This window comes from Pseudorasbora parva, chromosome 16 (assembly GCF_024679245.1).
Source record: "Pseudorasbora parva isolate DD20220531a chromosome 16, ASM2467924v1, whole genome shotgun sequence".
NCBI lineage: Eukaryota > Metazoa > Chordata > Actinopteri > Cypriniformes > Gobionidae > Pseudorasbora > Pseudorasbora parva.
The window spans coordinates 31,769,420-31,841,508 of NC_090187.1; the positions used below are offsets into that span (position 1 = coordinate 31,769,420).

Consider the following 72,089-nt stretch of genomic DNA (forward strand, 5'->3'; position numbering starts at 1 on the left):
TCGATTCATGATTCGGGTTGCCAAGTTCAGCAGTTTGGCGGTTTGACACGCAATCCGAATCATGAATCAATACACGGATCTTCATTTGTGTTCTTGAAGGTGAAGAACAAAGGTCTTACAGTTGTCAAACGACATGAGGGTAGGTAATTAATGACAGAAGTTTCATTTTTGGGTTAACTACCCATGAATGAGCTAACAAAGTAGCATACTGTGGTAGTACTATGTTAAAAGTACTTTGATATATATCACAATGCAATATGATTTGCTTATTCATATTCATTGGTGTTTCAAGGAATCACCATGGAAATGCACACAAATGATAAATATGTCATTTATACAATATGGTACTGGTATTATTGTATAATTATTATTCAGTTGTATTTACATGGTATTCCACTGGGCTTCGAAACATGTGATAATAGTACCCAAAAACTGCATCCAAAACATGGTAATATGGTATATACCATTACTGTATGACTGCCTATTCATATAAAACGATATTAACATGGCACTCCAGTCATGGTAATGTCCGACAAACATGATATTATCATGGTTGCTAAATAAGTCCTGAGCACATCTGCTACAAAAATTAAGGAACTCACACCACCTGCTGGACAATTCCTATAAAAAATGGATGGCACATTTCTAAAATTCTTCACAAGTATTCAAGTTTTTTTGTTCAACAACAACAACGATGATAAAAAAAATCTTTATTCCGGTTTAGTACAACTGATGTGCTTTATTTGGCAGTTTACAGCATGTGCGGCAATTCGATTGTGTGGTCCATCTGAGACTGAGCTGCGGTATAAGCCATTTTGTGCAGCTTTTCAGTTGAGAACAAGACTTTGGCTCTTTACAATAGTTACTTGTGGGAAGAGATTTTTTTTTGTTGAAACATAGCATTTACATAGAAATAACATGAAGAACATAGTCATTACAAATTGTGACTCCAAAAAGGAACAACCGACATAACTAGTATGTTAATACACATTTTACACATTACATTCTCATCCTTCGGGCCATAATATGTTCATCATAATAATATTCCTGTCAAAGAGATATAAGTCCAAATCTGGTGAATATAACTACAACAATAATAGTCCAGATGAGTATTGTGTCCAAACACACTCAACATGTAACATTGATACTGGCTTATTAGTTGTTAGGTGCCAGACTTTAACACTGAAAAATCACCATCTTCTCATATCTCACATAATATATTGTTGCTCTTCATTTGGAGAGTCTATAGCCATAGACTTGGCAGGATACGCAGGTCCTGAACTATCGCATGATCCTTGGTGCCGATCTGTCATTGCAGGCCGCTTTTCTGAGGCGCACCCCTCTACGGATGGTCTTCAACATATCTTCTCCATCTTTGTCATGCCCTTGATCCTGCTGGTGGCCCTGGATGGCCTGAGGGGTCGTGGGGAACGGGAACTGGCCCTCACCGAGAGCTTGAGCATTAGCGACCAGCTCTCCAATCTTCTCCACCAGACTGTGGCGATTGGCGGCAAGCATCTGGTCTTCTTCTGAACTGAAGCCCGCAACTCCGGGTTGTTGGGCATAGACACTTCCGCCGCCAGCTCCTCCCCACGATGGCAGACTCATTCGCTTGGGAGAGGCTTTGTAGTCTAAAATTTCCAATGTTTCATCATTGTACAGACTTTCCTCACTTCCATTGTACTCAGGAGGAGGGCTGGGGAATCCAGGAGAGTCTGGGACAGTGGGGGTCTTTACGGGGACGATAGGTGGCCGAATAGGGATCGGACCCACACTGGACGGTGTGCGTCTCACGTTTGTTTTAGATGAAGGGGTTCTCCGAATGGTGGCCGTTCCTGAGGCTATGACACCACTTCCCTTCCCATTGGTTGATGGGGCTCCATGGGCACCTAGTGCTCCATGCAGTCCTGCGGTGCTGGCCGGCCTCTTGGTCTGGATCATACGGCGGTAGTTCTGAGCCAGGTTGCTATGGCGAGGGACGGTGGAGGACTTGTCGAAGTCTGTCTGTGTGTTGTTATCACCATCACCATTCATGGAATAACAATCATATTCAGATCCTGCAAAGGGAAAACAGAAGAAAACTCTTAGCCTAAACAAATAACAAACGCTCACTGACTTTAAATGGTTAGTTCACCCAAAAATAAAAATTATGTCATTAATTACTTACCCTAACAACGTTCGACACCCGTAAGACCTCCATTCATCTTCGCAACACAAATTCATCTTCATTGACACCAATGTAATTTCCTCTCTCAAGCAACAAGACTAGTTTTTGTGCGCAAAAAAAGGAAATAATGACATAAAGTCATGGGCCGATTTCAAAACAAAGTTTCAAACCATTATGATTCAGCGTGTCGATTCATGATTCGGAGTCAAATTTGCGTGTCAAACTGCCAAACTGCTAGCCTAGAAATCTAGACGCACCCTAGCGGCAGCAAATCTAATCTGCCCGCGAGTGTCGTCTAGCAACTCTCAGTACCCTTCTGAGCTGTAAATGCCAAACTCTTGTCGGGCCAATCACATCGTGTATAGAGTCGGTGGGTGGGGCCATAATGACGATGGCCGAGTTGCGTTTGCGTGCTTCTAGTAAACACAGAAACTGTCGAACGGCGGTCTTTCGAATCAGCTTTGACTGCGACTCTGGAAGACTTGGAGTTAAGCTTTTCTCTGAGAAAAGAACAAAGAACGGCACTGAAGTCATTCTTAAAAAGGGAAGATGTGTTCGGAGTTTTGCCGACCAGATACGGCGAATGTTTAATCTATCAACGAGCGCCGTTTGACCTTCGTTGCTCTGGTTGGTTGTAGCGCTATCCTATCGCGTGCAGAGGGAGTTTGAAAGACAACCGTTTATCCCGCCCCTCGGATTGAGCCCTGTCTATGGTGAGTTTCCAGACCAAACATCTTGATGTGGGTCTGGCTTGTCAGGCTAGGTGGTACGCTTTCCAAGTGCTAGATTCTGGCTTGTCAGGCTACCAAACTGCTAAAATCACGTGACATTGGTGATCTGAATCATGAATCGATACGCTGATTGATAACCGTTTGAAACTTTGTTTTGAAATCGGCCCATCACTATACAAGTCGTTATTTAACTGTTGTTGTTTTTTGCGCACAAAAACTATTCTTGATGCTTCATAAAATTATTGTAGAACCAATAAAGTGAGATGGGCTTTGTAACGACGTCTTTAGTGCCTTTTATGGGTCTTGAGAGAGGAAATGACATTGGTGTCAATGAAGGCCTTTCTGAGCCAACGGATTTCAATAAAAATATCTTCATTTGTGTTCCGAAGATGAACGGAGGTCTTACGGGTGTCAAACAACATTAGGGTAAGTTATTATTGACAGAATTTTCCTTTTTGGGTGAACTAACCCTTTAAGGATCATAATTGTGTTTTTGGCCTGTTAGCAGAAAGGCTTATAATCAAATACAGTTTCTTAAAAATGTATAAAACTGTGGCTATGTTCAGTTGCTTAGGTAGTATTTAGGTAGTAAAATCTTTTAGAAAATATTTAGGTAGTACTACTTAGGTAGTATTTTAGGCATCATAAGTACACTCCCGATTCAAAGATTTTTCCAGAAGATAAGCTAAGATACATTTTAAGGCAGCACTTAACGAAACCATCCCATAATGCATAAAGATAACTAATGCAACAGAAATGTTGATTGTACGGCACTACCATACAACAAGTTTGGGGTTAATATGTTTTTTTAATGTCTTTGAAATAAATCTGTTATGCTGCATTTATTAGATAAAAATACAGTAGTAAAACAGTATTATGAAATATTATTACAAACTAAAATACTGCTATATTTGAACATATTTTAAAACTCCCGTTATTGAAAAGCTGAATTTTCAGCATCATTAACCCGGTCTACAGTGTCTCATGATCCTTCCGAAATCATTCTAATTTGTGATTTGCTGCTCAAGAAATATTATTATTACCAATGTTGAGAAAAGTTGTGCCTGGTAATTTTTTGTCTGAAATGGTGATACAATTTTTACTGTATTCTTTGATAAGTAGGAAGTTTTAAAGAACAGCATTTATTTCAAATGGAAATCTTTTGTAACATTATGCAGTCCCTTTTGATCAATTTAATGTATACTTGCTGAATACATGTATTCATTTTTTTTTAGTACTGTACTTATATAAAACAAATTGTTTATTCAATACTGAAAACTATCAATCTATTTAAAATAGTTTATTTTATTCTTATATTATCTACCTATGCAAAACAGCCAGGCAGCAGACTAGTATTAAAAAAAAGAGCATGTTGTCAATATTTGCGTGTGTTAATACATACTGTTGTCGGAATGAAATGGTCATGTGTTTAAAAGGCAGTAACAACTATACTGTCTGTGACGTGTATATTACCCTGTGACGGGATAGTGTCCTCTGAACATGATGGTGTGGTGTTCTGTGTGCTGTATCCACTGGAGTACTGCAGGGAGTCACAGCTGCTCTTCTGCTGCTGTTCTATACTAAGCCCACGAGTCAGAACCATAGCCAGCTCACTAGCGGCAGATGACACCGGCTTAACATGCTATGGAAAAAAGGAAAAGGAGAGAAAAATATCATTTTTATATACAGTACAAAAGTTTGGAAATATCAAGAAAAATTTCATATTTTTGAAAGTAGTCTCTTAATTGAACCAAGGCTGCATTTATTTGATCAAAAATACAGTAAAAACAGTAATACTGGGAAATATTATTACAATTTAAATTAACAGTTTTTTGTTGTAATACATATTTTTAAATGTAATTTATTCCTGTGATGGCAAAGCTGAAATTTTAGCAGCCATTACTTATTAATCTTTCAGAAATAATTATAATATGCTGATATGGTGCTCAAATGTTTTTCTTATTATTATTTTTTGTGGAAATGATGTATAAACTGATATTTGGTAATATTTTTCTGGATTTTTTGATGAATAAAAAGTTCGAAAGAACAGCATTTATTATAAATAGAACTTTTTGTAACATTTACTAATTTCATAGATGTCTTTACTGTCTTTTTTGATCAATTTAAATAAAATTGTCAGACTTAAAAAAAAAAAAAAATTGCTTTTCTTTAAAAAAAAATCATATCCCAAACTTTTGAATGGCAGTGTATCATGATTTCCACAAAAAAGCAGCTAAAACTGAAATTATCTTAAATTATCTCAGCTTTGACAAAACAGGAATGCATTACATTTTAAAATATATTAAAATAGAAACTAGATCATTTAAATTGTAATAATATTTCACAGTATTACTGTTTTACTGTATTTTTCACCAAATAGAGCCTTGGTGAAATTAAGAGACTACTTTCAAAAACATAATATAAAAACAAAGTTTTCAGTTTATATATATATATATATATATATATATATATATATATATATATATATATATATATATATATATATATATATATATATATATATATAAAATAAATGATCAAAACCTTGACATCTTTAGAATTCATCCTAGCTAGCCTATATGGATCCTCAGGGTGAATTATTCCATTTCCTCCCAGGCCACTAGAGGGCTCTGCAGCCTCAGTCCTGCGCTGTTGGTTTACAGTTGTCTGCTCATAGTGACCTGCCTTTGACCAGTCCTGCTGCAAGATGAAATTGTTTTCAGGGTCATGGGAATATAGCCAGAATAGGACAGGGCCTGTGCATGGGTCAGCAATTTCAATTGACTTATTTAGTAGACGCTCATTTTAATCAACAAAAATAACCAGGAAGCTTGAGCCGGATGTTGGTTAATAAAGAAAAGCTGATGATAAAGAAATTAAATGGTATGAGTTACAAAATAAACAAATTAAAATGAATAATGTTTAGCAAAGAATAACAGAACATAAAGCAAACTATAGCTGACCGAATGGTCAAAATGAAAACAAACCTTCCAGTAAGGAACCTTTGATGTGGGTGAAGGGGAGTTTGATCCTGGGGATTGATTATAGGAAGGGGACGCAGGAAGTATGTAAGAGTGAGGCCTGATGGAGTCATTAAAACAGTGAGCAGGGCGAAAGGTAGCAAAGGATGAGCCGAACTGTGGAAACGGAATGACAGGATGGCCCAATTAAATACTGAGAACAACACCACAGTGAATACCCCACACCAAATAAGATAAATTGCTAGCTTAACCCTTTAAAGGTGCAGTGTGCACATTTTTTTCTAGTGGTGAAGTTGCGAATTGCAACTGCCCACTGCTCACCCCTCCCTTTCGAAGGACATAGAGGAGCTACGGTGGCCAACACAGTACAAAGATGTTGTCGTCTGAGACAGCAGAGAGTAGCTATACTCAACTACAAAAAAGGAAATTCGGTTGTTTGAACCCAGTGAATGGACCCATTCAAACAACCCAATTTCTGGGTTTATTCATTTTCAACCCAACTTGGGTTGTTTTTAACCCAGCATTTTTTAGAATGTAGCGCTCTGTAAAGCATTTTGTCCGTTTAGGGCTACTGTAGAAACATGGCGGTGCAAAGTGGTGACTTTACTTTAAGGGGACCCGTGGTGTATGTAGATAGAAATGGCTCATTCTAAGGTAATACAAATATAACAGTTTATTATGTAAAGTCTTTATACACCATATAAAATATAGTTATGTATATTATATTGCATTTGTCAATAGATCCTCCTAAATATTACACACTGCACCTTTAATGCATAAAATACATACAAACAGTTGCTTTGAATGCTGTTTAACAAGAGGGGGATAATGTTCTATTATGGATTTTATAGTCCTCATAATGTATGTGGGTATTGTTCTTGAAAGTATTAAAATAAAATAGAAACATGATAACTTAATAAAATAAACAATGAGAACATAACTTTAACAGAAGTGAAATGAGCTGGTCAAATTATTCAAACCAGTTGAATTAATTAAACCATTTATTACAATTCCAGATATATAAAAGAACACTTACTATTGTGGGAGAGCCGCACTCACTGACTGACTGACAGGTTTCTGAAGCCTCTGAGGATGCAGAACTGGATGACTTCTGTTTTCAAGAGATAGTTAAAGATAGGTCAGTGAAATGGATATGCAAATTAAACAGAGCAGATGAAAATAAAACATCAGATGAGCTGGTAATGACCTGACTAGTGATATCAGACGGCATGGGGGAGGGAGGTTTGGAGTGAACATTGGCGTCTTGAGAGACAAATCCAGAATCATGTGAGGAGACGCTGCTCAGGCGATGGGCGCCACCTGGTGGCAGATGCACCAAACTGAGAGGAACACAGAGAAACCTTTTATTCCCAAAACTAACACACAACCAAAGAAGAATATCTAAATGCAACTGAGAATTGTTGAGACTACATACACACTTTTAAAAATAAAAGTTCTGGTTACACTTTATTTTAAGGTGACATAATTAGATTGTACTTACCGGTACTCAAAAAAGTACTGAGTAATATTAATAAACTACATGTACTGACTACAGAGTTATGGTTAATGTGTGGTTTAGGGTTAGTTGCTTGTCCATCCATAATTTACAGTTATTACTATAGATAGTACTTCGTCACCATAATAAAATAAAGTGTTACTAAAGTTCTCTATTAGCATATTCCAAAGAAAAATCTTTAACATCCATGGAACTTTTTCATTAAATATATTTTAAGAGCTGTTCACAGAAAGGTTCTTTTGGGAACCAGACATGGTTCTGTGGCACCACTATGAAAGCTCCCTTTATTTTATAAGAAATTGTAGCTTAATGATGTCATTATAAAACAGTAGCTTACAAATGAATTACACAATTAAACTTTGCAATTATGGGAAATATTAAATGTAATGAAAAACAATGAGACAAGCACCTGCAAAGGCTGCTCTTCCTTGATCCAACACTACTTGGAGAAGAAGGTGGGGTCTGGTAGGACCAGTTGTAGTCAGAACCCTTAAGATCCAAAATCACCTAGTGGCATTCAAATTAATATTTCTTTATTATGATTATATTTGTGTGTGTATGTTTGTTAAATGATTTTCATATGTATGTTTAAGCACCTGTTCACTGGCCTCTGGTAGTTTATGTGGGTCAGTGGTCAAAACAGTGAGGTCATCAATAATGGCCTGGAGGTGAGTCGCCTCTCCCAGCATGGCAATTTCACCGATCTAAAGAAAAGAGGTTGATGTTGATACATTTAATATTTGATTATTTAAATTTAATTTTGCTATTTAATTTTAACTAACTGCTTGCTAGATAGACACAGACAGACAGACAGACAGATAGACAGATAGACAGATAGACAGATAGATAGATAGATAGATAGATAGATAGATAGATAGATAGATAGATAGATAGATAGATAGATAGATAGATAGATAGATAGATAGATAGAACTCATTCTCACCACTACAGGCTGCAGGAAGCTGATGAAAGTGCAGTAGCGCCCCCTTTCCTCCAAGAGGGCTCGGCGCACCGCCTGCTTCTCAGTCTCCTCCATCAGCAGGTACATGTCACTCACATCCTGCATGGCACTGTCCAGCTGCGGCTGTAGCCCACCTCGACCTGAGATGAAGAGAAAGAGAGATAATGCGAGAGAGAAGAGCTAAAAGGCCACAAAGCTCTGGGTGAACAGGCCTTCCATGAATGGAAAATTACACTACCATTCAAAAGATTGGGGTAACATTTTTTGGGGAAATAAATAAATTATTCAACAAGTACTGTAAGGGGTGTATGTAGCTAGAAATGGCTCATTGTAAGGTAATAAAAACATGGTGCATTATGTAAGGGTCTTTATACACCACTGAAAACAGTTATGTATATTATTTTGAATTTCTGTCATTAGATCCTCATAACATACTACACACAGCACCTTTTATTTATAGAATAGTTTTACCATATCAATGTTTTAAATGTATTTTTGATCAAATAAAGTGTGCATAAATGTCCTCTTACAAAAACATTAAGAAAATTTAACCGCCCCCAAACTTTTTAACGGTAGTGTACACCAAGATGAACTGAAAATGCACATTTGAGCATTTTTAACACATAAAATGTTTGATGTAGATGTCGACACAGATGTCCCATGGCCATGGGTCAGCACAATGAAGACAGATTAGGGTGGATAATGTCAACAAAGCAACCGAGCATTGTCAGGCTTCATGCAAGGAAACCTTCATGAACATATGAATGATAATAAATGATATGGAGTTGATGCTCTGAATCTAAACACACCAAATATTACATGATTGTACATTGTGATTTACTTTCACAACACAGATGCTTATTATGTCTGACAGAAAGAATGACAATGAAATGAGCACTCTTTGCAAACAATGGATCTGTGTGGGGCGTTCACAAAGTACACAAAATACCTCAGATGAAATGAAATCAATGTTAGTCATGCTAAACGGGATGAACTATGAAGAAATTGCCTGAATACTTACCTGATAGTTCTACAGTTAATAAGCAGAAGCCAAGCCAATCACAGTATGAAAGACAGAGAGAAAAAGAGCATTGCCATGAAGAGATTGCAAAGGGAATGCAATTGCAAGTTTGTTGCCTCACAACAATTATGAATTATACATTTTCCCCTTCAAAATCAAGTCAGTATTTGGAACAACATGAAGGTAAGTAAATGAGGACTTTTTAATATGACTAATAACATTTGGGTAAACTATGCCTTTAAAGGAACACGCCGACTTTTTGGGACTTTAGCTTATTCACCGTATCCCCCAGAGTTAGATAAGTCCTCCATACATACCATTTTTGTCTCTGTGTGTGCCATAACTCTGTCTGACGCACCCACCGCTAGCCTAGCTTAGCACAAAGACTGGAGGTAAACGGCTCCATCTAGCCTACCGCTCAATAAGTGACAAAATAACGCCAACATTCTCCTATTTACATGTCACAATGATATTACGCAGCACCTGAAATAGTCCCCAGCAAATAAATAGTCCCTGTGCAAGCAGGTTGTCACAACTCTTGATTATGTTGACACAGAAGTTGGCCAGTTTTCAGGCACAGCGTGATATCATTACACCGCTGTACCCATGGTACGGCAGCAAAGTTCCTGGATTATTGTTTTAATTGTTTGTCCCTCACCATCGACCACTCCTCTGTCTCCCCCTCCCTGCAGGTTAAAAGTCTGGGTGTAGTTGCTGACCTGTTCTGTTACCTTTCAAGCTTCATTTTATTATTTTTTAATTTTTTCTAGACACCTTGTTTCATTTTACATCAGTTGTAACACAATTCACATGTCTGCAAAAAATGTAATAATAATAATAAATAAAAAAATGGGAGTAAAAGTCTGGGTGTCATCCTCGACAGCACATTATATTTTCAATCCCATATCAATTACATCACCTGTTATGCATACTTCCACTTACGCAATATTATTCGCCTCCGCCCCTTTCTTTCTCCACACTCCACTGCTATTCTTGTACACAGCTAGCCTGAGGTGGTCATTCTCAATTCTAGTCAGAATATGAGTCTGAAACTGCTCCATTGGGCTGTGATTATGGCACATGTTTCAACCGAACCAGGAAAGACCTCAATTGGATAGACCTACAACCAATCAGAGCAACGAAGCGACGTCAACAGAGCTCAACTGCACTGTGTTGCCAAGTCTGGTTTTTTTCCCCCACGGATTGTTTTCTATGTCCGCGGGTTGAAGCGACTATTATGTGATATATAGACCCATGAGTGCGAATTTTAGCAGGCAACCTTGCCAAAATAACACACATTTTACCCTCCAAACACCATTTTTTTTTCCAGAGAAGCTATTGTTTAGGGCTAGTAGTTGGCGGATTTTTTTGTAAAAACTTGGCAACCCTGTCTGCACACGTGCTGGAATAAACGATCTTTGCCGGTGTTGTAAAAAAATAAAAGAATTTAATTATACACAGAGCACTTACCCAACATGATCATCATTTCTGAGAGAAATTGTGGTAGAAAGGTGAATGCATATACAAACAAGCTCTCCGTTTAGGATTCAAATAAATATAATCCAAGCCCTTTAATGACGTGCATGATTAAGTTACTGTTTATCATCTGTCCGTCATCGTCTAAAGCCCGCCCTGATGATTTCATTGGTCCGAACAGTTTCTGTTCGGAGATAATTACTCCTCTATGGAGCGAGGCCAGACCAAACTGCCCGACCTAAACATTTTTAGTACACAGCCTTGTCACCTTACAAATTGACTACTGTAACTCTCTTCTCTTTGATCTACCTAACAAATACCTCCACAAACTTCAACTGGTTCAGAACTCTGCAGCTTTAATTATCACCAGACCCCCTCCATTCATCATATCACCCCTGTTTTGCAGCAACACCACTGGCTCCTGGTTTTAACTACGCATTGACTTCAAAATCCTTCTGTTTATGTTCAAGGTGATCCACAACCTTTCCCCTCCTTATCTGTCCTAACTACTCCATATCGCCACCCCTTCCCATTCTCTCAGATCTGCTTCTTCTGTACACTTTTCTGTCCCTCCTGCCCGCCTTGTCACCATGGGGAGCAGGGCTTTTAGCCGCTCGGCCCCTCAACTCTGGAACTCACTCCCGCCTGACCTTAGGAACCCTCTCTCATACTCTTCAAATCAAGATTAAAAACTCATCTATTCAGAACTGCATACCCTACGTAACCATCTACCAACCCTTTTATCTGTTTCTTATTTCTTATGTTTTAATTCTTTATGTGTTGTATTGTAGGGTGTCCTCGAAAAGTCGAAGTCGAAAAAGTCGGTGTGTTCCTTTAAAATCAAATTAATAAAATGAAAGCTAGATGAAGGAATGGCTTACTGGTCACCATCATCTGATTCAATAGGGCTACTGTGAACTTTTGACCTGACTCGAACTTTGTAATCTGTCTTTGACCTAATTAATCTTGGCATCAGTTGAAGTTAGTGTGCAAGAGAGTGGCCTGGGTGAGAAAAGACCCCAGCGCAGCACATATTCACTGATTTTTTAACATACTGAATGCAGTAATCCTCCAAAAAACAATGCACAGAGAGTGTGAGCGATAGGAAAAATCATTGTGCTGACAGAGGGCGGAAAAAAGAGACTGACCTTTTCTGGCTTTCTTTTGCAGCTTAATTGTGTCAGATGACTTCTTCTTGATCTCCTGCCTTGAGCGCTTGTACTCTGGTGAAAAGAAAGAAGGTGTAAATTCAGGACAGAGACATTAGTATTGCAGAAAGTACAGTTTTGTAACAACTGTGATGAGCCAGTCCCACCTTTGGCGTGGTCTTTGTCAAGCAGAGCAGCAGTTTTCTTCCACTCTTCTATCTTGTCTTGGAGTGGAGCGATCATTTTTTCCATTAGAGCACTTAGTATAAAATAAAAAAAGTAGCAAAAAAGGAACAACAGAAATAATATGGTGGTAAACAAATGTTTGCAGTATTATTATAGTAGCAACACAAAATGAAACGGGCAGTACTGGCTTGTCTGTTTGATTGGATCACATGGGTCAGCCTTTGCTCTCCACGTGCATCAATGAGCCTTGGCAGCCCATGACCCTGTCGCCGGTTCAACACTGTTCCTTCTTTGAACCACTTTTTTTGATAGATACTGACCACTGCAGACCGGGAACACCCCACAAGAGCTGCAGTTTTGGAGATGCTCTAATCCAGTCGTCTAGCCATCACAATTTGGCCTTTGACACATTTGCACAAAATCTTTATACTTGCCTATTTTTCCTGCTTCTAACACATCAACTTTGAGGACAAAATGTTCACTTGTTGCCTAATAAATCCCACCCACTAACAGGTGTGATGAAGATAATCAGTGTTATTCACTTCACCTGTCATAATGTCATAATATATATATACACACACACACACAAAATATAAAAAAAGAAATGTCTTGTAACTTTCAACTTTCTTTCTTTTTTGTTTTTATTTCCAGCAGATGTTTCAATGTGTAAATATTTGTAAATATAACAACTGAGACATAAACTGAACAAATTTCACAGACATTTAACAAACAGAAATGTAATAATCCCGGAACAAAGGTGATTTTTGGAAAGACTTATTGCAAAGACTTTTGGAAAGCCTTATTGCAAAAGGAAAAAATATGTTTTAGTCACATAACATCGGTTAATGGAAATGCAGTAGTTTTGGAATTGTTTTTTTATAATTTAAAAATGTTGGCGCAATCTGTAATGGAAACCAGGCTACTGTCTTGAATTGCAGACATTGCAGTTTATTGCTCTGTCTACATCTGCAGTCCTCCTATGGCGGATTCGCTATTTACATGGCGGAATATAGACACCCTCAACCTGATGAGTCAGTTTAAATACATGTGATTGCCATGATTAGTTAAATAAGTAGCCACTTTCATTCGTCATTATTGCAAATAGGTCATTCTGATCCATGCAATTACTGTGCATTATGACACTGTAGGCCTTTTCATCTTTATGTACACAATGATAATCTTTTAATCCTTGTATTTTTAATATTTGGCATGTTTGTTTGCTGCAAGTCCCTTTGTGTGTAAGAAGCAGAGTGTACGCGCCTTGTGCACCCACCCATAGGCGCAAATTACTAACACAAAAAGATACTGTGCTTTTGACTTTAGACCAGATTTTTTTTGGTCAAGGGTGCAGTTTTTTCAGTTGCCTCAAAATAGTAACATGCTAACAATGCGCTTGAACACACCTAGTTTTCAGACCAGCACGCCCATGGGCATTTGCATTTGCTATTTAAACAACATGGAGCTGGACGTGAAAATGATAACTGTGTTGGGCTGAAACTAGCAAAAAAAACTTGCGTCGTGCCTGTCATCGCAATCCATCGGGTTTATATTGGACCCTTAGTGTCTTAAAGGGATACTCCACCGTAATTTCATTTTAAACTATGTTATAAAATAAAATATAGCGCTTTTCTAAGGATAACTATAATGTATTGCGGGAAATAGCATTATAGTATATACTCTCAAAATACTTTTGAGAGTACTTCGACTCGGCGCAGTAAAAAGTCACGCCTGAAAAATCCTCTCCCCCTATTGATGAAAATGAAAGGGTGAAGGGGAGATGTGAGGGAGGATTTTTCAGCCGTGACTTTTTACTGCGCCAAGCCGAAGTACTCTCAAAAGGGCTATTCCGCCATACATTATAGTTATCATTTTTAACCGGCTTAGAAAAGCACCACATTTTATTTTGTCTCACCATACTTGGTCGTTCAACTATTTGTGTAACTGTATTTAAATAGGAGAATGTGGAGGTGTTTTGTCGCTTCTAACTTGATCTCTGTTTGGTACCATAGTGAATGAACTGGGCTCAGTGGGCTAAACTAAATGCTATCAGATCGCCACCGCGCGTCAGAGCGATTAAGTGCACGCATTGAGACGAGAGAGGTATGTATCAACTCGTTTTAGTAAAGGGAATAACATAGTTTAATATAAAAAAAAATGGTGGAGTATCCCTTTAAGGACTGTGCATGTACAGAAATTGTTCGAACAACCATCAAAAACACTGTTCACTCTAAAAAATGCTGGGTTAAAGACAACCCAAGTTGGGTCGAAAATGGACAAACCCAAAAATTGGGTTGTTTGAACCCAGTGAAATAGACCCATTCAAACAACCCAATTTCTGTGTTTGTCCATTTTCAACCCAACTTGGGTTGTTTTTAACCCAGCATTTTTTAGTGTTACATTCCAATGCAGATCTGTAAAGCTTATTTGGATTTTTACAAAACTATCTTTAAATACAGTCTCCTGATAATGGGACATTTCTTTTGTATATATAAACTTACTAAATGAAATGTATTACTTTATTAAATCAAGTTAAAGGAACAGTGTGAACACTCAGTCTGATATCTTCTTTTGTGTTCCGGAAAATCAAACGAGTAGTTTGGAATGACCTGAGAATGAGTAAACTATTCCTTTAAGGTCAGCATTTGAAATCTTTGAGCTGTGAGCTAATTTGGTCTCTCTGAAGACAGCACATTAAAGCCTTAGAGCAAGCTGATTGATCTATGGATGTTTGCTTATCTCCGTAGTGGAAAATCAATGCTGGGCAGAGACATAAAATCCTGTCTGTGCCGTCTGACTGGCGGGGAGCAAGGCATGAAAGTAATCACGCTATGGACAAGATCGATCACTCACTTGGTGAAGTGGCGCAGTTTGGCCTCGATGCTGCGGTGTCGCATGCACATCCGGGTCAAAGCGGAGCCAATATCCCTGGTGGCACCTGACAACAAGACAAATTAAAGCAAAATAAAGAGATACATATGAAATATGAACATTCTCAAGTCTTAAATTGTGTCACGACGAGTCCACATTTAGAAAATGGCCACAAGGGGGCAGAGTAATCAGAAGCATTAAAGCAGGTCTATTAAAGGAAAATGCATGTGTTTAGTTGGTGAAAATACAAGATAATTGTAGCATATTCACAAAAGACAGAACTTCAAAGAACACAAATAAAACACTTCCCAAATGTGCTCGCTCGCTTGGTGACCTTGAACACAGTTACTTAGCAGTGTTAACTTTCCTCTCCAGCCAAGTGTAATTAAAATGGGCTCTTAAGCTATAATGCCTACCCTGCCTGGACCTTAATACAACCAGATCTGATGAGACTTAACTCTGCCTGTAGGAGGGCTAGTAGGTTACACAGGCTAGAAGGGCCAAAGTCTCTACTTACAGAGTTCAATGGGCCAGAGGATATAAGGAAACATCGGATTGATTATAATAATGATGGGAATCATAAATAATTGAACAGTTCTGGTACTGATACCTGATTTTGGTTTCTTAACTGTGCCAATGACGCTTCTTTGTTATATTTGGAAAAATATATGTAATTTGCCAAATGATGAGATGATCTTGAGAATAAACACATTTAAAACAATGCTGGAAAACTTCTTGAAATTCGGACTAAATTGGTTTTGCTGTATGTTTCTGATTCACTAAAAAGAATCGGCTCCCGTGTTGGGGAAAGTTACTTTTAAAAGTAATGTGTTACAGTGGGATTACTTGGATTGGATTACTTGGTTACTTTTATGGAAACTTTTACTTTTGTGTTACCTTTTCTCACCTGGGCTGGGCTCACTTGTTTGATGTTTACTTTGAAAAAAATTTAGGCAAATGTAATGGAAATGGACCTACAGTAAAGGTCGCAGGTCAAAGGTTAGCAGCAAAGATAGTAAAGTGAGATTAAAAACAAAGTATATTAATGTTACTTAACATTTAATTATTGCAGGTTTGTATAATAGTTTGCATTTCTCTGTTTTTATTCATTTTGAGGAATATACTTTTTGTGCAAGTAAATGCATGCTCACATTAGTCTAGAACTACAATAACCAACTGAGTGAACTACAATAGTGAACTATTTTACTACTGTATTGTGTCTTCATTGGCAGAAAAATGCATGTGCAATGATATGTTAACGTAACCAAACTTCATAAAAGTCATCTTAAAAAGAACTGATTCTCTGTTCACAACCCAAATGAAAACTGTTTGTCAATTACACTAAGTTGTAAAATAAGTGATTATGTTGGTGTTTGTTGTTTTTATACACCAAATAAATTTGTGTGTCTAATAAGAAATATGAGCAGCCAAGAACAGCACTGCCGCACTCTCCATCTCTCCATCCAGGTCCAAAGGGAAAAGGAGGGAACCCGGTAAAGGGATATCCCTCCATTCTTCCACTCTGTATCTGCCTTTCCTGTCTGCTCATGTTTCCTAAACACCATTATTACAGGAGAGAATGGGAGAGGCCGGCAATAACCTGCCCTCCTAACCACACACACACACACACACACAGACACACACAATGATACACACACACACAATTACTGAAACACCAGAACTGAAAACCCTCAAAACAAACAGCCTCCAACATGTGAGCTCATCGCAAAGTCAAATACGAGTAAAGTAAACATTTAAAGATTTTTTAGGAGTTTTTTAGTTTGTTCCATTGGGTGGGACACTGACAGATTGAACGATGGCCAAACCAGGTGACAGTAAGAAGAAATGAAGGTTAAAGATCAGCCACCTGAATCCTTGGTCTGAAGAGCTGTACTCAGGAAATGATATTGCAAAAAAAAAAACTCTCTGTGTATCCCATTTGGCACAGACCCATAGGTGCATCCCATAGTGTCTGTCTGCTGAGAGAGCCTTCTGTCAGTACACAGTGTGCTTGTCCAAGAGCATGCACGTCTCGCATCCTATTCTCAAAGGTCTTCAGCAAGGCAAATCAAGTTCAACGCTACTGGTGTTGAAACACAACACAGCTGTCCCAGAGTTCATTTGGTCGCACACATACACACATACACACAAATTTCATATGATTTAAAGCTGTTTTCCACATGTGGACCACAAAATGTCCCCACAAGGTCAAAAATGACTGGTATTCCTATCCTAGGGGGGACATTTGGTGAGCTAATGAGTTTGTCTAGCCTCTAACTCTTAAAACTACCCATCGCAGAAAATTGCATCCTGCATTTTGAAATTTGAATTATGAGGACATGTCCCTGAATTGAGAGGACTTTTGGTCCTCATAATGTAGGTCAAACCAGTATACACACACATTGGCATGGCTCAGTGCAAAGTTCACAGCTGCACTTTAGCTCAAAAACGAAGGTTTTTTTAAATCTCAAAAACAGACCGTCTCAACTAGTCACTGCTAGTCAAGATGATATGCTACACAAACACACACACTCACACACCTGCCAGCATCCTCTTCCCTTCCCTTGAGGGATCAGCTGACAGCTCCATCCTGAAAGCGTTCAGAGACTTCCTGTATCCAGGAGTCCCCTTGCCTCCCACCCTGACCGGACACACGCGACTCCCACAACCTTCCTTCAGGTCACGTGACCCAGAGGCTTCAGATGCTCCATTCAGTCAGACTCTCACTGCCTCCAACACCTGCCCACGGCTGGGAAGCTATTTAGCAGATCTGTGAACCCTTGAGGAACTACTCATGTGATCAACGGCTATTTAAAGAGATAGTTCACCCTAATATGAACATTTTATCATGGTTTATTCATCCTTGTGTCATTTCAAACCTGTATGGCTTGCTTTTATCAATGAAGGTACGTGCAGTTCAAAAAATAGTGACTTACATTGTATGGACAAAAACTATTTTTCTAAATATCTTTTTATGTTTTGCAGAATAAAGTCAGATATTATTTCAGGTGGACTGAGACACATTTTGCCATTGAGATGACTTGGAAAAAGTGTCCCAATCACCATGAATTCACCCTACATAAAATCATTGCTAGTCAATTTCACAAACAATTACAAACACCTTGAATTAGAAAAGACATTTTAGCATTGAAAAACTGAAAAGGCCTTTTTACAGTGCACAGGTTTGGAACGACATGAGGGTGAGTAAATGCTTAGAGCTCAGCTGCCTTGAACTTTGGGGGGAGGACCAAAGGGATTCAATCCCTGTATGTTGAATGAATGAATGAGGCATTTATATAGCGCTTTCAAATGTACAACTGTACACCCAAAGCGCTTCACATTCATGTCAGGGGTCTCTCCTCAACCACCACCAGTGTGCAGCATCCACTTGGATGATGCGACGGCAGCCACAGTACAACGGCGCCAGTGCGCTCACCACACACCAGCGAAAGGTGGAGAGGAGAGAGGGTGATAGAGCCAATTCAGTGGATGGGGATTATTGGGAGGCCATGATTGGTAAGGGCCAATCAAGGGAATCTGGCCAGGACACCGGGGTTACACCCCTACTCTTTTACGAGAAGTGCCATGGGATTTTTAATGACCACAGAGAGTCAGGACCTGGGTTTAACGTCTCATCCGAAAGACGGTGCTCTTTGTTACTGTTACTGTGGGCCGTTAAACGTATCCATCGTAAAACAGTTGTCAAATATTAAATTGTTAGCTACTTCCATCTTACCAGGAAAACACTCTTTTATTGTAAAAACGAAAAGCATTGCGCTAGAATTCACACTCACCTTCAGTAAACATTAAGCCCCGCCTCCTTTGATCTGATTGGCAATCATTTTGAAATTGAAAACATTGACATAGATGTACATTTTTTAAATGTCTGCCATTCTAAGAACAAACAGAGCGATGCGTAATAGTGCGCAGCGTTAAGAAATATCAAATATTGGTGGAGACAATTTAGCCATTTCATATTACTGGGGGGGATTTGTCCCTATCTCAGCTAAGAATGAAAATAATTTCATACAGGCAGAACAACTTATCGCACAGCTACAAGTATAATTTTTTGTTTTAAAGAATAACATGCATATAATTGAATGTGCATTTAGAAAGTAAATCGAGTTTGTTTTAGCCACCTCAATGTGGAAACGACTAAACGTGACTTTAATGTTAACATTTCAGTCAAAACATCTGATAAAGTAACGGCCTTCACTGCCATCTGAACTGAGAAGCGCTGGACACAGGCCTTTCAGATATGTTCTCTCTCTCTCTCTCTCTCTCTCTCTCTCTCTCTCTCTCTCTCTCTCTCTCTCTCTCGCTCTCTCTCTCTCTCTCTCTCTCTGAATGAATATGTGTGCAGGTGCAGAAGTGGTTGGCAGACACTCTTAACAGAGCCTGTGAATGGCTGGCATTGCAACAGTTGCCATGAGAGAGTCAAACAAGATTATTCATGGTCTTATCTCTCCTTGGTCTCCCAACAGCTCACTGTGAAAGTTCTGCTTCAAGCTAAATCCCATGGTAACACTTTAGATTAGGGAACACATATTCACTATTAACTAGGATTTTCCCCCCTTAATAATTATTGCTGATTGATAGCAAGTAATGCAGTTGTAGTGGTTATGTTTAGGTATGGTAGGGTTAAGGGAAATAGAATATGCTCATGCAAAATAAGGCTTTAATATATGCTTTATAAGTACTAATGCACAGGCAATATGCTAGTAATATGCATGCTAATAAGCTACCACTTAATAGTGAATGTGTTCCCTAATCTTAAGTGTCAACAATCACATTTGTTAAAGTTACTGTAGATAATGTATTAACTAATGATCAATATGTTTATAACAGTATTTATTAATCATTGTTAATGTTAATACAACTGTTCATTGTTAACTCAGGTCCAATAAATAATATTAACAGTAACATTTAGATTTTAACAATGTATTAGTAAATGTTGAAATTAACAAATTGATACATGCTTGTTAGTTCTTATTTGTTGTACTGTAAATTGTTACCATTAACTAAAACAAACATTATCACACGATCCTTTGAAATGTCATACATTGTGGGAAGGCTTTCATTTGCTAAGCAACATTAAAGTAAAAATTAACTAAAAATAAATCAGTATTTACTTGCACATTCTTGGTCTTTTTGTGAATGATTCAGCATGGCACATTATTCTAAATAATCTTTAATCCCAAAATAACAGTCAGATTTTCCCCTGAAAAGGCTCATTTTCCACTAATATCACTTAGGCTGCATGTGATATGTTAGCTATTTTTTATACTGAAAAAATAAAATGTATTGGACCAAATGAAATAAAAAATACTCTAATTTGTTATATAATTTTTATATGAACTATATTAATTGTTTACATTTTGATGTAATTTTTCCAAAGACAAAAAAAAATATTATTTATTATAAAGACCATTATACACTTAATCAATATATTTACTTTAGACATAAGCCAAAATGTTACTTAATTTAGGTCAATATAATTTTTTCAATACAATAATATAATGGTAGCCTGACGTGGTCATGAGCGGTGATTATGGGGCGTGTTTCAACCAAACCAGGAAAGACTTCAATTGGATAGACCTACAACCAATCAGAGCAACGAAGCGACGCATAACATTAGTTGTCAAATGTCAACAGAGCTCAACTGCACTGTGTTGCCAAGTCCGTGTTTTTTTCCTCGGGTTGTTTTCTATGTCCGCGGGTTGAAGCAACTATTATGTGATATATAGATCCATTTTAAAATATATAGAATTTTAGCAGGCAACCTTGCCAAAATAACACACATTTTACCCCCCAAACACCATTTTCTTTCCGGAGAACTTTTGCCAGAATGTTCTGCACATCAACAATGTGACGTCAAGCGAAAATACCATTTAAACAAAATAGATGGTTTTCATTCGTTCTAACAGAAAACAACACTTATTTAAACCAGAAACCATGATTTTTATTAGCCAATATAGAAATGCACTCTATTCTGGGACTCTCCTATCAAGTCAACATTTTCCCCATGGACTGTAAAAATATATGTACGTAGTGTCCGTAAAATCACCCGTAGGTTTCTGAAGAGCAGGTTTGAAGCCTCAAAATCGCCCGTTGCCATCTTGGCAGCGAGTCACTGCACGTCACTCCCAGATAACTGAAAATGGGCAAAGAGCGGAACGTGGCTGGAGCTGAGGTGACGTGATGGCTAACAGATTTTTCCTCACTTAATATCTAGTTTCACTCAGAAATGCACATTAGAAAGTACACAGGGTTACGAATGAGGATTCACTTTACATTTAAGAAATGTCTCTTTGGGGCCCCTATAGTGTAAGATCACAGAGATGATGAAGTGCTGAGATACTCAATGCTTCATATAAACACATCCACGTAACCCAGCGGTAACCTCCAACATAAATGCACATGAGTAAAAACAAACACGTGCACAACTTTTTCCCTCTCCTCACGTTTTTAAACACCTGAAGAAAGTTTCTGAGGGTTACATAACGATCTAATAAACCAGCAGACTGATGAACAGAAAACTCAATGTCAAAGAAAGTCTCACACGTTCAATCTAGCACGAGTACATGGAACGAGACAAGAGACAGGAAGACCAATGACTGAATTTGGCCCCCTGCCTTCACTCTATCTGTTCTCAATTACTCCAGACTTCCCAGGACTCTATCCTGGCATAAGGAGGGGACCTTAAGGATGCCCATGTGTGCGTATGGCTTAGTGAGTGTGCGCATGTGTGTTTACAGCCTGTATAAGACTTCCTGTCTGGGGGATAAGTCGGTGCAGCTAAAAATACTCTGCAGTCCTCCTCGCCAGATGTGCTTCACATTATAGCTCCAGCAAAAACATAGTCACACATTTTACTAAAACAGACATAATAGAGACCCTCCTCTCTGTCTGTGTCTCTCCCTTTCTCTCTGTCCATCTGTCTCTCTATTAAGGTCGACAGTAGTTCGGTCAGGCGTGAGTTGGAGATAACATCAGTTACTTTTCCCTGGCTGCTATTCCTGAGCTTCTTTTCCATCGCTGATTCATGTATGTGTTCCACTTGAACACGTGTGTGCGTGTTTAGTCATTTAATAAAAATAATTAATCTTATGACTTGTATGTAAAGAAAAACTTCCAAATTTTTTCACCAAGGATGCATTTATTTGATCAAAAATACTGAATACTGAAACATACTGAAATATTATTAACATTTAAAATAACAATTTTCTATTTAAATATATATTTTAAAATGTAATTTTCAGCAATATTACTCCAGTCTTCAGAGTCACATGATCCTTCAGAAATCATTCTAATATGCTTATTTGGTGTATATATATATATATATATATATATATATATATATATATATATATATATATATATATATATATATACCCTCTGTTTACTTTTACCTGTTTTTTATCTTTCAGTTTTTTCAATGTCAACTCTCTTTTCATCAGGATGTAGAACATAGTGTTCTGTTCTTTTAATACTTCATATTGTTATATTCTTTCCATTCATCTGTGTTTGGCTTTAATGGATTATGTAAGCTTCTAAATGCACACCAGCTTTGCTCTGAAAAATATTTGTGGTAAAGACTGTCATAAGAGGCATTCAATGATGTAAAATGAGTGCTTGCTTTTACTAAAGACAAAGAATGAAGGGCAGAAGTTGGATTTAACATCTGTTGGTTCTTCATTTTGTCCAACGTTACAGTGTTTAGCGGGCTTGAAAAATAATATCATCATGGTAGTTTGATATATTCCATGCATGGTACTGAATGATTACAATTTTCATGTACATATGATACATGTCAATAAAACTAAACATCTCATATGTCTAAAAATCAAGGTAATGGCACACCCAAAAACAAAAATCCATAGTAAGTCTTGAACTGTGTTGCCATAGTATGTGGCCAAAGAAAAAAGGGTGGTTTCATGTGACCATGTCCAAAAAAACCATAGCACTTTTTGTTACTTAATAATTGTGGCAAACTGCGACTTTAAATCCATATCCTTACTGTTAATATGTATGTACAGAGCAATGTTTTGTTATATATATTATATTCAAAGGGTGAATCTACAGTGGGGCAAAAACAGTTGGTATTTAGTCAGCCACCAATTGTGCAAGTTCTTCCACTTAAAAAGATGAGAGAGGCCTGTAATTTTCATCATAGGTAAGCTTCAATTATGAGAGACAGAATTAGATTTTTTTTTTTTTTGTGGAAAATTAGAAAATAATTTATTTGCAAATTATGGTGGAAAAGAATTATTTGGTCAATAACAAAAGTTGATCTCAATACTTTGTTATATACTCTTTGTGTGCAATTAAAGTGGGCAAACGTATTCTGTAAGTCCCCACAAGGTTTTTACACACTGTTGCTGGTAGTTTGGCCCATTCCTCCATGCAGATCTCCTCTAGAGCAGTGATGTTTTGGGGCTGTCACTGGGCAATATGGATTTTCAACTCCCTCCAAAGATTTTCTTTGGGGTTGAGATGTGGAGACTGGCTAGGCCACTCCAGGACCTTGAAATGCTTTTTACGAAGCCCCTCCATCTTTGCCCGGGCAGTGTGTTTGGGAACATTTTCATGCTGAAACTCAGCCGAGTTTCATCTTCAATGCCCTTGCTGATGGAAGGAGGTTTTTACTCAAAATCTCACGATACATGGCCCCATTCATTCTTTCCTTTACACGGATCAGTCGTCCTGGTCCCTTTGTAGAAAAACAGCCCCAAAACCATGCTATTTCCACCCCCATGCTTAACAGTAGGTATGGTGCAACTCAGCATTCTTTCTCCCCCAAACAAGACAAGTCGAGTTTTTGCCAAACATCTGACCATATGACATTCTCACAATCCTCTTCTGGATCATCCAAATGCTCTCTAGTAAACTTCAGATGGGCCCAGACATGTACTGGCTTAAGCAGGGGGACACGTCTGGCACAGGAGGATTTGAGTCTCTGGCGGCGTAGTGTGTTACTGATGGTAGCCTTTGTTACTTTGGTCCCAGCTCTCTGTAGGTCATTCACTAGGTCCCCCCGTGTGGTTCTGCTCACCGCTTTTGCTCACCGTTCTTGTGATCATTTTGACCCCACGGGGTGAGATCTTGCACAGAGCCCCAGATCTGGGGAGATTATCAGTGGTCTTGTATGTCTACCATTTTCTAATAATTGCTCCCAAAGTTGATTTCTTCACACCAAGCTGCATATCTACTGCATATTCAGTCTTCCCAGCTTGGTGCAGGTCTACAATTTTGTTTCTGGTGTCCTTTGACAGCTCTTTGGTCTCTGTCATAGTGAAGTTTGGAGTCTGACTGTTTGAGGTTTTGGACAGGTGGTTTTTATACTGATAACGAGTTCAAACAGGTGCCATTAATACTGGTAACGAGTGGAGGACAGAGGAGCCTCTTAAACAAGAAGTTACAGGTATGTGAAAGCCAGAAATCTTGCTTTTTTGTAGGTGACCAAATACGTATTTTCCGCCAAAATTTGCAAATGAATTCTTTAAAAATCCGACTGTGATTTTCTGGATTTTTTTCTCATTCTGTCTCTCATAGTTGAACTGTCTCTATGATGAAAATTATAGGCCTCTCTCATCTTTTTCAGTGGGAGAACGTGTGCCACATTTTGTGGCTGACTAAATACTTTTTTGCCCCACTGTACATATCATCAGTATAAAATAACAAACACATTTAAGAAAAGATAATGACCACATATGAACAAATTTTAAGTGCTTAATAAAACACTTATGAGTTGTTTAGTGACCCACAGACCTGATAAAAAGGTGAGTTAATAGAAAAGGGTGAAATGTAGCATGTGTGAATCTGACGGTATAATCTCCAGTGCCAAGTAAGGCAAATTCTTGCCCATGCCCCACACTCCAGATGGCTGGCACGGATACATGCCATCTGCCAGTCCAGAGCTGAAGGGAAGATTAGCAGCCCACTGCATCCCACTGACACACACTCACACTAACATGCACAAACTCAGTCTGTGTGTCAGAACAAGGTAAAGAGGATTACACATTTCTGCCTCGCCACTGCAAGCCGGGGGAAATCGCTTCCAAGCTTCTTGCTTGTATAGACATACACACTCATACAGTATATATACGGTGAGAAGAGCCTGTCATCAGCATGGATGGAAAACACACAAATATAGACCCAAGAGCCATCATTAAAACACACCTCACTCCAATCCCATGATAGAGAGGTTTGTGACCATCTCCCATTGTGCATCTCTCACAACATAAGAAATTACCCACAGGACTAACTATACACTTACACAACTAAATCACTATGGGATGGTGCAATGCCGAGTGCAAGCATATAAACACATGCGACTTAGATGTGCCAATAAAGAACTAGATGAACAAAGCATGTATCATTTGACTTGTGTTCCAGTAAACATCCCTCTTCCAGCGTTCATCACTGCAAATGAATGTAAGCAAATGCAGCTATTCTTAGAGGCCAGACATCCAAATGCAAGTCAAACACAGACATCAAACACTTCCACGCCAGTCTAACACGTGCTCTAATAGACTGCCCACATCTGCTCTATAAAAAACACTGACCATGACGCCATGACTATAAAGATCACAAACAAGCCAGACTGCTGGACTCCTTTTGTAATCAAAGGCAGGGAGTCATAATAGAAGAGAAAGGTATGAGAGAGAGAGAGAGAGAGAGAGAGAGAGAGAGAGAGAGAGAGAGAGAGAGAGAGAGAGAGAGAGAGAGAGAGAGAGAGAGAGAGAGAGAGAGAGAGAGAGAGAGAGAGAGAGAGAGAGAGAGAGAGAGAGAGAGAGAGAGAGAGAGAGAGAGAGAGTATGTTATTTCCTTCCATATTGGTGTTCCTTGTATTGGCATTCACAAGCCTAAAAACACTCAACATAAACTGACCTTTTCTTGAGTAATACTTCAAGGCGTGTATGAAACAATTCTCTCCACCGAGTTGAAAGGTGATGAGACCTCGATACCCTCCTAAAAAATGTAGCATTGCTAAGGTATGTTTTACATGCTGAGACCAGCATGGGATGCTTGCTTGTTGGTGGTGGACCAGCAAACCAGCTCAGTTTTGCTTGAGAACACTATGGCTATGCTAGTCCACTAGCTTGACAAGCACTATACCAGCTCTAACTAACATAAACCAGCCTGGACCAACATGGAATTCATGTTGTTTTTTTATCTGGAATTTTCTGCAGGGTAGTGGTCAAAACAGACATCCAGGCAATCATGAAGATACATTTGAAAGGTGAACTGGTAACACTGTACAATAAGCTTAGAAATCTGTTAATGTTCATGACTTTGTATTCAAAAAAGAAAAGAAAAGAAAAATCACAGTATTTATTACATTGCTACGTTTACTGTTGCATATAGGCTACTAACATTTAAGGTTGTAAGTTATCATTAACACTAATGTATTCAAAATAAATATGAATTAACAATGAACAATAGTATGTTTATATTTATAATATAATTTAATGTAATGTATAATATACATATAATTATAAAATATTGTAAATATTATATAAATTATATTAAATTTTGTGCTGTCAATCGATTAATCGCGATTAATTACATCCAAAATAAAAGTTTGTCTTTACATAATATACGTGTGTATATTTATATACAATGTAATTGTATCTCTATCTATCTATCTATCTATCTATCTATCTATCTATCTATCTATCTATCTATCTATCTATCTATCTATCTATCTATCTATCTATCTATCTATCTATCTATCTATCTATCTATCTATCTATCTATCTATCTATCTATCTATCTATCTATCTATCTATCTATCTATCACATGTATATGTGTATGTATTTAAATATAAATAATAGTTATACACAGAAAACATACATATTATGTAGCCAATTTTTTTTTTGGATGCGATTAATCACGATTAATCGATTGAAAGCACAAAATATAATATAATTAATATAATATTTACAATATTTTAAAATTATATTTATATTATTATAGATGATATTAAATTATATTATAATTATAAATATGAACATACTATTGTTCATTGTTAGTTCAGGATACCTGCATTAACAAAATGAACCTTACTGCAAAGTGATGTGAATCACTTTTATTCAAACGCTTTACATGTTCAGGTCATTGAAAGGCTGTGGTTGTTAGTTAATATGACTCTCCGGACTGTGTGTGATTATGGGACTGCTAACTGGGGTGATGGGGGGAAGAAAGTATGTCACTGGAAGTCAGAGAGACGAGAATCCTCTGATGTCAGTGTTTTAGTGAGATCTCCAGCTGTGCCAGTGCCCCCAGCCTGTCCCTAATTCAAAGAGAACGCATGACTACTGTTGCTGACACTTAATACCATGGATTATATACTGCCCTCTCATTGGTGTAGAGTGGATAACATTTCAGTGTGGCGTTACTGGAATCCAAAAAAATAAATAAAAAATTTACTAAAAAATAATTAAGTAAAGGTAAAGAGCTTGTAATAAATGATTTCCTTTGAAAATATTGCAAAAATCCTTTGATACATTATAGTGTATAGTGCATCTTTTATGTCAATGCAAAGTCATAAATGACCAGACAAGGTCAGAGGTGAAAACGCTCCAGTGACAGCTATCTACTAAAAGTATTGACAGTTCACTGAACTAATTTATGCCAGTGCTGTATGTTAGAGGTCCAGTGCAGAACAAAGCTCTCCCGCAGGACAAATGGAATCAATCTGGTTCACTGGCATCTGGTAATGATCTGAACTGGGCAGAAGGGTGAAGGTGGATAGGCTTGCATTTGCCTTTACTAGACTGAAACTAAATCAAATGTGATATAGTTTGTCTCCATAGACTCTAATCTATAGCCTATAGTCTTTATTTTAATTTCTTATCACAGCGAGAGTGCCATTCTTAACCAGCTACTTTAACTGTAGGAGTTGGATAAAAAAAAAAATATATATATATATATAATTATAATATATATATTCTCTGGACAAAACATATGCTTAAAAATATGCTAAATATACAGGTATGTGGCTTAAGAAATATGCTTTTTTTGATTCATATTTTGTTCAAACCTTAAAATGCCAAAATGTAAACTACTACAAAATGTACTGTTTTATTAACTTATTTATTTATTTTTATAAAATGTAATATTTGTCAAACGATTAATCGTGATTAAACGTATATCCAAAATATCCAAAAAGTTTGTTTTCACATAATATATGTGTGTGTGTACTGTGTATACTTATGTATATATAATACACACACATGCATGTATATATTTAAGAAAAACGTGTTATATTTATATATAAAATGTTTATATATATAATATATATAAATATATTTCCCAAGTTCACTTATAAGCCTGTCTAACCCCAAACCAAATTTATCAATCCTAAATCATAATCCAATGTGTAAAATAAACTATTACATGATAATTTCTCTCCCACACTAAGCAGATATTTTAAACAAGAGCTTTTATCTCTGTCTGGTCTCTGAAAGGTAGTGCTGTAACCTTGCAGATTTTGGTAGCCTATAGCAACCGTCCCTTTTGTCCATTGTAGTCGGTGAAACACACCAATACACACAAACCCATGCACACTACATGGGATATAAAGATCCAGTGCATTCAGTGCTTGTGTACATATGGTGCAATTTACAAGACAGATACAAATGAGTAATTCAGCTCTAGGCCGACAGCTACGCCTGACCCACATCCTTTAACTGTGTTGATGAAAACTAGATTTGTTTGGCCTTGTCTGGTCCCTGCAGGCAGAAACTAAAGGGTTTTAATGGCACAGGAAGGATTCAGTTTCAGAGATCCAATAGCAGCGAAGCTAGAAACAGAATTAAACTATAATGAAATATGACTCTCAAGCCATTTCCTAGTTATCAAAACAAACCCAAAGTGACCTTTCTGCTGTATTCATATTTAAGAATGACTACTAGAGCTCCACGATTAATTGAAATTAAAACAAAATCACAATATGCCTTAGTGCAATTATCAAATCACAAAGGCTGCATGTTTCAGAGCGAAGCGCAGCACTGTGTTCTTACACGTGAGCATCTCGTGATCTGGTGTTTTCAGTGTCTCAGAACAGCTTGGTTTTTCAATAAATGCTGTTTTACACAAATCTCTGCATCTGATCTGAGTTTGGGTCACTCTAATGAGCATTTGGAAATGCAACATGCGCCAACCTGCATTTAAAAAAAAAAAAAATGTAAAGGAATAGTTCACCCAAAAATGAAAATGAACAAAATCTGGCCCGTTGACGGAAGCCAGTGATCATGGTTCATTATGTTTTAAAAATTATATTTTTCTTACAAAAACCCATCGCTTCACTTCAGAAGGCATTTATTAACTCACTGGAGTCCTATGGGTTACTTTTATGATAGATGGATCGATGAGCTTTTTCAAAACAAGATCCAGGAAATTATTTATCATAACTCTGATTGTGTTTGGCTGAAAGAAGAAAGTCATAAACACCTAGGATGGATTAAGAGTAAGTAAATTATGGGACAATTTTCATTTTTGGGTGAACTATTGTCATGGTGGTTTTGGTTCACAATCATTGATTTTCATGTCTTTCAGTTTGTAATATTCACAGCCATGGTTCCTGTTTTATATATAATTCCCTTGTCCTCGTGTGATCGTGTCACATGCTTCCCCAGTCAGATGTGTTATGAGGCTTGTTCGACTTGTTTGTCACTATGACGTATGGCATCAAAGTACCGACGAGAGTGTTTTGAGAGCAGCCGGCTGGTTCATTCTGCACAGCTTCTCCAGCGCGGCTGCACGGGCTCTGATGATGTCACAGATTGGCCGGATTCACAGCATGACAACGATCATGAGTGTTTCGTGTTTATTCGGACCCCTTCAGTTGCACTAATGCTCACAAATCTGTATTTTTGTATAAGTAACTGCTCTTTTCACGTAGTCGCGATGTTACATTGTGTCATGTTTATTAAAATAAAACTGCAAAAATGTAGACCACACTTCATGGGTATTTGAATATCATGGCTTATATTGAATTTTATTCCTGTCCAAACAGACGATGTATTAAAGGGACACACCGACCTTTTGGGACTTTAGCTTATTCACCGTATCCCCCAGAGTTAGATAAGTCCATACATACCATTTTTATCTCTGTGTGTGCCATAACTCTGTCTGACACCCCGACTGCTAGCCTAGCTTAGCACAAAGACTGGAGGTGAAAGGCTCCATCTAGCCTACTGCTCAATAAGTGACAAAATAATTCCAACATTTTCCTATTTACATGTTGTGATGTGTAAATGGACTGCATTTATATAGCGCTCTTATCCAAAGCATTTTACATTTTTGCCTCACATTCACCCATTCATACACCGACGGCGATGTCAGCCATGTAAGGCGCCATCCAGCTCGTCGGGAACAGCTGGGGTTAGGTGTCTTGCTCATGGACACTTCGACACTTGGTCAGGTGGAACCGGGGATTGAACCACCAACCTTCTGGTTTGTAGACAACCTACATGAACCACTGAGCCACTGCCACCCCGGTGTGTATAGTTACATCGTGTACTAAGGCCGACGAAAAAAGAAAAGTTGTTATTTTCTAGACCGATATGGCTATGAACTATACTCTCATTCCTGCGTAATAATCAAGGAACTTTGGTGCCGTGTGCAGCGGTGCAATGATATTGCCCAGTGCCTGAAAATAGTCCCCAGTTGTATGTGTCACGTTTTTGTAAATAAACTGCACATAGGTTCTCACAGCAACTTGCCTCAGTGGACTTTTGTGACAGCTATTCCTTTAATAGACACATTAATATATAATCACAACATTTTGGCCAGATTGTGCAGCCCTACAAACAAATTTAAATCGCAATTCGTGCAATTGTGCACTTCCAACTTCCTTCCAATGGCGTATTCTGGAATGTAATTGTGCCATCTGACTATGCAAAAGTTTGTAATAGTCTCCTAAAACACCATCAACAACCTTCTGCAATCCAAAAATGTTGATCATTGTGACTTTTTTACTGAAAAATGTACCTCTCGTGTTGGTTGCCATGTCTGCCACCTTCTGAAAAGTATCAAGGAACGCAGAAGCCGCCAAAACTGTGGTTCTGTGAAGGGAGTAAACAGCAAAACATTTATAGTCATCAGCACCAGTGCTGATTAAGAACAGCAGGCAGACCTGTTGAAAAACAATCTGATTCACTTCTTGAGAATGCAGATTAAGTCCCGAATGGAGGGCTTGATGTGGACTTGCGATCTCATGGCCTTTGCTCGTGTGACTTCATGAGACCTCAGGGTGTACCATATGTCATTTTATGATTCAAAAGGTTGCTCACGTGGGCTATTTTTCGATTTTTAGTCGATTCCACACTGGTGTGGACTATTACTCAGAGCAGTGCCATGTCAGGTATGGAAGTGAGGCTTTATGTGATAGACTTACATGATTTTCAGTGGCATCCACTGTATAAAGCTGTATAAAGCTCCAAGAACACTAATAACTTTCCAGAGCTCAAATTTTCTGGGGTTTTTTTGTCTACTGAGATTTCTCAGAAAGATATTTTTGCTGTGTTTTGTCAGAATCCTACATCCTAAAACACATTAAGTAACAGTACAATCCACTGAAAAGATGTCTATCCCTCACATCCTTGCTTTAATTTCTGTTAAAAATTAAAGATGGTGACCCAGTGAATAAGGTCTATAAGGTGAGCATCGAAATCTCCAAAAAGATCAAAGAAATAATGAATAAAAAGGACACCTGATGTGTTAAATTACCTTAGTTGTGAATGTAGTTTCGTGGCCTTTGCAATGAAGTCTTCCCACACTGGGTAAGAGTACTACAGGAAGGAAGAGATACATATAAGAGAGTTAGTAAGGTCATAAACCTCAAAACCAAACTGCACACACACCGGTACCCCAACACAGACACATTCAGAACCTCATGTACCATAAAGAGAGAGCAACACACTTCAGATGAAGACCAGATGTCTTGTTGAATACAAACAGTTATGACACTATTCCATCTGTTTTAGAAGAACATTCTCGTCAGAAACACTAGCTAAATTTCGTCCAGGTGTGCTGACCCTGTCAGTCATCATACCTTATGGTGTATAAAAACCAGCATATGTTGTTCCCCAATATAGGAGTCTGGTATCCTCACAATAGGTTTCCTAAAGGGATAGTTCACCAAAAATGAAAATAACTTTCTCACTTTTTTGCTGTTCCAAACCTTTAAGTCTTACTTACTTCTTTAAAGGAAGTGTATGTAAGATTGTGGCCAAAACTTGTACTGCAATCACTTTCAAATGACTGTAGAGAGGTGTATCAACCCCTCCCCCTCCCCCCGACTCGAGGTTGCCAGATAGGCTGCAGGATCAGCAGGAACGTTTGTAGCTGCAGCTGTGGTAACTAGAGCCGATCTGATAACCCGGATGCTGAAACACTACTGACTTTGTGATTGGTAGATCGGTGGACTGGAGGGTGGAGCTTCAGGCCAACACACAACATGACAACATCAACATCAGTTGAGGGCTGCAACAACAACTCTTAAATGACAATATCCTGGCCAGACTACTGTTGTCAGTGATATAAGTATTTGAAATTAACATGATTTCTTAATGTCTAGTGAAATAGCAGGGCCATTTTATGATTCATTGAAATACATTTCTTACATATAGCTCCTTTAAAACATAAAAGAGGTTATTTTGAAAAACGTCTTTGAAAAAAGTTGCAACCGTGGTTGCACCAAGACCGTTGCAACAAGCCATTGCAATCAATGGGCACCAAAACCACCAACAATACAGGTTTGGGGCGACATGAGGGATAGTAAATGATGACAGAATTTTAATTCCTGTGTAAAATATCCCTTTAATTAGCTTAACTAGCAACACTGGTAAACAACAGTAAAACTGTAAACGAATGAATACGATTTTTTAATTATTAGTTTTTTTTATAATTATTATTTTCACAATCCAAGGTGCATCTTTTATACAAACCAAATTAAAAATCATCAAAGGCCTCAGGCTTTCACACTGGAGCCTGTCTGTCTTTAATAGACTGACATTTTTGAGACAGGAAAGTAGAATCATTTTAAAACTGTGCTGACAGCTCTTGTTAGGAAACTGGAGAGGTTGGGATAAGGTTGTTTTGCATGGTCTCTGTATCTGTCTGAAAATCCTCTTGCCTCTATAGACATTTGTGTTAAAAACTGGTCAAAAACCGCAAATTCTGGCATCGGGTTCGCTGACAGAACCACTAAATATGGAAAGACACTAGCCATAGAATACCTGAGATATCCACTGTAAGCCGTGGTTTCTTATTATTTCTTTTAAAAATTAAAGCTAGGGAGTTGTTTGTTGATGTTGGAAGCTAGGTTTTCTTGTGTTTTGAAAGAAAACTTCATTTTGCTCCGCTGCCCACTGTGCACCTAAAATTACATCCTGAGTTACACACAATCTGCACTACCATACACACTTGGTAAGTTTCAAAAGAAATCTCATATGCTCACCTAAGGCTGCATTTATTTGATCAAACAAACAGTAAAACAACAATATTGAGAAATAATATTACAATAAATAAAAAAACAAATTTTACAGTCCTGTTCCCCATGTACATTCTATTATAGTTATCACAAAACCTACCCCTAATCCTAACCTTAACCCATGCAGTTACCTAATATTAACTAGTACTTTTTTAAGTGCACTGTAAGTACATGTAAGTGCACGTACTTTAAAATACTGTGCAACTCATGTAATGCAAAGCTTAATTTTCCGCATCATTTCTCAAGTCTTCAGTATCACATGATCCTTCAGAAATCATTCTAATACGCTGATTTGATGCTCACCATTTCTTAATATTATTACAAAGTTCAATAAAATAATATTTATTTAAAACCAATTCAAGTCAACTTTATTTATATAGCGCTTTTACAATGACGACTGTTTCAAAGCAGCTTCAGTGTTAAACAGGAAAATATTGCAACAAAATTTGATTCGGCTGTACAGTCGTTCTGGAGAAAATGGTGATGTTATCAGCTCATTTCAGTTCATCATATAGCGACAATATGGGCAGATCAGTGATATAGTTGATACAGTTAATTTAGTAATTCATTTTATTTGGATATTTAGTTGAAAACTTAGATTTTTTTTAGAAATTTTAGTGTCCCCAACTGAGCAAGCCAAGCCAAAGGTGACAGTGGAAAGGAACCAAAACTCAAAACTAAACATTGGGAGAAACCAGGCTCAGTCGGGGTGCCAGGTGTTCTCTGGCCTATTAATAAACAGTGTATGATTATTATTCTGGCAAACTTACAGGTCAGAAATCACATTAGATTGGAATATTTAAACGTTCGAGCCGAGGTATCACACAAGAGACGGGTTTATTGACATGACGATTACACAAAAATATGAATATTTGAAGGATCGGAGTATCAATTCAGGAACTCGGTAATAGTTAGAAACTATAAAATGGGAATTTCCTAATAAAACGTTAAAATATCAATGTCTTGCTCTTTTTTGATGAAAGAAGAAAAGAAATTTCCTAAGCTCCATGCAAGTGTTTGTGGCCTATCTTGTTAAATAATGCGATATTCGATATGCGATACGATATTGCAATTAGTGTGTAAAATCTATTTAAATTATATTATAAAAATTATTTAAAAACTGAGAATGAAAACATTTGTGTTTCACATTCTTTCTGGGAAAAGAAAGCATCGCTACAACTTCTAAAAGTGACCAGCAATGTTTTAGCAAGCATTTATGTCCCAAATCGTTCACGTTTCAGTGCGTGTGTATGTGTCAGACAGCGTGAGACTCCAAGTTATTGTTTTTCGCAAATTATTGCGTTTAATAACTCTTGTTAATGTCAAACAAGTCCCATAAGTAACAGTCGTGTGCCCAGTCTATTCTCTGCTCTATGCGTCGAACCAAAACGTACACTTTTCACAATGTTGATGTAGCCTATTAAAATTATTCAGATATTGCGTGACGTTGTGAAATGCATATTGCGATTATGTACAGTTGCTATATTTTGATAATTTCAATATATTGCACAGCCCTAAACTAAACTTAAAGGTGCACTATGCAACTTTCTGTCCACTAGAAGACGCCTATTCTAAACAAAGGCGTAGTTTGATGACACCAAGTGTGAGCGTAGTATCTTGGGACGTGGTCTTCACCTCACAGCCGGTGGAAAATAGGACTCGGGCAGAAATCATGTTCATGGATGCGGTTATTAACATTACTGTAGTGTAAAGCAGAGAAGGACCGAGTGTTGTGGAGCTGAGCACGGCCGCTGGAGCGATTGTTATACAAAATATACGGCTCACGACCACCGGGACATTTATTATGATGGAACGGGAGTACGGAACACAGTCGCCGGGCGCGCACACTTCCGCTTTTACTCTGTGCGTTCCCTCTGCGCTGCTGGGACATGTTCACACTGCTAAGAGAAAAGTGTTTCTGCAGAATAAAACCGAGGGTAACGCAGATATGAAGCGATTAACAGGCGACTCACTCAAACACTATGCTGAAACGTCCCGGTCCTCAGTTAAAATAGCAATTTTCTCACAATTTACAAATAGTTGGAAACATTTGGGATATACTCAACTGAACAAAATATATAACACTGGCCTAGTGGTTTTTGGATATTTTACTGCAAAAATACTACATAGTGCACCTTAATGATGTTATTTATGGTCAATTTTTCATATCAACCTTTGAGTTTATCTGTATTCATGGAAGATGTCACAGTCACAACCCAAAAAGCTAAAAACAAACAAACACCAAAATGTTGGAACATCTTGAAAAATGAAGACAGAATATATATATATATATATTAGGGCCGGGACTTTAACGCGTTAATTAAGATTAATTAATTACGTGACTTTAATGCGTTAATTAATTACGCAAAAAAAAAAAAAATTAACCACACTTATTTTTGCACCGCGGAACATTTTTCAAAGAATGAGTTTCGAAGGACCGATTATACTGGAACACCAACAAGCGCTCCGGAGTCACGACAACAACAAACCAGTGAACATGAACGGAGAAGCTGATGAGACTGCTTTGTTTGGCCCCGTGGATGGGAAATTTTTGTTTTAAAAAACGAAAGAATGGAAGCGTCGTCAAGAGCATGGTTGTGTGCAAGCTATACAACAAGGAATTTGCGTATCACCGCAGCACATTGAGCCTCAAATATGCTTTTGCTAAACTTAATGGCAAACATTGCGGTGGTCTGCTGGACTGAAATAAATAAACAATAAAAATTACTTCTCATTGTTCTCAGGTCAAATATTTATATGCAATTAAAATGCGATTAATTTCGATTAATTAATTACAAAGCCTCTAATTAATTAGATTAATTTCTTTAATCGAGTCCCGGCCTAAAAGTTAGTTTAAGATCAGCTAAGAGTTAAGAGTAGCCTAACAGTCTACTAAAAGATCAGCTAGGTAATTATATATAAATATATATATATATATATATATATATATATATATATATATATATATATATATATATATATATATATATATATATATATATATATATATATATATATATATATATATATATATATATACACCTACTCTTTAGGTGCACAGTGGGCAGAGTTAGTTGTTACGGTTCAGGTTGGGGTAATTGGAATAAGATGACATGTAGTTGCAAATTTAGAATGTCTTGGGAGCATCAAAATAAATTGATAGCAGATATTAAGCAGACAGTCTATACTCTAATGAGAGCTAGTTGACATGGGTGCAAAATTACTTATAGTTAGTAGTAGAAAGTCTAAAAAACATCAAAATAAAGTGTGAGTAGGAAATGTGTTTAACTGAAATGTGAAAAGAGTCTGTTTTTTTGTTTTCATTTCATTTTATGCTAACAAAAATAGCTGTCATAAACCTTTGGCCACAGCTGTAAACTGTTTTATAGCCCTCGGACTGCCAAGTGAAATCACTGAGTAGAGAAATGCTACAATATGCAAATTTTTGAAGAGTAGTTTGCCCTACCTACTAGTACACACATCATCTATGACATTACAACACGGCGCTGCACCCTCTTTACAACTGCTGATATACTGCAAGTCAAACAAGCTGAACGTTGCCAGGGTTGGGCCTATGCCAAGTCTGGAGCCGTTCTCACTATATGAACTCCAGATCTGGCATCTGGCCACTGAACTTCACTCAAACGCCAACTTTCAGCAAAAACATTCACTACTGGAGCCGCATGAGAACATGGAAACCATTTATGGAACAGTACGTACAACCGCAGGGTTCTGCTTCAGCAACGCAACAGGCTGGAAAGCAGTCCAAAAAAAAAAAAAAGTGCAAATAGCTGTAGGAAAAGGAGATCATATCTGAGTCTGAGAGATGGCCACGAGAGGTTTCAATGTTGGAGGGGAACAGATTAAATTAAGTTTATTTACACAAATGTGCAAAGACCTTGGATCTTTCAACAACATTTTGAACTATATTTTTGTGTGTGATTTAAATGACATCAGACGTTTCACACAATAACATAAGATTTGGTCTTCATTCATTTTTCTTCTATATCTAAAATATCTAAATTAATTACTCCACAAATGTTGCATGGTTAGAATGAGTTTCTATATTAAAAACCTTTATCTTTAACAAAAATAAATACAAGCTTTCCTAAATGTATGAATGTCAATATTCTACACACTGATTACATACAAAAATATGTATAAAAGCTGTTCTTGATTGTTTTTACAACACTAAATATCACAACAAGGCTCTGAGCAAGTGAGATTTTAGCTGAGCTCCACATTTAAACTCACTGATGCATTATATCTCTTTATGAGCCACGCATAATCCCTGCACATTAATAGTGCTTTCAGAAATCATCAATATGATACAGGGTCAATCTGAGAGATTCTGACTTGAGTTCAAAATACTGGTAAATGTATTTTGGTCATTGGACAACTAACAGCTAGGCAGACTTTTAGTGCATAATTTTCAAATCTGTAAATGGTGAGTATCTCAAGTAAAATTAATTGGGTTAAAATGGGATTATATGACGTCAAATTGAAACATATGAGCCTCTCTAAATATGCAACATAGTGCACACAGTAAAACACTTGACTATCAAAACAATTTTACATTTTTGTTCAAGCCTGGAAAAGTGGGTGGTGCCCATGCTTCATATAAAACCCCTATTTTTGCTGAAAAATAATTTCTTAAGAATTGTTATAATTTCTAACTAAGCTCCAAACTAGACCTATATTCTGAGGGGGAAACAATTATCTCTCGTTTACGTCTTTTACGTGGGCCTATTATTTGTATTCACCTCGAATAAAACGCACAAAAATGTGTTTTCACATTTAAAAGGTTCTACAGACATCTACAAAAGGGTTCAATTCTCATTTCACAACAAAGCCCTCCATGCCGAGACCCCATGTCATTAATCACAGCATCAGTGGTGCAGGCAGCTAGACCCCTAATCAAAACAAAGGCAGTAAAACACAACCATCTTTTTTTGCTAAATATCTGCATCAATAAAAAAGTGCTGGTACCTTCATATCATTGACGATCGCCTGAAACAATCCACCCAGAGCGCCGCACTCCTTCTCCACACTCTCCATCATGTCACCAAGCCCTGATTGTTATTATGCGCTCAGTGAATGAACAGAATAGATTAAATGTTCTGCTCCAAATAAGCTGATTTCTTCTTCAGGGATTGAGATGAAAGTGTTCCATCACACCCTAATACAGACCTCTTGTTGCTTCGGATGCAAATGTGAGCAACATGCAGCAGATGTCGGCAAAAAGGAAACAACAATTGAGGCTGTCGGGTGGCTCGGTGCCCGTTATCCAGGGAATGATGGCTGGGGTCAAAAGATCTGATTCTCCCCTCCCAGCCCCCGGTCTAGGATACAGATGACGACTGGGGTATCATACTAACAATCTGTGCTGTCAGATCCGCGTGGACGAGAGGTTTCGGCTTAAACACTGACGTTGTACCAGCGATTTTAGGATGAAAGAATGAGTCGAGTGATGCAGCGAAAGACGGACGTGATATTCGATCCTCCGTGGGCGGGATCTTTGGGTTTAGGGCGGGGCTTACGGGTAGACATATGGCAAGTTGGTGTGTGTGTGTGTGTGTGTGTGTGTGTGTGTGTGTGTGTGTGTGTGTGTGTGTGTGTGTGTGTGTGTGTGTGTGTGTGTGTGTGTGTGTGTGTGTGTGTGTGTGTGTGTGTGTAGAGAGAGAGAGAGAGGACAATTGAATGGTGGTCCTTTAAAGTAGCTTTAATGTGTCTTTGTTTGGCAGGGACAAAGTTAGGGACAGCACAGCTGCCACTGCAGGCCATTAAATGGACAGTGCACTGTTTTTAACCCTTTTACTGTCACTACAAGAAAAATATTTGAAGCTCAAGCTTGCAAAATTTGTATTAACTTAGCCTAATAATAATCATTTTGATGAAGTAAAAAAACACTTTTCCATTTTTCACACAGTCCTGCGGTGTGACAGAAAAAAAATATTTAAATAAAAAAGTATACAAATAATTTGCATATTATACTACTAAACTTTTTTCAAAGTCATAGCTTGCACATTAAACTTTAATATGTAATTTGAGTATTAAGCAATATGATTCAGAGATTAAAGGGATAGTTCACCCAAAAATGAAAATGTAATGTTTATCTCTGCTTACCCAGGGCATCCAAGATGTAGGTGTCTTTAAATTCTATAAGAGTTTAAAAAAAAATTGCACAAACAATAACTTCAAATTAAACCCTGTGTGGCTTTTGACGACCCATTGATGTCTTAAGACATGAAACGATTTCTCACACAAACCGATCGTTTTGTGTCTTAAGACATCAGTGTGCCGTCACGAGCCGCAAGGTTTAATTTGAAGTTGTTTGTGCAGGGTTTTTTTACACTCATAGAATTACACCCCATTGACATGCATTGTATGACTGACTGAGTGCAATGTTTGGAGTAAAAAAATCTTCATTCGTGTTCTTCTGAAGAAACAAAGGCACCTAACAAGATCTTGGATGCCCTGGGGGTAAGCAGATAAACATCACATTTTCATTTTTGGGTGAACTATCCCTTTAAGCCTGAATCTAATATTGTTAGAGTATGAAAAAACCTGTCAAAAAATCTGGAAGAACAAAACAAAAACACAAATGCCAAGTGATCAGAAATGTCTTAAGCAAAGCAGTGCATTTTGTAATCCTCATGGAATTCATAAACTGCAATATAACTGCATTGCAGCATGGGCAAAGTGTCCCAAATCTTGACCTCACTGCCGAACACTGTCCCAAGAGAGTTAAATGAACGAAGTGGCCACAATGATTCATCGCAACCCTCTCCAGCACAGCATTTCATAAATCCATAATTCTTTAACTGGCCATCTCCAGAAGCATATATATCCTACATTCTGCTGCCATATGCAGGTACACGGCCATTTGACCATAAAATTCCGATTTACCTTCACTCCCCAAATTCTGGAGAGGATGTTATGCAAGTACTTATAGTTATGTAACCTTGTGGTTGAGAAATAGAAGGAGAGGGTCCCATATCAAATAAGCACTTTCTGACTTTGAGCCACAGTTTTCCATCACAGTTACAAAAGCACTTAATACAGGAGCCAGATCGTTTACAATTAGCATGACCACAGAATGCAGTGGGATATGATTGCGGCATGACAGGGTTACAACATTTCATAAATGTAAATGTAATTTAAAATGATAAGACTGTCTTGGTTATCTTTTATCTGCTAGTAGTATTGTAAATATTATATTACTTGTAGCATAGTTAGTTAATACTCATGGATCAAAAAAAAACTTTTAATTGTCTTAACTACCAATTATTGGTAATGAAATTAGCTTAATTTAAGCACATACACCACTTAAAAAGACATTGCCAACTCAGAAAATATTTAGATCAAAATTAAGTTTTGGGCAAAAGTTGTGTGTGGAGTGATGAATCGCAGTGAAACATGAGTTGCATGGTGATGTTTCAGAGCGGTGTCTTCAAAAATCTGCTGAGAAATATAATAATAAATGCATCTCTACCACAGTGAAGCATGTGGAGCAAGAGGTTGGCATTGTGTGGGGAGCCTTCATAGCTGCTAGTATTTATGAGGAACTTCACTGTGAAAGTGTAAAATGTAATTTAATGTTTTGCAGGAGAATTTTTGCCAAATGGCTTGCTTCCCAGAAATGAGAATTTGTTATCTAAAGAGATCAGATGTTCAGATGTATACAGCAGATGTTTCTGAATTGAACCTAAATTGCAAACGTTGAAAATGTGCTGCTTAATATTTTTGTGGAAACAGTAATACATTATTTCACGTTTCTTTCAAATTTCAAGTTTCACATCCCAAAGAACAGCATTTATTTGAAACTTAAATCTTTTGTACCATTATAAATGTTTTCACTGTCACTTATGATCAATTTAAAGGGATAGTTCACCCAAAAATGAAAATTGCACCATGATTTACTCCCTCAAGTCATTCTATGTATATGACTTTCTTCTTTTAGACAAATAAAACTGAAATGATATATTAAAAAAAAGTCCTGGATAATCCAAGCTAAGCAGTGATTGTTGCTCTGTTTTTGAAGTCCATAAAAGTGCATCTGTCCAGCATATAACTGCTCCGCACAGCTCTGGGGGGATAATAAAGGCCTTCTGAAGTGAAAAATATATAAAGTAAATTATCTAGTGGAAAAAGTTGAGCCTCTCACAGTTCAAAATGCTTACGCTACATCTGGCGACACTGCACACCAATTACGCTCGTCAGAAGTAGTGTAAGCGTTTTTAACTGCAAGAGGCACTGTGCTTTTTCCGTAAATTGAATACGGAAGGCAAACGGCCTTGTCATTTAAATATTGATATTGTCATTTAAAAGTTGTTGTTGCAGCCCTCTAGCCTATATCTAGACACACCCTAGCGGCAGCAAATTTTATCTGCCCACGAGTGTCGTCTAGCAACTCTCAATACCCTTCTGAGCTGTATTCGCCTAACTCTTGCCGGGCCAATCACATCGTGTATAGAGTCGGTGGGCGGGGCCATAATGACGACGGCCGAGTTGCGTTTGCGTGCTTCTAGTAAACACAGAAACTGGCGAACGGCGGCGGTCTTTCGAATCAGCTTTGACCGCGACTCTGGAAGACTTGAGTTAAGCTTTTCTCTGAGAAAAGAACAGAGAACGGCACTGAAGTCATTCTTAAAAAGGGAAGATGTGTTCTGAGTTTTGCCGACCGGATACGGCGAATGTTTAATCTATCAACAAGCTCTGTTTCACCTTTGTTGCTCTGGTTGGTGTAGCGCTATCCTGTCGCGTGCAGAGGGAGTTTGAAAGACAACCGTTTATCCTGCCGCTCGGATTGAGCCCTGTCAATGGTGAGTTTCCAGACCAAACATCTTGATGTGGGTCGTCAGGCTAGCAGCCCTCAACTGATGTTGATGTTTTGGCCTGAAGCTCCACCCTCCACCTGTCTTCCAATCACGAAGTCAGTTGTGATTCGGCATCCGGGGGGAGGGGGATACACTGCTTTGCAGTCATTTGAAAGTCATTGCTGTACCAGTTTTGGCCACAGTCTTACATAAACTTCCTTTAACCCCTGGAGCTTTGTGATTTAACCCCCTGACAGATGCATTTTTATGGACTTCAAAAACATAGCAGCAATCACTGCCATTATAAAGCTTGGATTAGTCAGGAATTTATAATATAACAGATTTTATTTGTCTGAAAAAAAGAAAAAAAAAGTACTGCAAGTATAGCATCTATGTATTCTAAAACGGAATTCCAGCATTAACGAAGTGCTCTCCAGACAAATGAACAAATGTCGGGTGAACTACTGAAAAGCTATTCTGATATACAGTTATAATAAATGAGCCAACTGCAAATAACTGACCACAGTGAAACTGCGACCACAATTTCCTGGAGTAGTGCTAAAGAAATCTAAAAGCCCCCCCAGAACTTTTCCAAAGGAGGAGGATGTTGTTGTGTTACTCTTACATCATACAACGAGGAACATTCTGTTCTTTAAAACAGTTAAATTCCTCCAAAAAGATAAAGTCAAGGAACCACCTCCGACCTCAGGCAGCTGTAAAACTCATAACCTTGACAGGTTTGGTCGAGCCAGAATGGAAGCTTGAAGTTTTTCAGTCATGTACAGCTCTTACGGCTCTCTAGGGCCTTTCAGATGATACTACCACACATACAGTCCATCAGAGAACCTGTATGACCCTCACAAATGAAAAAGAAGGAACAGAGAGCATATTCTGCACTAGATCATTTCTAAAAAACAGTGCTGATACTTTATAATCTGTGATGATCACTCTCAGCTTTCCTTTATTATCAACAGAATTATGATGTGGAATGAAAACAAGCAATGAATGGTAAGTATAAACTTCTTAAGATCAAACACATATGTTTTGGTTATTTTTATGAGCATGGTAATATTTAAAATACCATTCTAACCATAGTCTGTCTCCTGACTGGAGGAGAACCATCTGTGGCACCGTCACGTTCATTCCTCCCGGCCCCTCGCTGTCCCTGCAGAGGAGTCAGAGGGTTCCAGGGATTCCGGGTCCTTGATCCATGCTGGGGCATTTACTGAGAACATTTGAGCCAGTGGAATTTCCTCTTGCGCAGCCCGCTAAGCCAAAGGATTCCTGAAGATCTGCTAAACAGCAAGAAGACACGTGCATCTCCCTGTGCTTGTGAAGAGACAGACAGAGAAAGTATTGTAAAATATGTTGAGAGCATGAAGCAGCAGAGAATGATAGACAGTGTTTTATCAAGACTGCTTATGAGAGGTAGGCTATTAAACACTGAAATATTTAATTGAATGCAGATCCATGCGTGAGATGACAGTAAAAATCAATAATAAATATAGGCTATTTTAATTTAATTAACATTTAAACATTACCTTGTGTATATTGCTTTAGCATTAATATATAATATTGTATATTATATAATTGTAACTACATAACAAATAACAAAACTATATTAATTATTGGCCTGCAACGTGGGGGAGAGGACGCTGGCGTTGTCTGTTTCGCAGCTTCCACCTACAAATCATGTTAACTGTACAGTTAGATTTAGATTTTATTTTATTTTCTAATTGGGACTGTTGCTGATTGCTGCCAGCCACTGAGAGGACGTTGTTCGCCGTTTTCCACCGCTTCTCTGCTGTTTTTGTTTGAATTGTTGCGTTTCTTCTGGTTTGAAGGACATTTGATCAGCTGCGGCTGCTCTCTCTTCTGGGTGTCAGCTGCTCGCTGGTGGTCTCCCTCGGGCTTGAGCTGCATGGTGGCTGAGGTTGCCGATTGATTGGCGGAGTTTGCACTGGACCAGCGTCATCAGCGTCCGGCGTGATGTTGAGATGTTCCGCTTCTTGGCTATTCTGCTGTTCAATCTTGCATTGCGGCCGTGGAGCGGCTTGGACTTCTGCGCCGACTCCGGTGTGTCCACAGAAGTGCCCGGAGAACTTTGTTTGCTTCCTGCATGGTGCTGCTGCGATCCCCTCCATCTGGTCTTAAGATGTCATGCCTCGAACACGTCATCAGGACACTGCCGAATTGGGAATGTGGCAATAGAGCCTCTAGCACTGGGAGAAATGTAAAACATGGAGTGGATCACTGTACTGTGGAGCTTACAGAGACTCCCACCATCAGCTCTGTTTTCTGTTCAGGAATGCTTTTAACTGTTATGTGTTGGTTGATTGTTTGTATTATTCTATCATTTTACTTGTTAATCATGTTTTGTTTTGTTTTCCTTTTCCATTGTTGCACTTTGAGATTCTTCGGAATGAAAAGTGCGTTATAAATAAAATCTATTATTATTATTATATAATACGTATCCAAATAATAAGCAAACTTACCCTGGAACATTACCTGCTCCAGAGCAGGTTATGTTCAGAGAGTGAGTTGCTTTACTGAAATGTACTTCCGTTTTTGGAACCGAAAGTTGAGGTTATCTACTTAATTACTCTTAAACATACCAAGGTAGTATGTCACATAACCTGCTTTCTGGAATACCCCCCTAGTGAAGAAGCTGTCAGCGATCAAAATATTGATTTTGAAGATGTTGAAAATGATAGTTTTGAGAAGTTTGAGATGGCGAATATGGCAGATCGCAGAATGTACTGAACTGAGCTCTGATGAGGAGATCATCAGAGAGAGATCATCCGTGTTAGATATAGATCTGGGTCCGAATATGTAATAATGACTGGAGAAACATTCATGCATTTAAGGGTTGATTAGCATAAAAACAATATGGGATAGGCCTAATCCTTTATTCTCAGTGGATAAAGATTACTTATTAAAAGAAAAGACTGAAAAAATGATTGCACAACCACCAAATAGGTGGCAATCTGCACTAAGTGATATATAGATATAAGTGATATATAGATATAGTTTGACATATCAAACTAGCCAAATCAAATTTTGTTGCAATATTGTCCTGTTTAACACTGTGAAGCTGCTTTGAAACAATAAAGTTGATTGATTGGTTGATTGATTGATAAGTGGGTAATGTAAATCGCCATTAAACAAAAGGAAGTAGAATTGTGCACTTTTTCTTAGTCTGTTTCCATGGTGAATCACTGATTCGTCCCTCTGTTGAGAATGTCTTGGATGTTAACCGGGAACATACGCTGAGTTGTCTAAACTCACTCATGGATGCGTTTTTGGAACTAGCATACCTCGAGTAAGCAAGGTTTGGGTTAATCAACCGAGATTTCATGATATGTGACGGTAAGTTAACCTTGTTTTCTGGAATGCACCTCAGATCCACCACCAAGTGACACTACTATTTGAGTTTAGTTCTTGCTCAGCAGTAAATCTCAGCTATTTCAAGTTTTGCTGATGATAATTCCTATTTTTTTGCTTCCTGCCTCCGGTGACTTTGAGTGAAATGCCACTACATCATTGAGAATCGGACATATTCACCTTGTGGAATAAAGGCAAATTGTACTTATTCAGTCATCAAATATTTAATTATTGTTGACCAGAAAAAATTACACTGTTACACACCTCGGGTCGTTAGCGACCCCATACAAAACTTTATAAAAAATTTATGGAAAAACAGGGATTCTTTTATAATTTGTATTATTTGCTCCTGCCGTATTGTTTATAATGAATTGATTGAGGAATACTAACAAGGCAAATATTTAACTTACTAATACTAAGGAATACTTGACTATAAAAAAATGAACGAGGAGGGTAGTGAATGAAGCCCGGGTCACTAGGGTTCAGGAAGTTTTTTTTTTCTTTTTAAAGAAATTAAGCACATTCAATTGATTAAAATCGTCAGTAAAGCCATTTGTACTGTTACAAAATATTTATATAAATGCTGTTCTTTTGAACTTTATTCATCAAAGAATCCTGAAAAAAATGTATCATGGTTTCCACAGCACAACTGTACTCAATATTGATAATACATGTCATTAAGATACTGAAGACTTGAGCTTATTTAGCTTCGCCATCACAGGGATAAATTATTTTTTAAAATAAAAAAAAATAGAAAAACGTTATTTTTTATTGTAATAATATTTCACATTTCAGTTTTTTCATCAAATAAATGCAGCCTTGGTGAGCATAACCTATCCAAGCTAAGTCACTTATGCAATAGTTCAAGATCTCTAAAATATGTAAACATAAGCAAACAATGAAATATTGCGTTTATCCCATTTCAAGAGTGTTACACAAGACAGGATGTTTGACTAGGACAGCCTACCATAGTTTAATGACTGGACATAGTGTTCTCAGTGTAAAGAGATATGTGTGAAATTGCATATATATATAAACATACAGTAGCCTCATAAGTATTCGGACACTCAAGTCACTTAAAATGTTTGCATGTCACTGCATAGATATGAAAGATCTGTATTATTATCAAACAAATGATAATAGAGATGATCCCACAATAACTCAACTGCAATTGGAGTATACTTGATCAACTAGTCAATATGAAATCAGTTCCTCTCAAGTATTGACCGGTAAGCACAGAGCTTGTCATGTAAACTATGAATATGACACATTACAGAACTGTGAATGACATATATGTTTATACTCTATGTTCTAATCTAATGCAATGACATTCAGAATTGGTAAGTCTAGCAATTTTACATTACAATTAAAACCTTTTGTTCCTGGTCAGTTTTACTGAAGCACAAAAGCAGGTGTTAGATTGATCATAAATAACCATATAAACCAGTGAGAGGAGGAGTACCTCTGCTCGCTATCATCCTCTCTCATTCTGTCATTACATCTGGTTGCCAAAAAATAAGCATGACAAATGTATTTTCCCCCTTTCTCTGTTTTCTTTCAGGCAGAATACTGTCTGACCACATGAACCACAAAATGACTCTAAACAGAGGACAGAAAAAGGCCAGGTATCAAAGACAGGCTGCAAGAACAGAGAAAGACTCTCAGGGGCTGAATTGTGTCCCTAAACTAGAAGTGCAAATGTCAACTTAAGAACTAAACTGACTATATGCTCCAGAGACTGCCACACAGTATTGATATTTAGCAGCAATGCTCACACATAAATTACATAAAAATAAAGGATGGGGATACGCAGGGACCTCAAGTCTAAATGGAGTTTCTAGAGTAAGCTTTCTAAAAACTATTACCGTGAATGTTATTGAAGAAAGCGCAAAAGAAGTGTAAATGTTGCCCTCTGCTGGATTTCACGACAAATGGTCCAGAATTCCTCTGACTTCCATTTCCTTCCCAACAAGTTGGTGTCACATGTGAATATATTGGAATATGCCAAAATAAAAATAACTGAGGGTAAGAATTGGAAACATCAAAAGCAGAAAAATTACCAATTGTATTTTTAATCAATCATTCTACTTTTTGCCCTATAAAACTGCTTTTAAAAATATACAACAAAAAATGTGTTCAATTTAAAAATACTTATTTTATTGTACATTGTATTTCCTTTGTATTTCCTACATTTGTGACTGATTAGGATGACACATTTTTATACTTATACTGTCATAATTTTAATACTTTTGCAGATACTAAAGTATTTGGCTGTTGGGTTTGGCAAAAACTTGGAAAACATTTTTAGGCCTAAGGGTATGTTTACGAGACAACGATCTACTAAAAACAGACAACAACACTGTCAAAATGATTCCCATTCACACAAATCTGCACACAAAAAAGGCTGCATTATGCATTCCATGCCAGTAGTTGGAGATTTCACTTAGTCAAGAAATACAGACATTTGCATTGAAGCTTTTCAATTATGTGGCTAATGACGTGCTTTGCTTGAGAGAAAAAAAAAGACAAAAAAAAAATTTACTTGCAAAGATTTATGCTAAAATATCCAAATCGAATTGCAGGATGGTGCGGGTCTGCGGATGGTTCAGTTGTGCCAAACACTAGCACACACCAGGCTAAAAGGCGAAGAATAACACGGTACACTCACTGTGCAAAAAATGGTAAAAATAATCTGTATATGACAAATGGTACAAATGTAAAGCCTTGGCGATGTAATAATAAGCAATCTCAAAGAGCCGTCTCTTTAGATTCTTCCACCACTGGAGCTGGACGGAAGGTCAGAATTTCAGTGAAGGTGAGTCCTGGGGGTCAAAGAAGGAGTGAAAATTTTAATTAATTTATATATATATATATATATATATATATATATATATATATATATATATATATATATATATATATATATATATATATATATAAATTAATTAAAACATTTTTTATTTTTTTTATTAAATTATTTTAATTAATTTTATATATATATATATATATATATATATAAAAATTAATTAAAATAATCAATACCTTATGCATATTTAAAGCCATAATATGTAATTTTTAACCACTAGAGGTCGCTTATTCAAAACAAAGGCATCTTGATGAGCTTTTATTATACGCTTATGCTTCTGTTCATGCATATGTAGGGTAATGCAGCGCTGTTTTATCATATTAGATACATTTGAGTGTTGAAAGTTATGTTATAATGCCACTGTGCGTTCGCTCAGCGGCTACTATAAGACACTTGTTCACACTGCAGAGAGCTAGATCAAGTAGAGTAAATCACGAAAACGAGATTTAAACAATAACTTAACTTAAGCTGTATAACAATGAGTTTTCTGTCAATAAATGTCTCCAAACAGTTGCTCACCTGTCTAATAAAACATAATATATTAAAGCGTTTTTTTGAAGTTTCCATGGTTTCAAACCTACGTTTCCATTGCTCCACTGACTGATCAGCCTCATCTAGTGAGTGGTCATACGGTGGGGCCTCGGTCTCCTCCTCTGGTTCACGAAACTCTGAGAAGAAGGGAAGAGCCAGTCCCTCTGCCGCTGTTATTCTACTTTCAGGGTCCAAGAGTAGCATGCTGTCTAACACATTAATCGCTGGAAAGGAGAGCAAAAGAGTCAATATGACAAACAATTATGTGATATTCAAAATTATTTTCAACAAACGTATGGATGAAAGATGTACTTGATCAAATAGTAGAGCATGCTGCTAACCAGAGTTGGGTAAGTTACTCTAAAATAAAAGTAACTGATTAGTAATTACTAATTACATCTTCAACAGTGTAATTTACATTACTATATGAATTACCCTCTTTTAAAAAGTATTACAATACTTATTACTTTAGAAAAATGCTTTTAAAAATACTTTTATATAATTATATGACTTCAATTTAATGACTTATAACAATAATTAAAACACACTCATCCCTATTTTGCATTGATTGAGAAAAACACTTTATAAACACTCTTACCTTGTGGATTAATATTTGGTAACAATGCCCGAAGATCTTTCTTTTTAAGTTTTGGTAACTTTGCTATGTAGTTTCTAGCCTAGAAAAAAAAGCCATGTGACTTATATTTATCATCTATACGGTGAGAGTTCTGCAAACTAATCTTAGTGTGAAAATATAAATGAAACGCACATCTTCAGACTGTAATTTGGCTGTGAACTCTTTTGTTGGCGTCCCTGTAATCTTCATGATCTCCATCAGCTGATCCAGGTCTGATGGAAAATGGTCAAGGGTTCAAATATACTGGAGATGAGAAGCAAATAATCACCACATCAAAGCCACAATTACATATCTCATAAATACAGTATGTACATTAAAAAAAACAGTTTTCCAGCGAGGAAGGATACGGTCATTTCCTTTGAACAGTGGTTTCCCTAGAAGCATCTCTGCCATGATGCAACCGACTGACCAGATGTCCACTGAGGGGAAATTTTAATCAAACACAACACATATCTCTGAATTATTATCAGTTTAAATAGCAATTGTGGATTACTTAATTAATCAAGCACTTCCTATTGCTTTTAAGACACCAGTCCAGCACTGATTTACATTTTAATCACAGTGTGGATAGTGTAATTACAAGCACAGTCTCCCAGGAACAAATACATGCTATCCACTAATCTATAATAAATGATATAAAGATAAAATACAATATTATTATTCATAATAATTAAGAACAACATTAGAGATTAGTACATGCAACGTGGCACTAACCAGTCTGTGTGTAGTGCATCCAGCTAAGAATGACCTCAGGCGCTCTGTACCAGCGTGTCACAACGTAGCCCGTCATTTCACTGTCTGCTTGCCGCGCTAGACCAAAATCCAGGATCTATAATATAAGACAATGCAACAATAAGCCTTCAAATAAATATTTATCTTGACAAGCATGAATACATGCACGTAGTGAGATACCTTAAGCTCACACTCCTCATTTACTGCCAGATTGCCTGGTTTGAGATCCTGCAAGGTAACAGATTAGGTTAGTGGTTTCTCAGTGAGAAATACATGTTGTGTACATATGTGTATAAGACTGACACAACTGTACTCACCCTATGAATGATTCCAGCAGCATGGATATACTGTAAACACAAAGCGATTCATGACAATATGTTTGCGTATTGTGTCCAAGCTTGCATTATTACAATACTCACTTTGAGTCCTCTCAACATCTGGTAGACCAGATACTGGACCCTGTCCTCTGACAGCCTCTGCATTTTCATAAGTTTTCCTAGATCAGTTGCCATAAAAGGCATGACCAAGTAACTGTGCAAAAGACGTGGAAAATCAGATAAGGATCATGCATCCATACATCCAAAACAAGCTGTCACAATCACAGCTGAAGCATGACTATTGACAGTTTATAACTGTAAAATACTCACAAGTCATGGAATCTGTCTAGAGAAAGGTCTGCAGTGAAAACATCCACAAGTCCAATAACCTGTACCAAAACAGAGAAAGTGGTTGCCAAATACAGCACAACGTGTAAATCTAAATCTGTTCATTTATAACAGGGCAGATGCGAGTGCCCTCAGCATGCATCAATCTTTGGTGTCCTACATTATCATGCTTCATGTGTTTGAGCAGCCTGAGCTCCCGATAAGCTCTTTTGGCAAATAAGTCAGACTGGAAGGGACGATGGAGTTTCTTGATGGCCACCTTTGTGCCTGTCTTCCGGTCAAAAGCATAGCTGAGGAGTAAATCACCAGTGGTAAATAATCAGATGCATTTTGAATTAGAATACATAAATATAGTAGAATTTACAACAAAAGAAGCTTGCTTTTGCAAAACAAACGCCTATGCACAAGGAAGTAGCAATGCGTCTTTATATGTATGTACATTTCAGTTTTTCTTAAGAGATATATTTTAATCGATATGAAGGACTGGTTTGAGGATGAGTGATTAGTGGTTGAGTGATATAATATCTGATATTAATATGATATAATTTCAAAAGTGGAAACATTGCTATTTTATTTACTAAGTTAAAGGGATAGTTAATCCAAAAATCAAAAATAGCCCATGATTTAGGCTACTCACCCTCAAGCAATCCTAGGTATATATGACATTCTTCTTTCCGACGAATACAATCAGTTATATTATAAATGTCCAGGCTCCTCCCAGCTTTATAATGGCAGAGAATGGCTGTTTCTGTTTTGAAGTCCATAAAAGTGCATCTGTCCATCATACAAGTAAGTTAATCCACACAGCTCCGGGGGTTAATAAAGGCCTTCTGAACTGAAGCCATGCATTTTTTCTAAGAAAAAATATCCATATTTAAAACTTTTCCTTTTTTTTTTTTTTTTCTTTTTTTTTTTTTTTTGTTATTTTAAATAATATTATTTAAGTCTTATATTATTTAAAACTATTCCAACAGATGGCCGTACGCAAGGATTTGTGTTGATAGAGTAACTTAAGCCCTGGCCCGACGTTTGATCTAAACCGATAATTTTGAAAGCAAAATACTGGATTTCAATAAGAGAAGAGGTACTTCAGTAATTTGCTGCCCAGCCCTATATTTGCAACAGTCCTGCATCATACCGTGTCAGGTGTTATTATTTTGCCGCAAGTCGGCTTGCGAAAGCTAGTTATTTTATTTGATAAAGTTTTAAATATGGATATTTTCTCACACAAACGTATGGCTTCACTTCAGAAGGCCTTTATTAACTCCCCGGAGCTGTGTGGAGTACTTTTATAATGGGCGGATGCACTTTTATGGACTTCAAAAGTCCATTATAATGCTTGAAAGGGATTTTTTTTTATAGATCTTTGATTGTATTAGTCTAAAGAGGAATGCCATATACACCTAGGATGACTTGAGGGGGAGTAAATTATGGGCTAATGTTCATTTGAACTATCCCTTTAAATGGCAGATTCAGTTGTGGACGTATCCGTCTCAAGCTTTCTTTTACTGTCTCTCAAGACGCGATATGGTTTACTCTGAGATAATCCTCTGGGACTTTTAAAGGAAGTAATAAACCATAATCGCCTGACTACAGGCAACATTAGTAAACAGCTGCCATCTTACAATTATTAACCTCATGCAACGAGCTGTACACAACGTAGTTTTACAGGAACTACACTTTTAAACTCATTTTTTTGTGTTTGTTTATCATGTGACCAGATATAGACTGACTCGCAAATATGCTGTATGAATTTGGATCGCATTAAAACATTTTGGGGCATCTTAATAATATTAAATGTTTCATGTACTCACTACTATCTTATCTACTACCTATCCCATATATTGTTGCGCTACAGTGACAATGGATTAAGTGTTTTTAACATATAAATCACGATTCTTATCTCTCAGGAAGTACATAAAATAAGAGCAATAACTCACCAAACTGTACCATATGCCCCCGTCCCCACCTGTTTTAGATCTTTGTATCGGTCCGGCACCTCCCAAACGGTTTTATTTACATCCTGGCGATAATATCCAGGTCTTGATCGGACTGACATAATGGTGAATATCCGTTTAAATGTGCTATCCCGAGTCCCACAGCTGTGATTTCCAGCTTTACCTGTACACGGATAATAGCAATCTACCTGTCCACGTTCATCGACTGTGCCTGTGTGCGCAACCCCGCCCTCTCCTGCGTGGCTGTGTGTATGGCAAGCCGTTTTAACATAGTTATTGCGTAAACCGAACTAATATAAATTTGAATGTTACTAGCACTAAGTAGTAATTTAAAGATAAGTAATTAAATAATGAATAGTGTATTTGTATCTTGTATGTTAGTAGCTACACAGAGAAAAAGGGAGCCGAATTTTACCTTTGTAGTTTGTCACTGGGGCTGTACCCTTAAAAAGGCATCTTTGAACCTTTTTTTTTTTTAATCACAAAAAGCTTAATAGAAGTACGTATTTGTACTCTAAAGTACCAATACACATCTTTTAAGAGTAAAAAAAAAAAAAAAAAAAAAAAAAAAAAAAAGGTAGCCTACTGCCCTAGCAACAAGATATTGTACCCCAAAGTTACAATTTTGACAACCTTTTTTCTTTGTGTATCTTTTAGATACTGCTTCGGGTAAAGACTAGAATCTATCCCACATGTAAAAAAAAACGAGTGTCTTTTCACTTGAGTACAACAGTACTCAAAAATACTACTGGAATACTAACTATAGAGTATAAGTAGAGTAAAACTAAAAATAGGTATGAGCACAAATGGAAAACATACTAGTGAATAACATTCAAAAATGAACAGTTAACTGAACCACAGACACCTAAATAATTCTATGGCAATACTTTTTTTCCCCCCTATTTATAAATAATTACTTGTCTTTATTAGGGTAGTCATTATTAGGAATAAATGTAATGAATATGGAACAATTCGAATGTCTTCAAGATGGTAACTGAAAAGTTCTTAGAATTTAATGAAAAATTATTTGTAAAATTGAAAAAGACTAGTAGTTGGATTATTTGCTAGTAATTTGAAGTATTACACCAAAAAATGTATGCAAGCTGGTTAAGTAAATGTCAAAACAGTTCCATACATGAGACAAAATATCCATGAAAAGTTTGTCCTTCAGTGAATGTAAAAACGGCTGCATGTTTGTTCTTCCACAGCACTGAAAACCATTAAAACGAGGGCTTTGGGAGTCCCATACATTTTGGTCTTTTACAATAAGACTATATATATATATATATATATATATATCCCTACACCTAGTCTTCAATTATTTGACACTGTTCAAATCTGCCTTAGTATTTTTCGGTGCACACCCGAACCTGTGTTAACATGTTAAAGTATTGGGCCCCAGGCATAGACATTCCTCCCTAAATGAAAACAATGGAAACTGCTTCCCCACACACTCTCACTGAGAAATAATCCTGGTTGACAAAAATTAGAACACAGATGTGCTACTAGTTATTTTTATTAAATTAGTATTTATCTTAGAAATATTACATATTCATCAGGGAAGTTCATAAAAATTATATAAATAATGTTATTCACAACTGTTGAAACTATGCCGAAAAACACTAACATTCTTTTAGTCATGGTTTAAACAACATTTAAAGGAATGAACACAAAGCATATGAAATACTTTCTTTGTTGACTCCAAAATGAAAATGTAAATGTCCACTTCTAATGATTTATGCATTTTGTAAATCACACTATAAAAAAATATAGATTAGCTGGAGCTGTGTGGTAGGGAAACTTAAAATACTTAAGTGAAAATAAAATATTTTAAGTTAGGAAACTATTTGCAAGTTGGTGTAGTTGATGAATAATACACTGTTCTAACTACTAGGCTGTGTTAAAACAACACTACATACTTGTATAACTACATGATTTAAATGATTTGTGCGTTTATGCTTTGGAGCTACATTGCTCAATGGCTTGTGCGTTTCATTTCAAACACCCTTCTACATTCAAATCCACAGTCATTTTATATATATATAGCGGCAAAACTTCTATCTTTCAGACTGAGACCTGTCATAGTTAGACTGGTGGTCTAAGTCATCATTAACCAGTTAAACATACAGAAGTAAACATGCTGGATTTTCATTTAGCCCCTACACACTCTCTTACTGCATGTTTTAAACTGGTGGACAGTAGTTTAATACCTCATTTAATGCCTTCACCGACACCTAACCAGCTTCTGCAGGATTATTCTGCTTAAATGAGCAGGTTAGTTGTCACAAAGGTTTTATGATGATCAGGTGACACAGATCTCATTGGCCCAGATTGGGGGCTTGCTGTTATAAGGGACAAGTACTCGAGCCTCTGCTCCTGAAGTACTTCCTTCTTCTCCGATCTCAGCTCTCTCCCCTGAAGCCGCCGCTCCTTCTCTTGCCACCAAGCCTGGCTGTTCAAGACCTTCCTGCACAGAGAACGGCTTTTCCAACACTTTCAGAACTCTCTGAACCTAATGGATTTGAGAAGATGATACAAATTTACATTTTTAAGACTTTATGGAATTTATGCAGTACAATCACATCACAAGATAATTCATATTTATTAACAGACATAATAATGTACACTTCTGTTCAAATGTTTGGGGCCGGTAAAGTTTTTTCATGTTTTTGAAAGTGGAGTTCGATATGTATCCATACTGAAGTGTCTAAAATGGTTCCAATACTACTTTTCTGCAGTATCGATACCGTGATAACAGCTGCACACTCGCTCTCTCTTCTCTCCAACAGCGAATTTGCAAACACACACCTGCCTCCACTCACTCACAAACTCGCTTGTCTCATTCTCTTCTGTTGAAAACTGCTTGTATTGATTTTGACAAAAATGTGTCAAAAACAATATGTGCATAAATTTAGTGGCTTTTTGCGCTCAAACTATCAAAATGCCCATATTGTTACATACACACGTTATATAACAGTATATTGGATTCATACATTAGCTCTAAAAGTGACAGCAGCCTAATTTACCTGCTTCTGTCCTGTTAATCAAAGAACATAAGACAAAAACAAAACAAAATCACTCGCTGCTATTATTTTACATCTGTTAACTTACTTAAAGCCATGTTTATTTCATTTTCACATCACTATTTGAAAGAGGTCTCATTCTCACCAAGGCTGCATTATTCTGATCAAAAATACAGTTCAAACAATAATATTGTGAAATATAACGGCTTTCTATTAGAATATATTTTAAAAATGTAATTTATTCCTGTGATGGCAAAGCTGAATTTTCAGCAATTATTTGGAAAAAGTTTAGTAACAATGTCTTTTTTGATCAATTTATTGATCTTTGCCTAATAAAAGTTGTAAGGCTAGAATTAACTAGCAGATGCCGGACTGTCTGATTGAGGAAAGATTAATCCCAGAGAAGACAAAAGACACTTTCTGGAAATTAACATTTGAACTGTCCCTCGCGCACCATTCAAAACGCAAGTTTCACCTCAGTATCATCCTAATCTACATCTTTCTCTATTTACCCCCTCTCCCCCAACTCCAACTCTCTATGCTGAGATTTATTGTTGAAAATATTGATGGAAATTTTATTTTACAGTGGAAAGATGTTCTTTTTGGCATTATTGTAAACTCCAAAGATAAACACGCCTGCACTTATATTATTTTTAATGGCCAAATTTCATATCAACAAATGTAAATTTTCAGGTAAAAAGACATGTTTTATAGCATTTAAAAATGAAGTGAAATATTATATTGAATCTATATTACCCTCGAAGAAACAAAAAGCTATTAGAATTTTATACCCCCCCCCACAACAACACCAACAACAAAACAACCACAGTAGTAAAACAAAACTTATAACTTACAACACTAAAAGAATACAATACAAAAAAGTATTATAAATTAAATAATATTAGTAGTACAATTATTAATAGTAGTAATAGGGCAAGCAACATTAATGTTCACATTGTTGATTATGAAGAAGCCATTTCTTAAAATTATACTTAAAATAATTAAACAATGTGCAACTCTGTTTGTGGTACAGAACTCCACTGATGAATGTCTGTACTGTTATTGTAACTGGATTGTATTTATCTGTTCTGTTGAGTTTGTCTGTAAAATACATTTAAAAAAAAACATCTGTAAAAATTGTCAGATGGATGCGATGGTCTCCGGCTAAACGTTGTCTACCTCCTGTCATCAATATAGGTCTCCATTGTGAACTCATGTTTACATTTGAAAGAGTTTTGTATCTTGGTCTGGGTATTTAAAGAAATGCTGCAAAGAGGTCGGGGCTCAAATTTTTATATGGGTCAGCCTGTAACGTTGAGTATTCCAGACACTCAGCGTTAAGTAATTTTCAGAAGTCAGGTATCCATATTTTATTTATACTTCAGAGTATTTGATGTTGTGTATTGATTATATTTGAATTGATTATGTAATTGGCATTATTAATTTTCCTGACTGTTAATACTCTGGATTATTACCTATCTCTAGTAGATTATAAACAGGCATAATTTCAACAAAGGGTTAAACAGAATAATTAAATGTGTGGTTAACTATTAAATATAAACTACCAAATAACCAATTGGCATTCTAACCTAAATTTGAGATTATGATCAAATGGAGTCAGATAAAAGATGAACTGGAATAAAAGATTATTTAGAATCCTTTTGCCCAGCTAAAAATACTGAACGCGCAGCGACCTTCACCAACCAATCATAAGCCTCCAATGGGACGATTGGGTGGGCTTACAAAGTATTTAATTATAAATAAATACATACATACACCTTCCTGACCCAAATTTTTTAATGGTATTATATGTAATGTAATTTAATGTAAATAATTTCAATTTTAGTGCTTTGAGTAGCAATGTTAGCCTCACCTCTGAGAAGTCACCATTTTCAGCTGCCTCTATTGCATTCTGGGCAATGTAGTTTCTGAGTACCACGTGTGGGTTGTTGTTGTTCATCACACATATTCTCTCCTTCTGTAGATCTTTCACATCAACCCCTGCCTCACACTCATGAGCAAGCCGCTGCCTTGGGAATTAAATAGACAACATTAGCAAAAGTACACTGTATCAGGTAAATAAGAATTCATTTACACAGATGAATCTTACCTAAACTATTAAAACAACTTAGGTCTTAATCAGGTCTTTTTGATTTCAAATAACAATGCTTTATAATACATTTTTCATTGCCAATTGGAAACAAATGCATCAGATCAAAATAAATGAAAGTTTGTTTTCTGTACCTGTATTTTTTGATCCAGCAGGACCAGTCTTCAGTGTGCTTGGCCCTCAGTTGTTCTGCAGTTGTGTCCATCAGCTCCTTCAGTCTTGAGAGTCTTTCAAGCTGCCGGGCGACCGTCTTTCTGTCCGAAATCATCTGGAACAGTGCAGGGTTACTCTGAGCCATGGACAACAGCATTGCAAGCTCACTACATTGAAGGAAAAAACAAAAAAAGAAATGTGTAAATAAAGATATTTAATCATTTCATTTTAATTTAAAACCACAGTATTTTAGTTATTTACATACTATTATAGCATTTATTAATAATAACTTTTCATTTAAAATGTTAACCTTTTAGTAATTTTGCTATGTGCTTTGATAACTTTTTTTAGTTTTTGTTCTTTTTAAATAATTTTTAAATATATTTTAAGCAATTTTAGTAACTTATTTTCAGTTAGTTGACAAGGCAACATTTCTCTTTTTAAGTTAAATATTAATATTTTATTTGAGCTTTATTTCAATTAGAACTTTTTTTAAACTTTTTTTTGTGGTAGTTTTACCTAACAATAACAACACTGCTTATTTTAAGCAAATCTTAAGGCCTGTCCAATACTTTTTGCAAACAGCAATCCAAAAATCCATTCCTATCTCAAAGTAGAAAATAGGGATTGTGTAATATTTTGTCAGTGGCTAGTAAATTTATTTATTTAAGAGCTAGAGGAAATTGTAAACTACGCTTAACTTTCATTACAGCATTCATACATTTTGTAATATTTATGGTAAACATTTATAAATATATACACTATTATTGAAGAAATTTTATTCAAATATTATAAAATAATTTATGTTCTTCAGATCTTTCTATTTATCAAAGAATCCTGAATGTATTAGTTTCCACAAAAATATTAAAGGAATCATGAACTGTATTTTTAATTTAATTTTCACTTGTTATATGTTATATGCTATATACTTCTTAAATGTTATAAACATTTTTTACAGTTTTTTAAAATTCATAAGCTATTTTCTATCCTGTTTTTGACCCTCTCTTTCAAACACTGTTTTTATAGAAATGCCCCATTCAATACTTGGCAGTAAATAAACACTCACTGCTATGATTGGGTAACAGTTTTGTATATTAAAACAATTTTTAATTACACATGTGGAATTGTTTAAAAAAAAAAATTAGATATTGAAAATCTCTAAACATTTTCCAACAATATTAAACATTTAGGTGCATTACATATAAATCTTGAATTAATTTGTACCATCCTTTGTCGCACCATCATTCTTATAGGCTATCATCGTTCATTCTTATCGATATGAAAAATGTACATATTGTGATTTGCAGTGTTGTTTTGAATGAAATGAAAAATGTTCTAATTTCTTACCGATGACAAAACAGATGTCGCTCACTAAAATATTTACTCTGGATTACAGCAAATGGCTTAACTCAAAACAATAACAAAAGCAGCATTCTCTATGTGCTTTCATCAGTACCCTATTATGCAACGCATTAACCCCATAAATGCCAAATCACAACTACTAGAGTATACATACTCATTAAATATCAAACGATCTGTAACAGACAACACAATAGTGACACATGGTAAAAACATTGTTACTGACACAGCAACATTGTTGTCAGATAAAATAGTCATCATCACTGCATCATCTTTTTTTTTCAGTCTCTCTGAAAAGCCTGCATCCAACTGTGTCTTTTTTTAAAACAGATCTGCAGTAAAATTAAGCGAACAAATGAGCAGTGTCTCACTAATGCGATCTGGAACTTGTGGCATCTCAAGGATGGCAGTGCAAAGACTGTTTTTCCACAACTAGTCACTTCAAAACGTCTTGTTATCCTCAGAGGCATCTCTAGAGTAATCCTGGAGTAATCCTGTGTTTGCATCGCTCTCGTATTTACAACTCTATGACAGCAGTGAATCGGTGGGCGAGGCTAAAGAGGCAATGATGTAGAATTAGGCGTTGATTTAATGTGACAAAACTCAAATCAAGCCGTTTGGGCAGCTTGATTTCAATAAAAGCTGTTTTTGAACTAACAAAAACACGGAGTTCTGCAACTTATGGGATATTTGTTATAGTAAAATTACCTCTTATATATCTAAAGATCAAGGACAATTTGATTTCTCAATTCAGGACTCCTTTAAGCAGCACATGAGCCGTATGAAGTGCATTTATGAAGGTTGGATTTGCTTTTTTGAGCTTCAAACTCAATTTACCCGTCACTGCCATTATAAGGCTTGGAAGCATCAGGATATTTATTAATATAACTCTGATTGTGTTCATCAGAAAGAAGAAAGTCATATACACCTAGGATGGCTTGAGGGTGAGTAAATCATGTTTTTTTTATTGTTTTTTTTAAGCGTACTATTCTTATAGCAAATATTTTTGATCAAATAAATGCAGCTTTGGTGAGCATAAGAGACTTCTTTCAAAAACATTTAAAAACATTTTTTGACCCCAAAAGTTTCAATGGTAGTGTAAATGATAATATACACTTAGGTGTTACCGTGGATCCATGGTGGGTTTGTTCACTGCTTTCAGCTCCTCTAGAGAGGCACACTGTTGCAGGAGCAGCTCAGTGGCTTGTTTTATCGCCTCACTGTCATCTTCCTCTGCCTCCTGTGTTGGGCAGGAAATCCGACTCAAGCTGCGGAAAGTGTTGGTGAAATCCGCACCTAGAAAGAGGAAGAGGTTACTGTCCTGCAATTATCTACTATATTTGACACTCTAATATTACTGCTACACAATCTTCATACCCGTGTTATGCATGGTCTGCATAAGTTCTGTGATGAGAATCTCATCCTCTGGTTCCTCCTTTCTCAGCAGACCCAGTTTCTTTCTCATATTGCTTAGATAGAAGCCATTGTAGAGCGGCAGGTACTCATCCAGGACCTGTTCGGCCCGTTCTGGAGGTAGGTCAGGCTCCAGGGCTTCAGCTAGCCGAGCTAAATTCCAGCGACAGATGGCTGGTTGGGCCTGGTAAGTATACCGGCCTGAAGTATCGGAAGCATTACAGATGAAATCTGGGTCAAAACTAAAGAGAAAAATCAGGGAAATTCAACGAATAATGCAAATAATAGCTGAACATTCGGAATAACATTTAATGTTTAGGTGAGACCTTACCGATCCATGAAGCCAAAGGGCCCATAGTCCAAAGTCAGGCCCAGGATGCTCATGTTATCAGTATTAAGGACTCCATGACAGAAACCCAGACATTGCCACTGAGCCACCAGCTTCGCTGTTCGTAAAGTCACCTAGTAATAATATAAACATATGTCAAAGCTTGAACTATTAAGAGTCTTATAAAAGAAAAATAAAACACTTTACTAAAGATATAGAATAAAAATTCACTAAAATATTGTGGTAGCATTTTCCTCAATAAGTCACAATATAAAATTAAATCTAATAGAGTTGTTGAAAAAAAAAAGTAACATTTTAATTTATACTACCTAACCGAATCACTGCTATGCAGTAATAAAGTCCCCATAAATAAGAAGCTAAATCTGATGATGGGATCTTGGCAGATTCATTCAGGTAAATAAGGTCAGTGAGGATAATGATATAATTATAGACAAACAAAACAACTGAAGGATCCCAAAAATGTTGGCAGGAAAAAACTTGGTATTTTATAATGCGTTTCAATACTGCAAACACAGCAATGATTTTATTAAATGCAAAAAAGAAAATGATCTCAGTCTACCTCTCTGAAGAAAGCGGTATTCCTCTCAATGCGGTCTGAGTGATTCTGATGGATCTCTGGGTAGAAGTTCACAATGACATAATCCAGCATCTGGGTTCTGATCTCATCGTGGCCGTAACTGGGACCTTGCCGGCCAGTGAACTCATCAGCTCGTTTGAAGATCTCAAACGATCCAAACCTACATCGAGAATCAAGACAACTTCTTCACATCTAGAACAATTACTGCATTTACAAGCTAACTATTACAATGATAGACATAAAAACTGAAGTATCGTACAAGCCTTGTTATTGACCAGAGGAGAACTGGCCATATTGCTACTGCTGCATTACAGCACAATTTAAATCTGTCTCTTATTTGATAAAGTTTGCATCGTAATTCTGGGTAACACTTTATTTGACAGTGCCCTACTGTCCTTACATATAGTTACATATAGATTCATATAGTTTCTATAATAATTAATATAAATTGCTTATAATTACATGCAAATAACCCTGAACCTAACCTAATGCAAACCCTGTAGTAAGTATGTGCAGTTAATTAATATTGCTCAATATTGCAAGTAAGGACACCTTAAAATGAAGTGTAACCTAATTCTGTTACTTTACTGTTGAATTAATCTTGAATTAAGTACTGACATGGCAAAAAATAATTGGCAAAATAAAAGCAAAAAAATGACAAACTAAATTAATTAAAAAAATAAAGCTAAATAGATATATAAAAACAACTAATAAAAATTACAAAAAGAGCAACAAATGAATTACTAAAACCTAATCTACAATACATAAATGCAAATGAAAAATATTCATAAATACTATTATAATATATAAATAAAATTCACTTTGAGAAAGCATTTAGTAACTAAATAAACAGCTAAGGTTACCTAATAAAGCTGGGAGCGATGCGCAAGACCACAGAGCATCTTTCCATGCGTGGATTGCCATTGTAGAAGATATCCCTCATGACTCGGGAATCAGACGTCACTACTGATCCAGCTCTCGTAGTCGGCACTCCCAAGGCAAAAACTGCCTCACTACACAGAAACTCACGTATGCTGGAGCGCAAAACCTTCCGCCCATCTGCTTGTCTAAAAAAAACAAAAGACTTTGTAAGAAATTTAAACCTTAAAGGGTTAGTTCACCCAAAAATTAAATGTATGTCATTAATGACTCTAATGTCGTTCCACACCCGTAAGACCTCCGTTCATCTTCAGAACACAGTTTAAGATATTTTATATTTAGTCCGAGAGCGTATGTAAGTGTATGCACACTATACTGTCCATGTCCAGAAAGGGAATAAAAACATCATCAAAGTAGTCCATATGTGACATCAGTTAGTTAACTAGAATCTCTTGAAGCATCGAAAATACATTTTGGTCCAAAAATAACGAAAACTACGACTTACGCATTGTCTTCTCATCCTGGTTTGTTTTCATCCCTCAAATAAAGATTCAAACAGTTATGAATCAGCGTATTGATTCATGATTCAGATCACCAATGTCACTTGACAAAATGTATTTTCAATGAAGAGATTCTAATTAACTAACTGATGTCACATATGGACTACTTTGATGATGACACTTGCATATGCTCTCTGACTAAATATAAAATATCTTAAACTGTGTTCTGAAGATGAACGGAGGTCTTACAGGTGTGGAAAGACATGCCATTATTGACATAAATTTCATTTTTGGGTGAACTAACCCTTTAACATACCTTGAGAACAAAACTTGATTGATGATTGGATGATGACACCCGTTTCCTGCAGAGCTGCTTTGTAGCTGATTCAATGTATTCATTTTTGCATCACTGTTGTTGAACTTAATCAGCTGTGATCTCTCATATGTGATGAAGTGTGCATCATTGGCCATTTTTTATTTTCTTGTTTATTAGTGTGAAGCTGCTTTGAAACAATCTGTATTGCATCCATTTTCTGTAATATTCTAGTCTCTCCCTATGTGAACAGAAATCGTCCACTGCCCCTGTTAGTACTGTTCACCATGAATGTCTTTTTTTGTGCACTGAATAGCTGCTGTACCACTTCTCTGTATAAATCCAAATATATATCTAAAGTTAATGCAAGGCATTTATGTGAAGTATATGTTCTTTCAATAAGTTAGCTATGTGTAGGTTTATATGGGTTATTTAAATGTAGGTTTATATAGCAGGTTTTATGTTTAATATAAGCTGTCATAAGTTGTATGTAGATTTGTATGTTCTAGATAAAATGCTTAAGTTATATTCCAGTAGCAATCCTACCTAGAGTATGGTGTCAGTCCTGCGCCCTTCACCTGGATCTCCCAGCGTCTAGTGGGATTCTCATGCAGTAATTCAGGGCTCTGATCTACTGGGGCTTTCACTTCTCCCAGATAACATGCAGCTCCATCACCAAGTTGTCCTGCAAACTGTCCAAACTGGTGTCCGCAGTAACAATGAGCAGCAGGCTCTGATCCTGGCATCACTTTAGACCCACTGAGATAGTCTGGGCCCAGTGGATCCTTCAGAACCTCATCAGCATTAAGACCTAGAAGTGCCAGAGCTGAACCTGAAACTGCCACAAACTTTGGGTTCTTTAGAGGGCTGGGTTGTACTCTAGAGAAGCAGGCCCCCCGGACCTGTCGGACCCCTGGTTCGGTGGACGGGTCCAGTGGAAGTTGTTTAAGAGCAACATTGTCAAACTGCAGTCGTTCGAGGCAAGAGCGGCTCGGGCTTATGCCCATGTCGTCCATTCCCGCATATGACAGTGATCTAAGTAAAACAAAACCGGGGCATGAGATATAAAGCCGTGTTAAACGAGCTCCAGTAGAAGCCATTCACATCGTAATACTGTCTAATAATGAGCTTTTTAGACAAGGAGAGTGACTGTCATCCTTATATAACCTAACAGAACCAAGTTGTTGTCAAACGCCCATGAAAATCCGGTCCGTCGTTGTTTATCCCCCCTAGAAACAAACACTACGGAACGTACTATTCGAAAAAGCTTCGCTTATTGGAAATGTACCGGAACTGTCTACATTTACTTTTTATTATGTGCATGATTGTTATTACATGACCTTTTTTTTTTTTTTTTTACGGAACAGTCTCAATTTAATTTTCTTACAGGGTGAGTTTAGGAAACGCTGGAAGCGGTGAATGTATTATAAAGTTATAATGTTTCATATAAAATTGCAGGAACGAATACCTGCTGGATTTACAGTTCTCAAAGAAAGGAGGAAAAATCTAAAACATGGCAGCAGAATTCAAGACATTATACTCTTTCAAGAAGAACAATACTAATAATAAGAACAATAATGGGTTTAGATTAGAATACGCGGGGGAGGTGTGTTCACAACATAGACTGTAAATAAATAAAAAATCACCATAAAGGCCCTGTCCCAAATGGCACCCTCGGTCTTTATCATGGTCTTCCTCTGAAGTCCGCACTGCCGCTTTGACTGCCGGGCAGAGGTCCCCTGCGTAGTAAACTTGGGCACATAGGAGCTGCAAAGGGGGTGTTAATGAGCTATGAGCACCCTTCTGAAACTTAAAAATTATAAATGGGACATTTATTATCTGTGGTTCCCTTTCGAGAGAGGTTCCTCGTATTACGTATGGGAAAAACTCCTTTTCTCGAGAATGTGAAGCAAAACTTTTAATAAAGGTATCTATGTAAAGCGCAGTGAGCTGCACGGCCATAGCCCAGCGCGAGGAGCGCTCTGATTGGCCGGGCTGCGGCAACTGCAGGAACCTATGGTGAGGCGGCTGAGAGGAACGAACCAATGGGGGGCGTTCCAGAAGCCCGCCGGAAAAGGTGCTTATATTTGCATACAGGAGGCTATATAAGACCCTAATTCGCCATAGGTGTCAGATTTTATCTCCTTCAGCGATACCTTCGCTGGTCTCCGGAAGAAGCACCGCCGTTGAAAAGGCACCAGCGGAACCTGCAGCTGAGGACGACGGACTCCCTCTCCGCCTTCTCTGCCGTTCCAGCTACGCCATCCGGCGTTATATATCCTTTAAACTGTGTCTATGTTGAGTGTTATATGTGTTTGTGTGTGTGTTGCCGCTGCAACGCCACTTCTAGAGCTTACAGGCTTGTTCTACTCGAGGACTCTCTCGTTCCGCCGCGTCGTTAAGCGCCGCGGAAAGACGGAGCTCTTCTCACTCTCCCTCTGCTCTCGTCCCGTCGCGCTGAATAGCGCCGCGGAAAGAGAGAATGTTAGAGGACATGAGCACACTCAAGCCGAAGCTCTCTTCACTCTGCCGCCGCCGCGGCTCTTCTTCCGCCGCTGCCACAGAGTTGTTCCCACTCTTCTCTCATTCCGTCGCGCTACAGCCGCGGACAGAGAATACTAGAGTGAATAGGCGAACTCGAGCCGAAGCTCTCGTCACTATACCGTCGCGCTGAGGAGGCGCCGCGGACAGACGGAGTTTTTCCTCGGACAGAGTTTTACCTCACGCTTCCAATTCTCTCGTCCTGTCGCTCTATCGCCGCGGACAGAGAATACTAGAGTGAATAAACAAACTCGAGCCGAAGCTCTCGCCGTGCTAGAAGCGCCGCGGACAGAGTTTTACCTCACGCTTCCAATTCTCTCGTCCTGTCGCTCTATCGCCGCGGACAGAGAATAAACAAACTCGAGCCGAAGCTCTCGCCGTGCTAGAAGCGCCGCGGACAGAGTTTTACCTCACGCTTCCAATTCTCTCGTCCTGTCGCTCTATCGCCGCGGACAGAGAATACTAGAGTGAATAAACAAACTCGAGCCGAAGCTCTCGCCGTGCTAGAAGCGCCGCGGACAGAGTTTTACCTCACGCTTCCAATTCTCTCGTCCTGTCGCTCTATCGCCGCGGACAGAGAATACTAGAGTGAATAAACAAACTCGAGCCGAAGCTCTCGCCGTGCTAGAAGCGCCGCGGACAGAGTTTTACCTCACGCTTCCAATTCTCTCGTCCTGTCGCTCTATCGCCGCGGACAGAGAATACTAGAGTGAATAAACAAACTCGAGCCGAAGCTCTCGCCGTGCTAGAAGCGCCGCGGACAGAGTTTTACCTCACGCTTCCAATTCTCTCGTCCTGTCGCTCTATCGCCGCGGACAGAGAATAATAGAGTGAATAAACAAACTCGAGCCGAAGCTCTCGCCGTGCTAGAAGCGCCGCGGACAGAGTTTTACCTCACGCTTCCAATTCTCTCGTCCTGTCGCTCTATCGCCGCGGACAGAGAATACTAGAGTGAATAAACAAACTCGAGCCGAAGCTCTCGCCGTGCTAGAAGCGCCGCGGACAGAGTTTTACCTCACGCTTCCAATTCTCTCGTCCTGTCGCTCTATCGCCGCGGACAGAGAATACTAGAGTGAATAAACAAACTCGAGCCGAAGCTCTCGCCGTGCTAGAAGCGCCGCGGACAGAGTTTTACCTCACGCTTCCAATTCTCTCGTCCTGTCGCTCTATCGCCGCGGACAGAGAATACTAGAGTGAATAAACTAACTCGAGCCGAAGCTCTCGCCGTGCTCATTCTACCGCCGCCGTGCTGAAGCGCTGCGGACAGAGAATACTAGAGTAAGTTAGACGAGCGAGCTCGGGCTGTTGGGTATGTCAAGAACAATGTCGCTGCAGCGCGCGCTTACTGCCAAGGAAGTTGTAATGGCTGCCTTGTCATGATAGCGCGCGCCCCTTCCACAGCGCGTTGCTGACTAGAGCGCGGCTTACGTCATAGCACGCGCTCACTGTCAGAGCATAAGGGCGTCGGAAAATGGCTGCCAAGCTAAGCCCTTTTTTCACTCTATCACTTCCAGTCCCCTTTATTCAGGCGGCTGGAAAGGTTTTTACACTGTAGACAAAGTGTCCACTACACAGTGTGCACCCCTACATAAGCACTGTTAATTCAGCCTCACAAAATCACAAATAAATCCCGCCGCGGCCGGATTACACCATATAAAGTCAACTAGCCTTATTGCAGTCAACTAGCCTGTGGTCAAACACGCTTGTCTGCATGCGCGCTTTCAGTCTAGACTAGAGCATAACGGCATTGTGGAATGGCTCACATACCACCCGCACTTCCTTACATTCTCCCAGTTCCCTTAAGTTAAGTGACTGGAGATGAAATATTGCAGTCAACTAGCCTGTGTTAAACACGCTCGTCTGCACACTAATGCTGTGTGCGTTTACCCCTGTGGATTTGCTCACTGGTTTGCACCGTGGGTATTCTACGTAGGTTGTGCGCCACTGCACATTGTTTACACTACACACAAAAGAGCTTTCTATGTAGGAAATGTGCCCACTTTACAGTCTGCACTCCTGCACCCAAGCACTTTTCACAAAGTTCACTCTCGCACACACAATATAAATGTGAGGCGTGCGCCCACTGCAAAGCCTGCACCGCCAAAACTAACACTATCCCCACAGTGTTAAAAGCAGTGTTACAGCACAAGCAACCCGGCTAACAGGCCCCTATTACTAAGCGGCCAGCCCCCGAATCTAATTCAACCCCTGGCTTTACGAGCCCAGGCCTGGCAGGCCATTCCTGGTATATAATATTGGGTGTTGAACATATAAAACGAGGTTCTCGCTACAGTTTTGCTCGCAGACCCCGCGATTCAAGCCGTGGTCGAGCCCTCTGTAAGAAGCAGTGTCAGTCACGTGCTTCTCGCTGAGGCATTGAGACTGTTAAAGGAGAGAGCGGCGAAAACAGTACACCCGACGCTAGCGAGTCAGGTTTTTACTGTCGCTAATTCCTCATGCCGAAAATGGGTGGCGGTCTCAGGCCCATTTTCCAGGCATCTGAACAAAGCACTTATGACACGCTCGTTTCAAGGTGCTGACGGTGAAACAAATCCTCGCGCACATTCGCCCCGGGGATTGGGTTTTCTCAATAGATCTGAAAAACGCATACTTCACGTTACGATAACCCCCCACCCCCACTACAGGCCATTCTTGAGATTCGCCTTCGAGGGGCAGGCTTATCAGTACAGTCATTGTCATAGACTCAAGACTTACGGCATAAGAACCACCACGTCTTGATAATGTACATAAAATCGCTAGGGCAGCCGAGATCAGACTCTGTTCACTGCATGGCTAAGCATCTCCTTTTATGGGCAGAGCACAATCTGAGCTCCCTAAGGGCGGCTTACGTGCCAGGTATTCTGAATCAGGGTCCGGACATGTTATCCAGAGGACCCATGTCCCCAGGGGGATGGTCCCTTTACCCGCAAACAATTCAGCTTGCACAGCACACGCTGCCCAATATTTTTTCTGCAAACGCAGGGATGCCCTGGCCCATGTTGGCCCAGACTCCCTCTATATGTTCCCTCCGATCGCGATCCAGCTGCAGCCTGTGCTTTTTAATAGCCCCACTTTGGAAGAACCGCACATGGTTCTCCATACTGTTTCAGCTGTCAGACACAGCCCCATGCCTATTCTGCCAATGAAAGGGAAGGTCTGGCATCCCAATCCCGAGCTGTGGGCCCTCCACGTATGGCCCATCAACGGTATCCGGGAACCTCTCTGACAAGTTATGAACACTATTTCGGAAGCTAGAGCCCCTGCTATCTGGCAGCTCTGCTTGAAGTGGTCAGTGGTTTTCTAACCAATGTGCTACGCGAAACATCGACGCACACTCATGCGAACTGGCGGAACCGCTCGCTTTCTCCAAGAGCTAATGGATGCGGGTCGTCCCCCCTCCATACTCGGGGTGTGTGTCTCCGCCATAGCAGCTAGCCACGCTCCTATCGCGGCACATTCACTAGGGAAAAGTGATCTTATTGTGTGTTTTCTTAAAGGGGCCAGGAGATTCAGCCCGCCTTGCCCCTACCTCGGTCCCTATTTGGGACCTCGCCATGGTTCTGGAGGCCGTGAAGGGTTCCCCCTCCTAACCACTTCAGAACACGAGCTTGAAGCACATATCACTCAAAACCGTTTTTCTGCTGGCTGTGGCCTCGGTTAACCGAGTGGGTGGCTTACCTGCACTCTCCGTGAGCCCTTCCTGTCTTGAGTTTGGGTCCAGCAACTTCAAGGTTGTGCTCAAACCGAGGCATGGTTTTATGCTGAAAGTGCTATCAACCCCTTCAGTATGCAGCTCTTTGCACTGCTTAACCCGCGTCTCAGAGAGAATAAGACGCAAACATATTCTGCCCAGTCAGAGCATTGAGATTGTATCTAGAGCGCTCCGCCCCCTTCAGGCAGTCGGATCAGCTCTTCATTGCTTCGGTGGCCGCACTAAAGTTTGTGCTGTCATGAAACAGTCTCTCACACTGGATAGTGGATGCAGTCCCACTAGCATATAGGTCCAGGACCTAACCTGTCCTACAGGCATTTAAGCCCACTCCTCTAGAGGCATGGCCTCATCTTGGGCTTGGTCGTGTGACATTTCTTTGGAAGATATCTGTGCGGCGGCAGGCTGGGCCTCTCCGTCCACTTTTATCAGATTCTACAAGTTGGAGGTTCCAGCTCTACAAGCAGGGCTTCTCTCCATCTAGGCTCTATCTTGACCCTGGCAAACAGATTGCCTTACATTTTGGCCTGTACACATTAGTCCTTAAGCACTATTCATTCATCATAAGATCCGACTATGTCCGATCAGCTGTTCAAACGAACCGACTCTTCCGGTTCTTCATTCCCCTTATAAGCCGCCTCTGTCGGTGTCTCGGGGGTTTATAACATGTGCTTTGGGTATACTGGGTCAGTCAGCACACACGGCGCTTTACATTGTGTTCCCATACGTAATACGAGGAACCTCTCTCGAAAGGGAACGTACTCGGTTACTTTCGTAACCTCGGTTCCCTGAGAGAGAGGAACGAGTATTACGTTCCGTGCCGTGTTTATGCTTCTCAGGTATCGCTTCAGTCGATCTTAAAACCTGACACCTATGGCGAATTAGGGTCTTATATAGCCTCCTGTATGCAAATATAAGCACCTTTTCCGGCGGGCTTCTGGAACGCCCCCCATTGGTTCGTTCCTCTCAGCCGCCTCACCATAGGTTCCTGCAGTTGCCGCAGCCCGGCCAATCAGAGCGCTCCTCGCGCTGGGCTATGGCCGTGCAGCTCACTGCGCTTTACATAGATACCTTTATTAAAAGTTTTGCTTCACATTCTCGAGAAAAGGAGTTTTTCCCATACGTAATACTCGTTCCTCTCTCTCAGGGAACCGAGGTTACGAAAGTAACCGAGTACGTTTTCATGCCATCTTTGGGTATTTTCATAACATTAAAGTATATGAATATTGCTGTGCTAATACAGCCTTTATTACAGTATAGAAACTATAAAATATATTTTTTTACTTACTGTGATACATTTTTTTTATATAGGCTATTGTATAAAATCCATGATGTAATCCATGATGTAATCCATGATGTATAAAATCCATTGAGTAATGCACAAGTGTTTGTAGTACATAAATCAAAACAACAACAAACAAAAAAACACCAAAGGAACATATATTATAGAATACAAATAACCTAAGTGAATGTTTTATAGAATCCTGCAAATAAGTGTTAAAAGTAAGCGATAAGAGAAAAAAAAAGTAAGGTTGGGAAAAAACTATTAGCCTACACTTAAAGGAACTGTATGTAAGAAATGTATTTCAATTAATCATAAAATGGCCCTGATATGTCACTAGAAATTAAGAAATGTTAATTTCAAATACTTATATCACTGACAACAGAGTCTGGACAGGGTATTGTCATTTAAAAGTTGTTGTTGCAGCCCTCAACTGATGTTAAAGGGTTAGTTCCCCCCAAAATGTTTAATTCTGTCTATAATTACTCCCGTATGACCTCCGTTCATCTTCGCAACACAAATTAAGATATTTTTGTTGAAATCCAATGACTCAGAAAGGCTTTCATTTACACCAATGTCATTTCCTCTCTCAAGACCCAAAAAGGCACTAAAGACGTCTTTAAAAGTCTCTACAATAATTTTATGAAGCGACGAGAATAGTTTTTGTGCGAAAAAAATAAATAAAATATTGATGGTCAATTTCAAAACAAAGATTCGAACGGTTAGAA

At 38.1% G+C, this 72,089-nt stretch overlaps 3 protein-coding genes across 7 annotated transcripts; all 3 read right to left on the reverse strand.

Moving 5' to 3' along the window:
• Positions 1–719: 719 nt before the first annotated feature.
• mtss1la (MTSS I-BAR domain containing 2a) lies at positions 720–39,060 on the reverse strand. 4 transcript variants are annotated; one of them, XM_067420274.1, is made up of 15 exons: positions 38,551–39,060; positions 31,797–31,858; positions 31,059–31,132; positions 15,038–15,122; positions 12,169–12,260; positions 12,002–12,076; positions 8,339–8,496; positions 7,992–8,099; positions 7,805–7,902; positions 7,087–7,219; positions 6,916–6,990; positions 5,886–6,035; positions 5,443–5,595; positions 4,372–4,540; positions 720–2,057 (listed from the first exon to the last, which is right to left on the reverse strand). In XM_067420274.1, exons 1-15 carry the CDS (start codon positions 38,620–38,622, stop codon positions 1,282–1,284), a joined length of 2,280 nt encoding a protein of 759 aa, XP_067276375.1. In that variant the 5' UTR covers positions 38,623–39,060; the 3' UTR covers positions 720–1,281. The 4 variants fall into 4 exon arrangements, with proteins under 4 accessions (XP_067276375.1, XP_067276374.1, XP_067276377.1 ...); XM_067420273.1 differs by having other exon boundaries at positions 5,443–5,598; XM_067420276.1 differs by lacking the exon at positions 5,886–6,035.
• Positions 39,061–47,954: 8,894 nt separating this feature from the next.
• mapk12a (mitogen-activated protein kinase 12a) lies at positions 47,955–53,402 on the reverse strand. 2 transcript variants are annotated; one of them, XM_067419715.1, is made up of 12 exons: positions 53,136–53,402; positions 51,356–51,485; positions 51,178–51,236; positions 50,950–51,061; positions 50,848–50,877; positions 50,711–50,758; positions 50,513–50,627; positions 50,146–50,217; positions 49,931–50,010; positions 49,760–49,838; positions 49,212–49,385; positions 47,955–48,586 (listed from the first exon to the last, which is right to left on the reverse strand). In XM_067419715.1, the coding sequence occupies exons 1-12, from the start codon at positions 53,252–53,254 to the stop codon at positions 48,513–48,515; spliced, it is 1,092 nt and encodes a 363-aa protein (XP_067275816.1). In that variant the 5' UTR covers positions 53,255–53,402; the 3' UTR covers positions 47,955–48,512. The 2 variants fall into 2 exon arrangements, with proteins under 2 accessions (XP_067275816.1, XP_067275817.1); XM_067419716.1 differs by lacking the exon at positions 53,136–53,402 and adding an exon at positions 51,833–51,947.
• Positions 53,403–54,639: 1,237 nt separating this feature from the next.
• On the reverse strand, positions 54,640–65,042 carry selenoo1 (selenoprotein O1). Its single transcript, XM_067419717.1, has 9 exons — positions 64,376–65,042; positions 63,001–63,204; positions 62,120–62,297; positions 61,543–61,673; positions 61,176–61,453; positions 60,926–61,094; positions 58,421–58,606; positions 58,050–58,206; positions 54,640–55,665 (listed from the first exon to the last, which is right to left on the reverse strand). The coding sequence occupies exons 1-9, from the start codon at positions 64,927–64,929 to the stop codon at positions 55,447–55,449; spliced, it is 2,076 nt and encodes a 691-aa protein (XP_067275818.1). The 5' UTR covers positions 64,930–65,042; the 3' UTR covers positions 54,640–55,446.
• Positions 65,043–72,089: the final 7,047 nt, after the last annotated feature.

What these genes read in the sequence shown, in the direction of transcription:
- mtss1la (XM_067420273.1), bottom strand. Translation starts at nt 38,622, where the DNA reads ATGATGGAGAGTGTGGAGAAGGAGTGCGGCGCTCTGGGTGGATTGTTT. An exon ending in GCAAAAGAAAGCCAGAAAAG is followed by an intron (nt 8,497 to 12,001) that starts GTCAGTCTCTTT and finishes TCTTCATCTCAG; the next exon opens with GTCGAGGTGGGCTACAGCCG. An exon ending in TACCAGAGGCCAGTGAACAG is followed by an intron (nt 7,903 to 7,991) that starts GTGCTTAAACAT and finishes GAATGCCACTAG; the next exon opens with GTGATTTTGGATCTTAAGGG.
- mapk12a (XM_067419715.1), bottom strand. Translation starts at nt 53,254, where the DNA reads ATGTCAGTCCGATCAAGACCTGGATATTATCGCCAGGATGTAAATAAA. An exon ending in GGGGCATATGGTACAGTTTG is followed by an intron (nt 51,486 to 53,135) that starts GTGAGTTATTGC and finishes TTTACTCCTCAG; the next exon opens with CTATGCTTTTGACCGGAAGA. An exon ending in ACTGTTCAAAGGAAATGACC is followed by an intron (nt 50,011 to 50,145) that starts GTATCCTTCCTC and finishes ATTTTCCATCAG; the next exon opens with ACCTGGATCAGCTGATGGAG.